Source organism: Gymnoscopelus microlampas, assembly GCF_963454915.1.
Source record: "Gymnoscopelus microlampas genome assembly, chromosome: 11".
Lineage (NCBI taxonomy): Eukaryota > Metazoa > Chordata > Actinopteri > Myctophiformes > Myctophidae > Gymnoscopelus > Gymnoscopelus microlampas.
In genome coordinates this window covers 27,123,507-27,194,497 of record NC_139948.1, presented here as the reverse complement: position 1 = coordinate 27,194,497, position 70,991 = coordinate 27,123,507, and the positions used below count along the sequence as shown (strand labels likewise).

General features: G+C 41.4%; 6 protein-coding genes across 9 annotated transcripts in view; 3 read left to right on the top strand and 3 right to left on the bottom strand.

The window, feature by feature from the left end:
* LOC311054979 (aconitate hydratase, mitochondrial-like) overlaps nt 1–41 on the bottom strand; it is a 21,467-nt gene extending 21,426 nt beyond the window's left edge. Inside the window, exon 1 of the mRNA XM_084071023.1 lies at nt 1–41. This exon is cut by the window's left edge and continues 9 nt beyond it. Coding sequence (XP_083927149.1) covers nt 1–27 — 27 coding nt within the window. The 5' untranslated portion in view covers nt 28–41.
* A 1,315-nt stretch (nt 42–1,356) lies between these two features.
* On the top strand, nt 1,357–5,773 carry tob2 (transducer of ERBB2, 2). The gene is made up of 2 exons (XM_084071830.1): nt 1,357–1,546; nt 3,323–5,773. The coding sequence occupies exon 2, from the start codon at nt 3,551–3,553 to the stop codon at nt 4,784–4,786; it is 1,236 nt and encodes a 411-aa protein (XP_083927956.1). The 5' UTR covers nt 1,357–1,546; nt 3,323–3,550; the 3' UTR covers nt 4,787–5,773.
* A 6,509-nt stretch (nt 5,774–12,282) lies between these two features.
* Nucleotides 12,283–24,751, bottom strand: tefb (TEF transcription factor, PAR bZIP family member b). 3 transcript variants are annotated; one of them, XM_084071051.1, is made up of 5 exons: nt 19,421–19,468; nt 18,273–18,501; nt 16,783–17,364; nt 15,002–15,219; nt 12,283–14,141 (listed from the first exon to the last, which is right to left on the bottom strand). In XM_084071051.1, the coding sequence occupies exons 2-5, from the start codon at nt 18,400–18,402 to the stop codon at nt 13,926–13,928; spliced, it is 1,146 nt and encodes a 381-aa protein (XP_083927177.1). In that variant the 5' UTR covers nt 18,403–18,501; nt 19,421–19,468; the 3' UTR covers nt 12,283–13,925. The 3 variants fall into 3 exon arrangements, with proteins under 3 accessions (XP_083927177.1, XP_083927178.1, XP_083927176.1); XM_084071052.1 differs by lacking the exons at nt 18,273–18,501; nt 19,421–19,468 and adding an exon at nt 24,383–24,751; XM_084071050.1 differs by lacking the exon at nt 19,421–19,468 and having other exon boundaries at nt 18,273–19,355.
* Nucleotides 24,752–25,413: 662 nt separating this feature from the next.
* On the bottom strand, nt 25,414–48,556 carry LOC311055631 (zinc finger CCCH domain-containing protein 7B-like). The gene is made up of 23 exons (XM_084071880.1): nt 48,351–48,556; nt 47,946–48,013; nt 47,808–47,844; nt 44,913–45,110; nt 43,141–43,299; nt 41,690–41,779; nt 38,910–38,955; nt 38,647–38,741; nt 37,610–38,393; nt 37,297–37,377; nt 36,955–37,016; nt 36,773–36,863; nt 35,790–35,951; nt 33,331–33,533; nt 33,075–33,178; nt 32,410–32,594; nt 31,870–31,949; nt 30,763–30,956; nt 29,881–29,986; nt 28,884–28,992; nt 28,320–28,462; nt 27,516–27,685; nt 25,414–27,161 (listed from the first exon to the last, which is right to left on the bottom strand). Exons 2-23 carry the CDS (start codon nt 48,002–48,004, stop codon nt 26,972–26,974), a joined length of 3,348 nt encoding a protein of 1,115 aa, XP_083928006.1. The 5' UTR covers nt 48,005–48,013; nt 48,351–48,556; the 3' UTR covers nt 25,414–26,971.
* Nucleotides 48,557–52,648: 4,092 nt separating this feature from the next.
* On the top strand, nt 52,649–61,576 carry LOC311055012 (ran GTPase-activating protein 1-like). 2 transcript variants are annotated; one of them, XM_084071075.1, is made up of 16 exons: nt 52,649–52,782; nt 53,405–53,529; nt 53,929–54,056; nt 54,751–54,810; nt 55,271–55,450; nt 56,431–56,565; nt 56,784–56,942; nt 57,319–57,432; nt 57,749–57,848; nt 58,103–58,187; nt 58,986–59,115; nt 59,538–59,654; nt 59,852–59,957; nt 60,169–60,257; nt 60,531–60,652; nt 60,955–61,576. In XM_084071075.1, exons 2-16 carry the CDS (start codon nt 53,415–53,417, stop codon nt 61,034–61,036), a joined length of 1,722 nt encoding a protein of 573 aa, XP_083927201.1. In that variant the 5' UTR covers nt 52,649–52,782; nt 53,405–53,414; the 3' UTR covers nt 61,037–61,576. The 2 variants fall into 2 exon arrangements, with proteins under 2 accessions (XP_083927201.1, XP_083927202.1); XM_084071076.1 differs by having other exon boundaries at nt 60,531–60,691.
* Nucleotides 61,577–64,046: 2,470 nt separating this feature from the next.
* On the top strand, nt 64,047–70,580 carry chadla (chondroadherin-like a; the record flags this gene model as incomplete). Its single annotated transcript, XM_084070691.1, has 10 exons — nt 64,047–64,211; nt 64,586–64,780; nt 65,054–65,209; nt 66,053–66,198; nt 67,252–67,490; nt 68,087–68,352; nt 68,688–69,024; nt 69,157–69,509; nt 69,964–70,130; nt 70,277–70,580. The coding sequence occupies 10 exons, from the start codon at nt 64,047–64,049 to the stop codon at nt 70,578–70,580; spliced, it is 2,328 nt and encodes a 775-aa protein (XP_083926817.1).
* Nucleotides 70,581–70,991: the final 411 nt, after the last annotated feature.

The window sequence follows — 70,991 nt, the reverse complement described above, 5'->3', positions numbered from 1 at the left end:
AGTGACAGTCAAACAGTAAGACGCCATTTTGTTCACTGACAAAGATGTGTCTGTCGCCGAAATGTGACGTCAGAGTATTTTATTATAGGAGCCCGTTATGTTTATTGTATGGCTTTTGCTCTCTCGCATTGTGACCTAAAAATCCTATAGTTTAAGACATGACATGCGGCTAAACTTTTTGGGGATTTACAAATGAAAGGGTTTCGAGCCCACACTAATCAATAACATTATATTATGGCGTCATGAAATGTGTTAAAGAACACATTTTAAAAACACTTATTCACTTATCACTTATTATTTTACACTTTTGTGACTTTAATGCACTTACTGCTGTGATGCATAAAACTAAAACTTATACTAAGTATAGTGCACTGTCATAAGGGTACACTACTAGAAATAGAAGTTGCTGCTTTAGTACTACTGTTACTAGTATTTCTGCCATATACATGTACTACCTATGGGTCTCTGCTATATGCACGTGTTTTCTCCAGCTAAAAGGGCTATGTCTTATTGCACATTTAAATGCCTCTCTGGACATTTTTATAGCCTTTTATTATTACTGCTGTTGACAACGGTTGGCAACTTTGTGGAAAGTTTAGTGACAAATAAAATCTCCTTGATTCTTGAGTTATAGGACCTACTAAAGTTACTGACACTTGAAAGTGCTCTATCAAGGTAGCCTATAGGGCTACACTTAAAGTGAAGTAAAACATCAGTTACTTTTAAACTCATTCAAATTCAGCAGCAGTTCATTATATTTAGCCAAAAAACGACATTACCCATAACCCCTGTTGATTGTCATATCTCTTTACTTGCCTGAATGGGCACTGCAACCCAATAAACCATGGGTCCTCCTCCATCTCAACCAATAGAGACTCTGTTGCTATCACCGCTTATATTTTTAGCAATGGTTCGCCCACCACAGGCAACCACAAATATCCCTTCGCCAAATAAATTAGAGCCCTTCTAGTAATCTAGGAAATGAATTGCTAAACTAGTTTGAGCACAATTTAACTAAAACATATGGGACCCACATTTGCATGCTCACGTCTATACATTTGCTGCACCGTTGTGATATATTTTAAATGTTTTTATTTATTTTGTATAGTTTGTAACTGTTGCTGTGGTAGGCATACACATACATATATCCAGAGGCCACATAAACATAAACTCTGAATGGAAAATTATGTTTAATTAAAGATAGCTAGGCCACAGAAATAATTTGAAAGACTATGTTATGATTAATATCAAGAAAGTAGTTCCTCTATGTACCGTCACGGCAGGGGGGTGTGGGCGAGTGAAGCTGTATAAATACGCAAGGCTGTCAAACAGTAAAGTTTTCTCTGGACATTTCACGGAAACTGTCAGTTGAGGAAACAGGGACATCGTTTGCCATCAAACATTGGGATAAAAAAAATCATCCCCAAGGCGAAACAATCTGTCGACGAGCTCCTGTGGGTGAATGACACGCAAGATCACCTTGAAATTCACCATAACACCAAGGATTTAAAACGCAAGAATTGTGCTCACGCTTGACATCAGTATTGTAAGTAGCTTATAGTTTAAACGTCCATGAACGTGCGGCGATTTTATTTGCACACAGGGCATTTATAGTGGAAGCTGATCTGAGTTAATTCTATGAGAACTATCGACCAAATATATATACAGGCAAATGCACTGACTGTTGGGGAAACTGAATCGGTAATGGATTCGGTCATCCATTTTAGAATCTGATGTGTTTTTTTTTCCTTCGAGAATAATACTGGAAAACGTGACACTCCAAATTAAAGTAAACTACTATCGTGTCAAATGTTACTTTACCCTTTATTTGTTTTATTACAGGGTTATTTAAGCTGAAGGAGGATTGATTAACGCTCTTTCATTGTCAAGTGCATCTCCTTATCTGGTCGTTTCCCCCCAGACTGCAATATTCACTTCTTAATTCGTTTAATACATTCGTAAAACATTTTTTTTAAAGAAATAGTTTGGTTGGCATTCTCAGGTTGCTGTAGCCTATGTCACCTCTATTTCTGCCCAAATGCGTATAGGCAAAACATATACTGGTTTATTTCCAACTGTAAACAGTATTGTAATTATTTTTGCTATAGCCTCTGCTGTTGCATATTTTTGCAAAATGAGCATTTATGTGAAATGAGCATTTACATTTGAGTAGATCAATGAGCATTGGGTTTCCATAAATTGGCTTGCAGCTATACTGTTATGAGACGGGGTAGCTTATAGCCTGGCTGCCACAAAGCGGATACATGGGTAAAGGACTGCTACTCCTCGTAATGATTCTGTGTAAACAAATGCAGACCTCGGCCATAGGCTTGCACTGCCGTGATGCCAGCAAACATACAGGCATAACTTTTCACCCCAATTCATTTCAATCTATAGGAGTGTAAGATTATTTAAATGAGATTTTAAATAAATGGGCGATGAGGCTGAAAAGGTGTCTTCCTTTAAGGCACAACAACTGATCAGAGGTGGATGCTTTAGATTTCCGACGTGTCAAGCATGCATTTAAAATGTCTAATTGTAGCCTGATGACATTGAATGACATTGAATCTTGTGTATTTTTCATAAATATAACTATGTAAATTATTCAGCTGACACCTACAAAATAACAATTTAATTTGGAATGTATTTTTGCTTATTTTTATGTAAAATTGTCGTTTGTGCTCCACGGATCCTGGTGTCAAAATGTCACGTTTATTTACAATCAACTGATACATAGGCTACCCAACGTATGGAGGGCAAACATTGGAAAAGCGCATCGAATATGTGTTTGTAGATATAGCAAAATTGATAACTAGCCTACTTTAGACTATTACGCATGCAGCTGCGCGTCTTCTACATCTCACCCTCCAATTGTCACCTTTTTTCATACGAACATGATGTAACCCAAATGTCGATAATGTCCTGACATTATTAGTGCTTTGATAAAAAAAAACTGTGCATTTTCATATTGAGTACTAATCGGATTCTGTTGTAATGGAGAAGATTTAGTGATATCAGTCGACTAAACCCACCTGCCTGGCATAGGGTCGCCTACTGGATTTGAGCGAATTGTTTATGTGCGGGGGTGGAGGACGATTGCACGCTGTGATGACGTCATGCGTGTGGCATCGTGGGAAATTGTGTTCTACAGTCTCACAATCTGCCCTGGCCCCTGCCATTTTCTTATCATGCTCAATAATATTTTTCATTGATGCTTATGTTTAGTCTACACTGGGGATCTCAGACAAAATATTTGTATGTGTATGTGTGTGTAATAGTTTTTCCTCACATTATAACAGACTTTTCCTTTTCCCCCTCACAGTTGGGACCCTACCAGCCAGTTGAAGACGATTGGACCTCTCCTCAGCCTCTCAGGAAAGCACCAATGGACTCTTAATTAAACTGCAAATCAGAGATTCTGTCTTCAAGATGCCTTTACCGTGATAATACTTAACAGTTATTCAGAGAATCCCTATTAGCGGTATTGCATTGCATCTGTTTGGACACTTGATCTGAAACTGTTTGCTAGCAGTGTTAGACCAGTTGGACCATGCATCTGGAAGTGAAGGTCGCCCTTAACTTCATAGTTTCCTACCTGTACAACAAGCTGCCTCGGCGTCGAGCTGACCTGTTTGGAGAGGAGCTGGAACGGATACTGATTTCCCGTTTCGAGGGTCACTGGTACCCTGAGTCCCCTCTTAGGGGCTCTGCCTTCCGCTGCCTTCATCTAGGGGCTCCCAGGGACCCTGTGGTGGAGCTGGCTGCCAGAAGAAGTGGCCTGGACACAGAGGAGGTCCGTGCCAATGTTCCTGCAGAGCTCAGTGTGTGGATTGACCCATATGAGGTTTCCTACCAGATCGGAGAGAAGGGTGCTGTGAAGGTGCTATACCTTGAGGACCCTCCTGGCCTCGGGGGAGAAGGGGAACGGGCTGAGGGTGTGAACGGTGACAGTAAAGGAGACACGGAAGTTGAGGAGGCCAGGACTCTTGGCTTCAACCCAGAAGCTCAGGTGTTCGTGCCGATCGGGGGACAGGTGTCTCCGGTCCTTTTGCCGTCGCTCTCCAGCTCGCCCACTCCCCTGACCACCCAGTCCTGCCCGGGGCTCTTCAGCTACCCAAGCTCCAGCACTCCCACCAACCCCACTGCCCACTCCTCCAACACTTCCACCCCCTCGCCTCCTAATGGGGGGTTGCCCTACCTTGCCACTCAGCAGCAGCTGCCGCCCACTGCTCTTCCCACTCCCCGCCCTCCGGTGCAACCCATCACCTTCACCACCGCCAGCTTCGCCGCCACAAAGTTCGGCTCGACCAAGATGAAGAAGGGTGGCAGTTCGGGCTCCACAGGCAGCTCCACTGTAGTAGCCGGTGTGCCCCCTCCCCAGAGAATGCTATCCCGCTCCCCGACCACCATCTCCCCTCCGGAGCTGCTGAAGCACAAGCCCCTCTCCCTGTCCTTGCACTCCCTCGGGGGTCCCATCCCCAGCCAGCTCTCCCCCAATGCCAAAGAGTTTGTGTATCCGGGTTCACCAGGCCCCCTTTACTTCGATGCCGACAGCCAGCCCATGCCGCCCCACGCCAGCCCCTTTCAGCCCCCACACCAGCATCCCGTCAACTCACATCCATCCTTCGACCCCTTCTCCAGCCCTCCGCCTGCCCCAGGGGTAGGCATCATCGGAGGCAACGGTGGAATATCATATATGGAGAAGCCATCCTTTGTGGAGGGTTTGGGGAGCTACAACCTGCAATATCCCAGCCAGTCCTTCCAGCCTGTTGTGTTGGCCAACTAAGCCTTTACTTAGGATGAAAATGATGATGAGCATCGCTGCAGCAGGAGTTTAGCATAGGACAGCGATGCTCCCAAATATTTTCAGTTTTTCTAATGAATTGTTCTTACTACTAATTCAGCAGTTTAGGGTTAGTTTTACTACAAAGACTTAACTGTAACATTGTTCACTGCATATTCTATTCTTCATCCCCCGACCCTTGTCTCCTTCTCTTCCTCTGTATATCACACTTTCCGGTTTGGTTTATTTTTGTTTTTGTCTGCGGAGTTGAGTTCCTTTTGTACCTTGGAGTTAGTCTACCATTGCAGACTTTATTTTTAATCTTTTTTGCATTGAATGTTGATGTGAGAGAGATTGATGTCCTTAATACTTAAAGTATAATGGGCCCAGTTAGTACAGCAGTATATATAATAGCTCCATTTTGCACTGCACTGTCATGCTGTGAGAGAGGACCTAGCCAAGTCCTGCAGGGAAGGATGGCTGTGTAAAGCTCAGCATTCTGCACTGCAATCTGCTCTGCCCTAGTTGCCACAAATACATGGAGGGAGGCTGTGCTGTCTTAAGTCTAATTTCTACTTTGTTGGTAGGACCATATCACTCACCAAAAATCACTGATCTTCAAGTGAAAAATGTGCTGCGGTCATACAAACGATGTATAAATTACAGTTGGTTTTAGTGTGTGTGTGTGCTTGATGTGCAGTCCTCTGGTTTGTTTTGTTGTGGCTTATTGTAATCGAGAGACTTGTTATTTATATATGGTGGGTCTGTTGAGCCTTGGATGCACACACGTGCAGAGACGCAGTGTTTTTTTTTGTATATATGTTGTCATGTCATCGTATCAAAAGGAATTGTTGCCCGTCAGCTCAAATGTGCACACAACGTGCTTTCAAGTGAGCACAGTGGGAAGTAGCAAAGAGGCAAGTGTTGAGTTGTTCAGGGAATCATGTAGTAATGTGTCACGAATCACAGACATTACGCTGTGTGTGTGTGTGTGTGTGTGTGTGTGTGTGTGTGTGTGTGTGTGTGTGTGTGTGTGTGTGTGTGTGTGTGTGTGTGTGTGTGTGTGTGTGTGTGTGTGTGTGTGTGTGTGTGTGTGTGTGTGTGTGTGTGTGTGTGTGTGTGTGTGTGTGTGGGGGGGGGGGGGGGGGTCGCTGGATCTTTCTGGAGGCACGTGGATCCATAGTGTTAACTGTGTACTAATATATCTGAAACATGAAATGGTTGATTTATACAACACTGTCATGTAAGTATGTACTTCAATACAAATGACACGCACACACCACAGTATCCCAGTCAACAGGGTGTGAAGGTGAACGGGTGGGGTGGGAGGGGAGAGGATGCAGCAGTTAAGCAGTATAGATGGTGATAAATGGCTTAGCATGACTTTGACTATGAAGGAGAGGTCTTACTCTGCAGGGAGGAGGAAGATGAGGGCAGAGGGAAGATGGTGAACAAAGAGAGCAGGGAGACGGAGGGCAAGCAGAGGATTTTAAACCTTTTGCTGGCGTCCAACGTGTATTGGCTTAGAGAGTGACAAGTGATATTTTCTTTGGTTTTTTACTGCATGTTTATGGTGAGGCGGAGGCTCACAACAAGTTGTTCCCTTGCTCTTTAAATCCTGCAATGATCTCTGTTCCACCAATGAGCAAACTAGGATCATACTGTTAATGTTGTATTGTCTTCTCTTTTTTTTTACCCCATCACCTCAGTTGCAGTATTTCAGACCATAATGATGAATGTTCCTCCTTACTGTTGTTTGTTTTATCGTCAATTTATAGGAAAACGTGTCTTGATCTCTGGCATATTTCTGTCTGTATCAAGGCAATCTGTTGTGTCCTAGTGATTTGTGATTGGTTAGTCACAGAAGTAGGGCAACCCCATACCTCCCATGCCCTTTTTGAAGCCCGATTAATGCTTTGTTGTACGTCTGTCGCTTGGTGAAAACAACAGACCTAGTTTGCTGTTTTCAGCATGTGACACCATCCTACGACAGAGTATCGATTTAAGCATGAGCCATTCAGCACTTTATATTCTAAGGCTCCCGCGACCATGCGTGTCCCCCATAGCCACGGGAGGTTAATCTTCCTTCTGCCCTCGGTAATGGTAAGGCACATTTTGTTACAGTTGTCTTGAAAGATGTAATGGATTTGTATTTTTGTTGCTCTCATGATGGCGGCGGAAATTGTTCTCAGTCTTGTTCAGTTACTGAATGTTTTCAAGATTTGTGCCCGTAAAATGTCTTTGGATAAGCTTAACCCGAGGACCCTTGACTTGTGCTCACTCTGGTATTGCGATGTGACAGTATGTCTGCATGCATGCAGTCATGCAAGTTTTATTCCTTGTTTTGTTTCTTCCAAGGGATGGGTGGGGAGGTTCACATATCTCTTTATAAATGTTATTATTGTAAGGGAAATTTTCTTTTTTTTCTTTTCTTTTTTACATTTGTTTGTAATTTATTTACAATTTTCTATATATTGTTTTTTCAACGAGTTATGAAGTACATTTGTAAAAGTAAGAGATTATGATATAACTCTAGGGATATATATAGATATATATAAAGTTCTTATGTTCAGATTCCTTATGTGCTGAGGTTATTTTTCCAGGAAAATAACTATGAATATATGCAAGTTGAGACAAAAATAAAGATGTATAGAATAAAGTATTGAATGTGTATGGTACATTGTACAGCATTTGTCCAATAAAAGACGGGTAAATGTATTCCTTTTTTCCAAGATGGGCTTTTGGAGAGGTTCAGAAATGAATGTTTACAAATGGGTTGGTGTAGGATAAAGATGCCTATATGTCGCTTGTCTTGTGTTTCCAAGGCAGTCTTGACAACGCTATGCCCCTTGCTCTCACACATGAGTATATTTTAAAACCAAAAACAAACAAAATCCCATTATTTTAAATACATTTTATGTTAATGCCAAGATCATCTCCATTAAAAAAAAATATATATATATATATAAATTAAGTCCTTGTGTATCTAAACTACTCCTTCGGCCCCTTCAGTCATAAGTTCTCCTCCATTGACTCTTCACATTTCTTTGCCATACATTAGTGCCTCTAACCTGGTTTCATCTCTCTGTCTTTACCATGTCATTCCTGTTACTGAATAGAAAGCTTATACATCTTTCCAGTCATCTCTGGATATGATGGCTTCCAACTGTAGCCCCACGCAAAGGTTGAGGGCGAGTCAACAGAAACCCCTTCCGGTTTTCATTGCTGACATTCTACCCTTGTTTATTATAATTCATGTCATTTTAACATTCATGTCACATGGTCCTTGGTCCAGTGGTCCTGAAACTATAGCCATATTTCAGACTGTCTTTACTTACACCAATACTGACCCTTATCTAGTGCAATGTAATGCCATAATTATGAATATACCAAGGGGCTTCTACCTTTCTTCACCCTGAAAACAAAGGCTGATATATTTCCTCAGTAAGACATCAGTACTAAGCAGGTTTGAAAAGATGAAGGCAATGAATGTGCTGTGAATTTGATTTTGATTGTGATCAGTAATTAGTCAATCCTGGATGATGGATGGCCTATTTGTTTCCCCATCTCTTTAGAAAATGCCCCACACACACCTCTCCTCTCAAATGCAAACGTCCCAATTGTCTCCGGCCTCTCGTGGTGTTCATTGCTTCAATATTTTATCAGACCCCTCAGAGTAAGCAGATATGAGTTGTATTTAATTTCCTCTTGTCTACAAAGTAGGTGATGGGGGGGGGGGGGGGGGTGATGAAAGTACCAACCGTTAGATTAGAAGTAAATCCAGGGAAATTAGTTGAAAGTGGGTGTGACGCTGGAGTTACAAATGAAACCATGAACATTCTGCAAAGTGTCATCTTGGACCTTCTACCTTGTGTTGCTGTGTCAGAGCGTTAGTACTTACTGGATTTCACTTTTAAAATGAATGGAACTGATTGGGCGATCCTCTCAAGATAGCAACCCAAAAACTTTTGGGTGTTTTTCTTTTGTAAATCCAGTCTCAAAGCAGGCTCATCTCCAATCAGGATTGAAAACTACTGAGGTGGGAAAACGCAATTTTTGTATTTTGATGTCTTTGGCTTAAAGTATATTATGTACTATGTATGTATTTTTCTTTGTTATTTTTTCCCTCTTTTTTGCACTTTGGAATATTTTGTTGTTATAAAAGAAGTTTATTTTCTATGTAATGTTTAAGAATCAATGAATATAACTGATAAAGTACAGATGATAATATAATATAGTGCTTTCTTTTCTGCCTGTATTTTGTTATCTTTTCCTTAGTTTTTTCTGTTCTTTCCTATTTTGTATCCGACCTGTACACGCTGTAGATGTATATTGACTTTCACTACTGAAATGCAATGACCTGTTTTCTGTGCTACCCCGTGGGAATGGGGAGTTACTACTGCAGTTTCTTATTGTATCAGATTCTTTTTTATGTTTGTAATAAAAAAAAAACAGAATGGCAAAAATACGCATGGAAAATAACCCTAATTGTCTTGTCCTCATTGTCTGCAGTGCAGACTGCAGGAATACAGGTATGCACTTCTGATCGTTCAGAAAGGGCAATCAAAGAATGTGGTTCACTGAAAAGTAAACTCCATACTTGGTTTGAGTACTTAGTCTTTATGCCCGACCCAGTTAATAATGTGCTGCGGTTGAACACAATGCACCTTGACTATGCTGTTGGCATAATGTCCTGTCATTACTTTAAGCTAAGTTAAGTTTGATCAATAGTTCAAATTCAGTTGAGGCTGTTCACCACCCATTTCAGCTGGACCCTGGATCCTAGTCGACATTAACTGATGTTTCATCATCTGCTGGAATGGTCTCTGCTCTAAGCTTGTGTTGTATCTGGCAGTCATGTAGGCAGCCTATGGCTCCCCGCTGTGAGGTGAATGCATTTGGCTCTTGCTTTCTATAGTAGCCTGTAATGGTTTGACATTAACATGCATGGCTGGGCCCCTGCTGGGCTTTCCTCAACTCTCCACCATCTCTTCATCGCCCACTCACCACATCCTATCAGCCTATCCCTCCCTCCCTATCACCATCCCTTGGCTCGCATGCCTTGCTTTATCTCACGCTCCACTCTCCACATTGCATCCCTATTTTTTACCCTCTCTGTCTTCTCTGCTGTTCGCCCCCCTCCCCACTGCCTCAGCCCCATTACTCTGTCCACTCCACCTCTCCATGCCCCCCATTCTCCTTCACCCGACCTTCTTCCATGTACTCCCCTCTATCACTACTTACTCTCCACTCTCCCCTCCATCCTTCCATCCATCCAACCAACAATCGAATCCCCATCTCTTCCCGTCCTTGGTATTCCCTCCCTCCATCCCTCTCTTCATCTTTCTCTCTCCATCCTTACCCCCCCCCCCCCCCCCCCCCCCCCCCCCCCCCCCACACACACACACACACATTCTATGAGGCTACTGCTGTTATGCAACACTGCTCCCCTGTGAGTGGATGTGATCATTACGTAACATCTCAGACTCCACCAGAATACTAATGAGGCTGGAGGACAAGGCAAGGAGGGGAGGGGACATGAGCGAGAAGTACCGTAAGCCACCAAACAACAAACAACATTAAAACATGTTTTATCTCTTTGTGTGGGTGTGCGTAGGTCTGCAAGGACATCTCCTATTTTGTCCATCAAACCCTAGATACCACCCCTGAAAACAACCCCCTTTTTGACACAATCGCTTTTGCTCTCATTGGTCCTCTCTCTCAGCATCACTCCCATCCTCCCATCAGTGCTGGCCAGAGCTACCGCAGTTGGTCGATGATTCAGGCAAGGTCAACAGAGCAGCTCATGTTTCATTAGATTCCACTTTAATATGCATGATACAAGATACAGTTAGGACATGGTACTGCTATCACACTTGTCCTATACATGTAGGACAATAGAAATCACAACAAAATGCATCGTCATATAAAACTGATCCTTTACGAACAAAAAGTTCAAATGTATTCTTGAGTATTATAGCTATTTTTAATAGTAGAAAAAGGTGATTGCTACAAATGCTGTTATATTAACATGACCTTGATTTATTGTATTCAAATAGGCTCTCCCAACCAGTACCTTTAATGAGTCTTGTGCAGAAGACATTTGGATAGAAAGTAACAAGAAGTTTCCGTTCATGAGCCATATAGTATGTACAAACAGCATAATGCAATCATGTTTTGAGTTTGAATGTCAACGCAAAACCACCTCACTGAAAAAATATCTCTTATACTGGAGTCTGGACCATCAGAAACAAACAAAAAACAACAACATAATGTAACATCACAGAAGCACTGACAAAGTCCAGTGTATTTATATATACTGTAGATTGAATTTTAGTAAATTAAAAGCAATCAACACAGTGATCAAAGCCATTTGTTTTCAACTGATGTTCGCCCAAGGTCAAACACTTGACTGCATGATGCATGAGGTGGCGCTACAACGCAAGTCATTAACAAAAGTAGTTGTATGTCTAGAAAATATATTTTGCTAATGTGGCACAGATGTATAAAGGGGTGCCATCAATCTATCCATCCGATAACATATTCATTTCAATGTCAACTGTTTCAGTGTGACTTTTAAAGACAGTAAGTACACTTAGTGTAAAATGTTCAGAAAAATAAAATAAAAAGACAATTTTACTGGGTTTTCATGCAGCATAATCCCAAACTACAGGGATCTAAACTGGAAGCACAAATGACTTTGGGGGCATTTTGTCTATTTAATTTAAACATCATAGCGACTTTACATAGAACATCATCATTGAAAAACAAAACAAACGAAAAAACAAGCACTGAATATCATTGAGTATTATTGCCATACGTTTTACGTCTGCAACTTTACAATGTCAATAATGAACAAAAGCTGACAATAGTCTAGATCAGCTGAAGACACTTGAGATGTTGAGTCCCATTGCTTAACAGTCTGTCGTGTATTTACTAATTTATACAGACACACCCACTTTGGCAAACAGAACTCTAAAATCATAATTTTCTGACTCAAGGTTTTGCCAAACTAAGCTAAGCTGCCTGAAGTGTGCTCTCTATTCCAACCAACATTGCTTGTGGTAGCCTTGAAACACAATGTCCTGAAACCAAAGATTACGATTTCTTAACATCTTTACTGTTGAAGCTTTTCATGAAAGAAGTGTTGTATGAGGTAAATGTGAACCTGCCTGCCCTGTACTAAGTTGCATATTAAAAAAGAAAATGATTCCCATATAACTGTTGGGGTTTTGTTATAAAGCTGTTAAAAAAAGTCCAAAAGCACAGTTTACCCTTTGAAGTCCCTGCGTTGTCATTAGTTCAGTTAAGAGTATTGTTCCTCAATGGAAATATATAATAAACTGACATATTGATGTACATCACAATCAATGGATGCCTTTTTACATCATCATTTAGAATAAATACAGCACTCGTCATATTGTGGCTATATTTGGCAAACATAAGTGATATCATTAGGTTAATAAAGACACAAACAGAATCCCTGTCTCACAAGGGGAAAAAAGACAATGACATAGTCATTTATTTACAAGCATCAAGAGCAGACATCTTTGGGTCTGGCAAAAAATAAGACGAAAAAAAGAAAATAAAATAAATCCAGCCTTCACTACACCATGGCAGTGGCTCTAGTGCCCCCCACTTGCAGTGTGCAGTAAAATAAACAAGTCTACATATATCATACCCCTCCACCTGTGAGGGCCCGGGAATCGCCCAATGCAGTGCCTTCATCAACAGGCAGTGACATACTGAGCATAAAACTAAACACATTTCTAGCCCTGCTCCTTTCATAATAAGTCATTTTGGGGGAAATCCCCAACGGTCTTGTTTTAGAAACTCTGTGTGAGACACTGGAAGCTGTTTATGGTAAAAAAAAATAAAAAAAATAAAAAGAAAGAAAAGAAAATCACATAAAATTAAAAACAATATTATAGAACATGCATTGTTTTTGTTTTGTTTTTTTGTTTTTTTTACTCTCAGCTACGGTCTCTCCCCATGTGGTTGCAGTACAAATAAGGAGTCCACCCATCTTCACCACTATAATATTGAATCCTCGCACACTGTGTCGCTTTCCAAGGATAAGAGTGCAAAAAAATGTTTACACACATCTAGATGGTGTGGGGAGAAGACGACTGTATATACACAACAAGTTCTTTCAACACAGTGCTGTGAACTTTTGCGTGCTGTGTGAATGTTGGTACAAGACACACATCTGTGTGTATGTGTTACAAGCCACAGCTACCGCAGAAGGAAGAACTGCGACTGAATTTCACTGCTTGCCAACTCCCTTACCTGTGCTGGTGACATTAGCTCTTTTCCTTCCTACACTATTTGTCTTTCCCTCTTCTCAGGTTGAGTCTGTCCTCCAATCCTTTCTATTTATATGTATTCATCAGTTCCTCTCCTGCCCCATAGTGAATAAATCATGATTTCACAGGTCATTCTTTTGAGCCAAGGCTCAAATGTATAAGTGTAAATGAAAGAATGACACAGTGACTAAGTGAACACACGGGGGTAGGGGTACCAGAATTGAAGTGTGTCTTTGAATATTCACAACTCATAGCTTATGTCACTCATGCTTTGGTCCACTCAGAAAGTCATTGCTGCATGTTAGTAGAAACATATTTGCGTATGTCTGTGTATGTCTGTGTGTGTGTGTGTGTGTGTGTGTGTGTGTGTGTGTGTGTGTGTGTGTGTGTAAAATTCAACGGCCAGCGTTCTTTTATGCAAGCCTAGTCTTTTCACTCTCATCTCCTGACTTTCGATAACCCATCCAGACAGACCAGTGGTAATGAAATGTTTGCATATCTTTCCCTGTTTGTTTGACAGTGGGAGTGTCCAGAACCATCATGTTTCCTCTACAAGTGTAGGAGCCAGGCGCTCTCCACAGACCGTCCTGTGCTCACTGCTGCTCCTGATATAGCTGCCTCACCGCCTGCCCGTCTGTATCCACAACTCCATGACCATCATGTTGGCAGGAGCACCTGGAGCTCGGTGCAGCGACCGGGGGTCAACAATGACAGCAGTTTTTTTTCTTCCCTTGGTGTTTGTTGTGTCTGTATTGTATTCAGCGGGGGGAGGGAGTTCTTTTCTGTCTCATGATTCTTTGATACTTCAGAAGAAGAAGAAGGTTGCTCAGGGTCTTTTACAGTGGCCCGTACTTGGCTTCGTAGCGGGCCAGGATGTTCTTGCAGCGGCCACAGTCCTTGCGCAGCTCGGCCACCTGCTGCCGGAGCGCTGCGTTCTCCCGTTCCAGGAAAGAGGCACGCACCGTGATCTGATTCTCTTTGAGACGCCGGGCGTCACGGGACCGCTTGGCCGCCACATTGTTTTTCTTCCTCCTACACCAGTACTTATCATCCTGATGGAGAGAGGGAGAGAGAGGAAAAAACAGGAGAGACACATAGAGAAAAGTGAGGGAGAGTGAGTTAACAGAGGATTTGAGGGACGGATGATGACATTACAACAGACAACTGTGTTGTGAAAACATCCCCCTATCGTTGATCTTTAATCCCCAGCATGCCCTTGTTGTTAGTTCCAAGCCTCTGCTTACAACAGTAGTGCTATAATCTTGTCCCATCCAATTGTCACAAACGTAGTGATGTAGAGCCACCCATCTCAACCCATCTCTAATCCTTTTAGAACACTGAAATTACTGTTCATTTATAATTTCCTAAACTCATCACTAAAACAGTTGCGATATCTCCACTACTTCACCTGTCATGTCATAAATAACATCTTGTGTCATTGATACATAACTACTGCCATTAGCTATCAACAACCAAGTAATTTATTAATCATTAATAATCACTGTCCTGTCTGCCAGAATAAAAGGTGGGTGGGTACATCCTTGTAAGTCATTTCAAACCTGAAACTGAGATAGACAGATAAGGAAAGCAGAAGTATGTCTAATGTTGCTCACAATAGCGGATTGATAAAAAAGCTTTTTGACTGAAACGCGTCGCAGATGTACACAGCATCTGAAGCCTATTTATTTTTTATCTACGTGCTATTCACCATATTCACATGGCGGCCATGTTGCTATTAAGTTAATGAAATAATGCCACCCCGGCATTTCTTCCCCACCCACAAATATGACGTGAGAGCAAAATGGCCACTGTGTGAATATAGTCAATTGTGAGCAACATTAAACACGCCTCTTTTTTTGTGAGGTTTTTGTCACTATATTGTATACTAGTGTAAATGAACCAATCATCGAACCTTTTGTTCATTTGGAACATACACCTTCTTTGCCTTCTTGATCATAGGCTGAGGTTTGAGCTCTTCGTCAGAGAACTTGTGTTTCCGTGGGTTGAACAACTCTCCTCCAGGAACACTGGAAAGCACCAGGTCTGTGGGGTCCGGTTGGAAATTTATATCCACCTCAATGGCCTCCGGATCAATAGGGGTGGGTGTATTTCGACCTGCACCCTTGCGTTCTGGGGGGGAAGCAAGACACCATAGAAATAAATGTATGTAACAGACATTTCGATTCATATTATCAACGCTGTGCCTCTGTGTCAAAACATGGAAGAGGAAGTAACCAATCCAGGGGGGCCTCTGTGACAGGTTTGTTCGATATAATGACATGTAGATTATGATATCCATAGCAATAAGCATCATCGGGTTCCCTAGCAAAGTAGGTGGCTATGTACATGTAAGCATGGTACAGTACCAATGACCCATCTATACTATTCTATATCTATGCAAACAAGGGAGAGTCTAGGTAAAGTATATAAAGTTAGAGCTGCAAGAAATGAGTTCTTAATAAGTTTTATTACTTGGTTATTATGGAGTATCAAAGTGTTCTCCTGTGTAGATAAACATACATAACATACAACATACATTGCTGTTCAAACTTCTTAATAATTTTCAGGAATTTGAGTTCCATCCATGGGTTGAGAGAAGTTAGTTTGTGTGGAGTGCATTTTGCACATTACAGATTGGAATAAAAGAACTCACTGGCAGTCATGTCATGGGGTTCAACATAGAAAAGTCAGAGCTGTGCTGTCCCATCTCAGTGTCATGTGTGTTTCAACAGTACAGAATGTACTCCTATGTGCCTGCACATGTAATACATACATACATTGTGTGTGTGTGTGTGTGTGTGTGTGTGTGTGTGTGTGTGTGTGTGTGTGTGTGTGTGTGTGTGTGTATGTGTGTGTGTGTGTGTTGGTGGAGGTGTTGGTGGGGGGAGACAGAGTGCCAGATTGCATATCATCAGAGAACTCATATGTCAAAGGAAGTCAACTTTTGAAGGGAGTAAAGAAAACAACTTAGATTTCACCTCAGGGAAATTGATTGTATCTACATAAATCGGTCAATCAATCGTTATTAATAAGGAATATCTTATGTGTTTAAAAAAGACCAAAAAAAAGTGAATGGATATACAGGATTTCCTGTACATTAAGTACTGTGTTTGCTGGCCATATGCCAACAAATAAAGGCTACAGTATGTACTCAAAGGTTGTTGGCTTGTGGTTATGTCACTGCAAATTCCACACCAGTACCTACTATGTGTGAACATGCTAAGTATAACTATGTTCTACAACAGTGGTTCTCAAATTTTAAAGCTCGAGACGCAAATTTGATGTCTCCCCAAGACCCAAACTAGTTAAAATAGCCGATCTACAAGCTCACAACGCATGGCAATGCGACTCATTGTGAGCTAGTAGATGTGTGTGTGTGTGTGTGTGTGTGTGTGTGTGTGTGTGTGTGTGTGTGTGTGTGTGTGTGTGTGTGTGTGTGTGTGTGTGTGTGTGTGTGTGTGTGTGTGTGTGTGTGTGTGTGTGTGTGTGTGGAATTAGGAATGCAAAAAAGCAGGATAAGATAATTATTGTATTAAAAATTTATGAGTTGTAAGTTGTAAGACAAATGCTGCTGAGACACAGAAACTAAAATACTCCATCTCTGAGCATTCACCTCAGCAGCAAGGCAAACTGAGAAGTCTCCAGTCCTCTGTAGACACAAACCAATACAAGATCCTAAACAGAATCACTCACCTGATTTTCGCTCCTTCACCTCCACCACTGCCTCGACCTCCCCAGACAATGACTCTTGGTCTTCTTCCCCATCGTCTTCATCTCCATCTTCTTCTTCCTCCTCCTCCTCGTCATCCTCTTCCTCTTTGGCCGGAAGCAGAGTGGTGACTGTCACCAGTTCCTCTGGCTCTGACTCGACCGCAGTGGCAGCTGCGTCTGTAGCGTTGTCCAGTGTTGAGGGGTCAGAAGTGGAAGTCAAGGGAGCAGCAGCGACAGCAGTGACACTTGCCTTGGGGACACATTTCACCTTGCCTTCCTCTGTGGTCAGAGTTTTCAACAGCTCCTCTTCCTCAAGGGTGACGGGGATGCCGTTCTCCAGGAGGAACTCATCCAGATCCATGTATTCCAAGTGGAAGGTCTCCCCGTCGTAGGGGATGGTCTTCTCCCAAATAGCTGGGGTCAGGGAGGCCGATACTCCGCCACCACCGGCCCCACCACCAATTCCACCCGTTCCTCCAGAGCCACCACCAGCGCTGACGATTCCTACCCCCCCACCAACACCCTCCACGTCCTCAGAGGAACACAGCTTCTCTTTCTCTATTTCTGAAAATGAAAGTAAGGATAGAGCAGAGGATTTTATTGGCAAATCTAGCGGCAAATCTGCTGAAATTCAAATCTGTAAACAGGTGCCAAGTTGAACTCAATAAGCCTTTTAATGTTTGTACACCACACACTAATGATGCATCATATTTACATATTAATTACATAGTAATTACTATATGTATTAGTTAGTTACTAATTACTAATTAGTTACTAATTACTAATTAGTAAGATAGTCCACAGGCGTGCTGGTGGTGGTGGTGGTGGTGATGGGGGGGTATGTGACAAAGTTTGAGACAGACAAAAAGAAGGGCAGGACTACATGGAATGAAAGACAAGAGAAAGGTTTGAGAGGAACTGGAGTGTAGTCGATGCATGCTCCACAATTGCACCCATGGGCACAATTCTGCTAAACACAGCCTGATTCCAAATTGTCAACAAAATAATATCCAATGAATTGGTTCATTGAAAAGGCAATGAGCTGCTCATCTTGCATCTCCTCTGTCGTTTGCATGCACCACTCAAGGACCAGCAGAGAACAGCTAGAACTTTTTGTTCTTTTTTTTCTTGCAGCCGTGCTCTCACTCTAGCACGCCTTGCCTAGTGTAACACTGAGGGGGCTTGGCACAACACATGGGGACGTCCTTCCAACTCTCTCCCTGATAATAACTAATGGTCTTTAAAGCAAAACGTTATTCATTTTATAAATTCGAAACCAACCCCAACCCTACAACACAAAATTCACTTGAATAGGACAGTTTCATTCATGGAAGGTATGTAAAAGCAGACTAGACTCCCTTTTTAGTTTCTTAAATCAAACCATCAACAAACTCGCACAATAACACAGGATTTGGAATATTAATGCAAGTGTCTCTTTCTCCATTCATCCAGCTTCGCTCGTCTCGTCTTACCATCGTCGCCTTCCTCCAGGATGTTAGGAGGGGGGATGTCCATAATCTTCTTTAAAACAAACGGGAAGGATTTCTGCAGACCCGCTCTACTCGGAAGAATTGACACAGCAATTGTGGTTTTTCCAGGCATTGTTGCGATCGCAGATAGTCAAACGATTCTAGCGAGGAAAAAGGGTTTTGATGGGTGTGCTCCTTCCTTCGTCTGTTTTACTGTCTGTTGCGTTGAGACCTGTTTGTCAACATTGACACTTTAGGAGACAAAACAACACTACACCTATCAGCCTGTCTCGGTGCCCACTGCGCTGTGTGCCACGCCTCCTCGCAAAATACTAGGTTCGGATTGGCTGCATGTGCAGCCTATGTGAATATGTATCGAAGTGTGCCGTAGAGGATTGGCTGCATGTGCAGCCAGTGGTGTGAAGTAACTAAGTACATACTCAAGTACTGTACTTAAGTACAATTTTGAGGTATTTTTTACTTTACTGGAGTAGGCCTATATCCAATTTTCTGTACTTTCACTTCTACTCCACCAACCACTTCAGCTATACATTTTGGCCATTTGAAAATAGCCGATCTACAAGCTCACAATGCTATTTTCTAAATATTTTCAAAAACGTTTTGAACTTGAGTACATAGTATCGATAAAAAAAAATGTTAAATTGAGTACTTTTCCCACCACTGTGTGCTGTGCAGCCTATATGAATATATGTATGTTGTGCCGTAGAGCCAGGACTGAACGTATTGGAAGTGCAGTAGAAAGCACACGGGCCGGGGGTGTGTCTCTGTGTAGTAGCACTGTGTGGCCGCCTATTGGCCACAGCTGTCCACACAGAACAAAACGTGCACGGCAACAAGAGAACATTCAGTCTCATGTCATGCAGCCAACACATTAATGTACAGCCACATTAATGTACAGACAGTCGATGGACCACTTATTTCTCTCTCTCTCGCTCACTCTCTCTCTCACACCCACATAGTGTCAGAAAGAGAAGCACTGAACGATACAGTACACTACAAAGTACACTACAAAGTACACTACAAAGTAAACAACAAGACAACCGACCAACTTAGAATCAAAAAGGAAAAAAATATATCGGCATAACGTCTATAATACTATACTATAATAAGCCCATATGAATAGAATGTACCTTCTCTTTGACAGCGAGGCGGAGGTGAAGGTAGTAGTAGCTTCGGGTTGTATCTTTCCACCAGAACATTGCTACTCGTGGCCATACACGTGCCTCCGACCCGCGCCCACTCACGTGGAAGTACAAGCTGTCTGGGGGCGTGGCTACGGCACGTGCAACACAAGGCGGCGGTGGTGATAAGACGATGGGAAGAGGACGCGCTCAGTGGATAATAATAATAATAAGTATTATTAATATCATTATTATTAAAATAATAATAATAGTTTTATTTGTGAACAACGTTAGAAAGTGCTTAAAATAGCCTAAATAAAACACATTAAAATATATCAGAGGTAGAAAAACAATCACATGCCATAGATAGGACAAAGAAACATGTATATTTGTTTTTCAAACCTATTATTATGTTTAATCTAAATGTATATTCATTTATGATTTTGCGTTGTTTCCAAAAACCAATAGCCTACTACCCCTACTACTACTACTACGTGTAGACGCGCTTAGGGCGCGCACCCGTTGAGTCAAAACATTGTCACGTTGTCGTGATCGCGCATGCTGGTGCAGCTGGCTGACACGCACGATGCGACAGCTAGAGAGCGGTGGTTTCTAGCAGAAGCGTGTTGAGTTCAGGAACACAATGTTCTAGGATCTAACCGCACACAACATTTCATATTCACCACTAATGTCTGTGTGGCTTTGAGTTCAGCACACACGGGATAAACAAACACCCGCTTGCTGTAAACTACTGCAATTATTTAAAAAAAACAGTCCAATCCCAGCTGCAGCAGTCTATATGAAAACAGAACGATGGCTAGACTGACCTATTGTTTACAGTTACTACTGTTACTGTAACTGAGTTACACCAACATGTGCAAACAAATGTGCAGGCAGCCTATTTATAAGGTGCAACATCCTTTAGGATCCTCGAAGGACTTTGAGTAGTCTTTCTTATTTGGCCTATAATGCTAATTGCTAAATACTCTTTGCTTGCCAAAAAAAGCTGATCAACATAATAATAAATATAAATTGTTGTCTGTAGCCTATAGGTGAACCACACTTGACTATACCAAGTCTATATTATTTCAATACAGACGATGAAGCATAAATAACAACAGTGTGTGTGTGTGTGTGTGTGTGTGTGTGTGTGTGTGTGTGTGTGTGTGTGTGTGTGTGTGTGTGTGTGTGTGTGTGTGTGGGTGTGTGTGTGTGTGTGTGTGTGTGGGTGTGGGGGTAAGAGCAATGACAGGAGGATCTGGTGTGCAACTGTACTGTAGGTTGGTATTAGATGATGCCCAACAACACTCAGCCCATGCGTGGCCGGTTATGCAAAACAAATGGTCCAAGTTAATGCATAAAAGTAGCCTTCTTACCTTGTGCAATTTACTCCCCCCCCCCCCTCAAGGGTTTATTGTATACCTTTCATACAGAGTCACATCATAGGGATATTTTATTACAGTTATCAGGATAATACCCTACCTTCTTTGTAATGGTTTGCTTGTTATGCTAATGAGGTAGTATGATGGTAAGGTTAGAGTATGGCTCAATAAGTGTTGAAGTAGCAGGGTTAAGTGGGTCAGCCAGGTGTTATAGCACAAAGATCACAAAAGATTTATCACAATACCTACAGTATGTCAACTTCACATAGGACGATCATTTCATGAATATCAAATGTCTATTTAGGGGGAAATAAGTATCTTATGTCAGTCATTCCTCTCCTGGAAAATTTTGAGGAGTTTGTCATTGTAACTTAGGACTAAGGGGGGGGGGGGGGGTAAGTATCTCATTTCCATCATAACTCTCCTGGAAAATTTCTAGGAGATTTTCTTTGCATCAACCAGGTTAGGTAATAGATAAGTTACCCACTGGTCCTATTATCTCTCACTCACTCGCTCTCTCTCTTCCTCTCTCTCTTTCTCCACAATCGGCCAAAATTCAATGTGAATTATCTTTATTAGACCATGTGAAACTACTTCTTAAATGGTGGATATCTCCTTAATTCACACTGTAGTTTTGAGTCAGACAGTAAAACTCCTGAGACAGAATATGACCATGAGCAAGTGCCCCCTGACCTGAAATGTCCTCTACTTATTGCACAAACCAGAGAAAAGCCTGTGGATTGTGTCTGAAATGTACACAACATGCAAACACTATCTGCTCACTGCGTTCAAACGTATGTATTTGCTCCCTGGGTAGACAGGAGGCAGTGGATACGGGAGGGGTTTGGTGATGGTCTGGCTGTTGTTTAAGCACGTATAGCAAGCTTGCAGGCGTAATCCTTTACCAGTCTTTAATATTCTTGTCTGGATGCTGAAGTCAAGATTCCATCATAATGATCACAGAACACAAAAAGTTTCAGATGCAAATATTATTCAAATTATTCTTGCATCCAGTCCATTGAAGAAATGATCTTGCTATCCTCCCATTTGTGTTTTTTCTTTGAGGCAGACAGCCGGAAGCTGAGATACAAACACATGTCGAGGCAGGGGATGGGGGTGTGGGCTCTGGTGGGATTCTATCCTAGAACAGTGTGGTTCTAGAGGTGAGCCTCTTAAATGGCCATCCGTGTCGCAGGACATTGCTGGTCAAATATTGGCAAGTGTACTTGGTAAAACTTTGTCAATTATCTCCACCTTTGTTCCTTAGCCTACAAAGTCACGGTCTAATGCAATGACATTTTCTGTTGTAATAGTATTGGTGCTAACAAGCTAATAATAACACGCTAATTCAGGGTAGGCCAGACATTGAGTCAAAAATAAAAAGTGCCACAAGCAGCTCTTAGAGGCTGTGCTGCTCCACCCATCAGAATTTCTGGGCAAAGGGTGGCACCCTACCATCTGAAGAAAGGTGGTACAGACAGACAGATAAATACTGGCATCCTTACACCTTTACAATAATAAAACTGTTGCACATGCATTGCATAACTTAAAGGTAGGGTAAGTGATATTTTTTGGTTAAAACAAAAAGTATTTTGTTAAAAGGTTAAAGCACTATATTCTGATAGTAATCATTGCTATAGAGTGTTTGTTCAGTAACAGGAGTCTCCCCGTCTCTCCAGCTCTTTAATAAACAGAAAATACATTTTCCGGTAGGTGTACAAAATCTCAGCCAATCAGGAGAAAGTACAAATTTTTAAGCTTCATTTTGATAGTGTTCCAGTTCCAATTTTGCCTGCTCATTTCTTAGTGTCATCACTTCCAATTTCACTTGTTTAATCTATATCCTGATTGAGTTCTCTATCCTGATTGGATAAAATTGGAAATGAAACTGAAACTGAAATGAAAATGCATTTTCTGTTTTATAAAGAGCTGGAGAGACAAGGAGACTCCTTTTACTGAACAAACACTCTATAGCAATGAGTACTATCAGAATATAGAGCTATTTAACACGTATTCTAACCAAAGAAAATCACTTACCCTACCTCTAAGTCAAGTACCTTTTATGTGAGAAGAATGTCAATTTTAAAGCTCCAGTCCAGGACTCTTTTAATTAAACATAAATAATCAGGGCTATATTCACATAAATTATTCTTAGAGAGGTTGATTTGGAATATTTGCTATTTAGAACTTTCTTACCCCTTCATAATTCTATATATAGGTCAGCTTTATTCAAAAGTTTACAAACATTACCAACATACTGTAAACAAACCTAATACAGCCCCCAAATACAGCAAACACAGTTTCATATATGGTGGTGGGGCTACTCAAAATGTTTGCTGGGCCGACTCAGTGTGGAATTATATATCACTCAGTGGACTGCCATAAATGAAAATAAAGGATTTGGACAGAATGGGCAACTATGCCCCTTTCCCCTAATGATTTTCTAGGCTGTTTCCCTTTATCAATTCTTGACGGAGGCCTGTTTGGTGCATGCTTCCATGGTGTAGTAAAACTGGGGTAATAAGGTTGCAGTAGATGGGTTCAGTCAACCTGAACAGTGCTATGTGTAGTCAGCTAACCTCAAACAACACTATGCACGGCAGAATACAGAATACATTCTGTTCTTTAGTAATCACAAGTCACGGTTAAGTATCTAATTAAATGTTTTGTTCTATATCAATCATATTGAAGATTATTCTAATAAAAGATGTTGGGAATGTTATTTTCTGCTCCAATGTTTACAAGCAATACCAATTTAAAAGCAACCAAGCCTCAAAATACTTTTAATGCCCAGATTAAACTATAACACCCTGGCACTTCTAGTACCAGGAACTCTTCCAGTATAGATGCCAAAGGAGTAGATGCCTTTAGTTATGTAGCCCACATAAAACAACCAATAAATGAATGGGTGGAAGTGGTACCAAATGCAGAGACACTACCCAGGCCATACCTCAGGGGAGGACAAAATACTTCAGAGGGTTCAACAAGTGCAACATAAGCAAGAAAATATTCATGACAAGAAATGGGCCGATTAAGAGAATAATGATAATGATGATGAAATCATGGAGAAAGATATGTCAGTGATGTTGCATCACTCACTGGAGTAGTGGAGTTCCAGAACTTCCAATCTCCCTGCACCTGGAGGTCTAGTAGCCTACCTACCTGTTGCTGATTTATTTAAAATTTGTATTTATTTGGAAGTTGTATTGATGATGATGATGATGATGATGGAACTGATCGGGGAAGCAGAATAGAGAATAGCCTAATAGATTTTCACGTAGGCTATGTGTCATAAGTTTGTTTTACTTGCTACCTCACATGTCCATTATACTCTAAATTCTAAAACAAAATGCAACTAAACTAAAAGTCGCCTATACAGATAGATGGGATAATTCAGACGTCTGCATGTTGACTAGCCCCTACGGAACCTCTCCCTCCGCTATGTAGCTCCGAGCGGAGGGAGAGGTTCCGTAGGGGCTACATGTTGACCTGAAGTAACCCTGAGTGCAACAGAAAGTATCTGAGTAGCCTATGCTATTAAAACAAATAAAAAACATTGCTAGAAGTAGCAGATTCTATTATTACCCACCTGTGTCGTCAAAGGTAGGGAAGGAGAAGGGACAATCAATCAAGGACCTGTAGATATCTGGAACGTCGCCTCTGTCCCCGAGGAAGGTGTCGCTTGCGTTTTCTGTGGACATTATAGTAGCTGTGGTGTCAGTTCCGAACTGGATCAGTACAGTAGGCTACTGTAAAAGTATCGGATTCGGCGATATATGGTCCAAGCTCAAACAGCGCGACTTTGGGCACTTTCCAACTAGTTGTGAAGACCTGTCACAGCTAGGGAAGAATATTGTGCCTTGTAACATAGATATTAATGAGCACCGGGTCCGAGACCATGCGTAATGTCTACTCTATTTATCCTGTTGTTGTTTTTGACTAGGATTCATGCTGTTCACTCCGATCTCGCACTTTAAAGTCGCTCTAGAGAAGAGCGTCTGCTAAATGCCTAAATTGTAAATTGGAATCCTCATGACTATCATAGTGGTATTGTAAAACAACCAATGAAAAGTCACACAGTTAAGTACCAGGCGTTTATTCATGCTGACCTCTGCTTCCATTGGCTGCAGTCTGTAAAGTCCGTCTGTCATATCGACAAACCAATGAAATCACAGAGGAGGGCTCTGAATGTAAAACACGCACAGCCTCATGTGGTAGACCGGACCACAAAGTACACGCCAGAATGCTGCTTCACCACATGCAAAAATGTCACAAGCAGATCCACAATCTCACGTGTGGTGATGGTGATGCCGTGATGCGATGCATGATGAGCTTGTAGATCTGCTCGTTTCGGTGCGCGACACTGTCATATGACGGGTTGCAAGCAAGTCAGGCAAAAAATATCTGAGCAGCACTGTCTGTAATAATAATAAAGCCAACTGTGCTGGCTCAATCATGAAATAATGTTAAATCTCTCCTCCAACCCCATTATCCTGTCTCCCTTCACAGTCCTATACTAATAGTACCCCAAAATAATCAATTTAATAGGTGGATGAAATTATAGCAGTTACTGGATGTGACTGTATTGTGAAGCACCATAAGGAACAGAGATACCTTGAATTAAAGTCTCAAAAATAGTTTTATTTATTCTTATGTTAACAGTGAACATTTTGGTCAAAAGATCTCCGTCACAAAAAAACAACAAAAAAGGCACTTTAATCTTCATTTTGTGTAGGCTGTTTGTAATTGTGATTCCACAATGATAAAATATTATTAAATTAACAGTGTAGTCTATTGAACTTGGCAATACTAGAAAATTACCCACATTTTGTACACCTTTAATCAGAATGATATCTTAATGTGTGAGAAGATAGTGGCTCAGTCTTCCTCAACAGCACACACAGCTGCAGTGGTGGTGGTTTAACTGAGGATACACTGCATCAGTTACCTGTTCATTTTAGTGTTAATTTAACTCTCAGGATTTTACCACCCATTAGAACAGTAAGGAAACAGGTGACATTGGTTCATTCCATGAAGAATGTCCCCAAGTTCACTATAAAGTTTATATAAAAAGTTTGCCAATGCATGTGTCCTTACTGGAAAGTTTTCATCTAATTTCTGCAGGCTACATGCATCAGATGCATGAGAAAGACAAGATTGCCAACATATCTTGTCACCACAAGAGTTGCCGTAGAAACCAAAGCACTACTAGCTGTGATTTTAGGAAAGTAAGACCAAGACTGCTTGGCTGAAACAATCTTTTGAAAGACTATTTTAACTTCACCAGTGAGCCAATTACGACTTCCCAGAACCCTACAAATTATCACAGGCTGATAATTTAGGAACATCTCATAACATCTGCCGCAAGCCAATTTCCCTCTTTGCTGACAAACTGTTTAAAGGGCACATCATTAGACATGTAACACATTTCTCCTAAGATGACATAGCAGCAAAATAATTCCTAGGCACAAATAGGTTTTTACATCAACAAAGGTTTTCTCAGATGGTGATAATACTCTTTTCAGATGATGGCGATTAAATTAATGAATAGCTATTTGAGCATAATTAAGTAATATGGACATCAAAATCTGTCACTTTTTGCCAGCAGTGCCTTAAGTGAACAGCAGTTCAGTTTGACTTACAATGTTCTCATTATTATTATTTACTGAACAATATAATTCAGTATAAACACTTTAAGCACTATCAGAGATGAAAACCAACATACCTTCACCAAAACATGAGTGCAATGTTTACATGTATGCAAGTGATAACTAGTGATCTGTAATAGCTGAGGGAAAGAGAGTGCAAAGTGTCTCAATGATGATGAATATGGTACGGTACATAGTGTACAACACAATTTTAACAAAGAAAAAAGGTGTGCAGCAATATAACATAATTTTGATATACTATGCATCCTTTTTGGAATTCAATTTTTGTTGATAGCCATTGAGAAGAAATTCAACATGGGGACTTCTGAAATGGAAATGACTGCAAGTTTCATATTTCATGCAAGCTTTGCCATAATAAACACATTGCAATTGTAGACATGTCACAATTTACCCATCTCCCACTACTAAGGATTTACACGATTATCAATCCGTGTCTGACAAAAATATAACTACTAGTTTAACAGCAGACAGTACTGTCATCCTTGATACAAATTATTAACAGCTCTAGTCTAGTGTGTCTGGTCCTGCAGTAGAAAATTGTACTTCCCAAAATCAAAATCATCAGGCAAAATGAGCATGTCTTCACGAGCCTTAGCCAGCTTCCTTCTTAGAAAGTCCCGTCTCTCAAACCATTCGTGCAACTCCTCAGAGCTGTGGGCGTAGTCGCAGCTCGCACCTTCTGGACATTCACCACCCAACCTGTCAATCACATCAATCCAGTAAATATGGCATTTAATCAATTTAAGCTTTTCGTTTGCTTCTGAAAAGAAAAAAATCTAACACAACTCAGTTACAACTAAGTAATCAACTATTTACTGTGTATGGCTAAGATAAATTCAATATCAGGAAAAAACTGCCAGCGGTCACAGAGGAAATTATCATCACGCCGAGGAAGGCTTTGACTGAAACACGTTGTGGTTTGCCCGTCCCTGATCTGTACAAAAGTACCTGAAGGACACTTCTGTGAGTGCTGGTCTTTCATTCTGGTGTCTCATTCTATTTTACCGCACTGCTTGAATTACTAATAAACTGTAGGCCAGATGAAGGTCTTACCTGGGACAGATGTCAAAGCCGGGGCCGGGGAAGCGGTAGCTCCAGCTTAGAGCTTCATCTTCTCCCTCGCAGCTGAAAAAGCGGTCCTTGTGCTTCTCAGAGGAAATGTGTTGTTGCCACTGGCGCTCGCTGTTACTGTTCCTTCCACACAGATGGCAGTGGAATCCACTCTAAAAGTACAAAAATTATGAGAATAACCACATTACAGACAGAAATAATATGGTAATTTAATTACAAGCTGCAAAATAAATGATGATGTGCATATGTATGTATAAAGCAAAAATGTTTCAGTCACACTTGATTTAATAAAAAGAAAGTTTTGGGTCTTTTCTGCCTTTATTGGATAGTACAGTTTAGAATGACAGGAAACAGGGAGAGAGAGTCGGGGAGTGACACACAGCAAAGGTTGTCAGGCTCGGGAATCGAACCTGCGACTGGCTGTAAGGCTGCCTTAGAGCCTATACGTAGTATGCGCCTAGCCTGGTAAACCATCCCGGTTGCGTGAATTCACATTATCACGTGTCTTCTGCAGAGTGCAGACCGGTCTGGCCCCAAGCACTGGGTGGGCGCTTTGCAGAAACCGAAAAGTGGAACACCCACCCAGTGCTTGGGGCCAGACCGGTCTTCAGAAGACACATAATAATGCGAATTTACGTGACCGGGATGGTTTACCAGGCTAGTATGCGCCTTAACCACTAGGCCATCGGCGCCCCGATTGAATTAATATTGAAGAAATAACAAATGGAGCCAAAACACATGTGGTTGTGATAAACTGGCCATTACGCAAAAACGTGATCTACCCACCAATGGTACAGCATAGTCTGTTGGCATGGCAATGTTCTTCTCCTCGCTTACTACAGGGGGCTGGGTGAGTATGGCCTCATCTGACTGGCGGTTGTGGCTTGTTAGGGACAGCCACATGTCATACATCTGCAGTAAGTCTTTAACTGTAGTGACAGATGTTAATGAATGATGATTAATGACAGCATGAAATGGTGCAGATTGTACTGGCATCTAAACACAGCTGTCTAAAGCAAAGTATACAGTGAACATGTGTGTGTTTTGCCAAAGCACCTATAAGGATTTAGGTCCAACTTTAATTACTAAGTGGTCAAGTATTTGGTCCAAACTGTCACTTGATGCCTTTGTCTTTTGGTTAAATTGAGACTCTAAAATCTACATCCAGCTACAAGAATAAGCAAACCATGTAGGTTTATGATTCTTAATACTACAACTCAGTCAATTAAATCAAGCAGTGTAATATCACTTCTTTCATGTGATATAGGGAATCCGTGCAGTTGTGTAATGGCTAATAATCGTTATTAAACACAGTTGAAACATCTTGTGTTGACAGCAGTGTTAACTCACTATCATTGTTCTTCATGTACGTCCACATTTCTTTCTCTTCCTGGCTGTGTGCATAAGTACAGTTCCCTGTGTAGTTGCACTTCTTCTGATTCAAAACCTGGACACACATCTGCAAGGACAAATTATGCTGTTTTAAGATCAAAAGGTAAAGCAACAGCAATTAAGATAATCTTTAATGGAACATACTGTTTTTATGGCATGGCTGAAGGTCCTCTGTCCAGCACCTGGGACCTTATCACTCGGATGTGTGTGCTTTAACCTATTTGCATGTCTGAAGGTTGAGTAATCTAGAACAGTTATGTCTGTATCTATGTATGTCTGTTCCCTCCAAAGTAGACCAATTCACAGCTCATGCCGCAACATGCGTGACACCACGAAACAGAGCCACCTCTGACCATGAAAGCCTGAACTGTGTAAAAATGTTATGTTGTTGTTGAAGTATTCGTAGAGATCACTATTTGTATTGGGCCAAGTGAGGCATAGACTGTCCATCACCACATTAGTTGACATGCACACCAGCAAACAGCCTGTATAGTGCAGCTTACCCACTGAACGCTACATTGTGATTTGTGCCAGTTTGTTTACAAACTGCACACAAATTGACATTAACTCTCGATAGCTGCAGATTGGACGGAGAGGCAGGCCACACTGTTTTTTGCATGTTTTAGCCAGTTTACTGTTAATCTCTCTACTGCAGACCACTTTTAAAAGCAGGTATTTTGAAAGATTTTGGAATGATTTCACATGATGAACCCACCTTGCTTTTTCTGGCTAATATTCACCAGAAAATGCATTAGAAAAATGATGTTATGCTTTGGAAAATTGTCAAAAATACCTGATTTGTGGTTAATGGGCAACAGCATACAAACACACCAGTATGGTTCTTTAATCTGAACAATGGCCCAGTAACCTAAGTGCAGAGGTCATGGTCTCATGCTCCCCACAGAACAAACAGGAAGAACTACATGAGGGCTACTAAAAGAACTGAAGAGCACACCTCATACTGCAGCGGGTGGTTTTTGGCGTGAGGCAGCGATCGCACTGAAACCCACTTATTCCTGTCCAAGGACTTCACCAGCAGCACTCGTCGCTCCTTAATCCAACTGTATTAAGACAAAAGGGATGGACAGAAAATGAAAATGTATTTGACCATTGGTTTTGTTCTCCAATTCGGCTGCATTATCAATTATCATTAATAGTTTCTCTTCACAACTTTAAGCCAAAAGGCAGTCCGCAATGCCTTCCCATACTCCAGTTGATTCAATAATGTAAACATGTTTTATTACCAAACAACCCAGTTTACCGAGAGCTTACCATCTGTCAGCGGTCTGTCTGATACGATAGCCTAGTTAAATTATTAGATCATTGCAGCCACAATGAGGCACTCTGGTCAGGATTATATTAGATAAGAATTAATAGATTAATAAGAATGAAATTGAAATTCGCTATGTCTCTGAAACAGTGTTCAAAGTTTATTTTTGTTTACAGTTAGATGTTGGATTGTTTGTACCTGTAAAAGTGCATGAATATCGTCCTTTTGTCCGCTGTTCTTTTCCCTTGCTTTAGTTTGCATAAAATATATATTGAAGGCGTTCATTTAAATGCTTTCTGGAGGGTGAAGAGTAGATTGTGTCTACTGTAAGTTAGCGACGGTAAATTAGCGACTGCTGCCATACTGTACATTAATTCCTTGATTAAACTTGGTTGGATTTTGTAAGATCTATACTGGAATTAGTTGGGTATTGTGTCATATTACTATACTCTGCCTTTTTTTTTAAACATCACTGGCAAACGACAAAGTATTCAAAACATGGAAATAATCCATGTTCACATCCACTACAAAAAACAAATACATTGCCTGGATGGAGGTCTTGCTTACCTGTGGCTGGCCTTGGCTGTGCAGTATTTAAGGGCTTTGTCAGGCTCACTGACGAGGCCGTCACGCCAGCACTGAGCACATGCAAACTTCATTCTCAGGTTAGGGTTCAGGCTCTTGTCTACTCCCACTGCTTTGGTTCTGCTGATAGCTCCTCCCACAGCTCCAACAGAGGAGGGGGGCTTGGGAATGGGATCCTAACATAAGCAAGTAGTTGTTAATTTTAAATGATCCATTTCAAATGATCCTTCATCTATATCTATATTTTAGCACAGATGAAGAATTATTTGACCATTTATGTAGAATCTTGAGGATTTTTTTCTTATGCATATGTTTATATGTACATTCAATTCATATCATACCTACACACTGTCATTAGCTTTTATGTGTACAGTATATTACCATTTTGATTCATTGCTTTCCCGTGGTATCTTTGTGTGGTTTTTCCTTCACATTACTAGAGCATCTAACCACAGTTCAATTTATTTGTGTTGTTTATGGAAACAAAGCTTAAAAATATGTCATCTTGAACTTCCTATGCAGCACTACAGCCAAACTTACTCGCCTTCAAATATTTCATGCCAACATTTTATATTATAATATAATATCCCATCAAAAGTTTGATCGGCCAAGGAGAGCAAGAAATTCAATGGTCGTAAAAAACAAACAAAGACTTATAGTAGAGTAGCCCCTTTTACAGTGCCCATTAAAGGCAGAAATGTTGCCCCATCATTCCGCCTTGCGGTTCTGTGTAAAAGGTATGGACATGGAGTGGAATGCATTGTTTTGTAGCCTTTGACGCGGATGCTGAGGTAGTCAGAGCTAAATCGACATTTCAGGGGTGTGACGTCTAAGGTCTGTGCACCTTTCTGTATCAAACCTTCTCTTCAATTTCCTTTCTCTTCAATTTATCCTCAAACGCATTTCTGACGCACTAATGCTGGCTTGCTATTTAAAATCACTCTAGGAGGCGGCTTTGAAAGAAAGACCAAGGCAAGGACACAAGATAAGATATCACAAGTGGAATTCAATCAAAGAACATGTCAGATACAGCAGCTATATGCTGTACAATAAGATAGAATATATGGAATACTGTGAGGCTCATCTTACTCTCTGCACTTTCTGTTTGACTGCGTTCTGTTCCTGATGATATTTTCTAGATTTCTCCTCAATTTCCTCAGGTGTGATACCTATAGATAGACAGACAGACAGACAGACAGACAGACAGACAGACAGACACACAAACAGAAAGACAGACACACAGACAAACAAATAGAGACAGACAGACAGACTTCAGTGTGTGACTGTGAACCCCAGGCGAAATTATGAGAGTCTGCTGCCACCTGCTGGATTTTACTAAGAATGGTTAATGCTATCAATTTTGATAAAAAAAAAGTAATATCAATCCAAATTAAAAAAACAAGTTTTAATTAATATTTATGAACATGAAAACAGCCATAAATGACACAGGTAACCCATTATGATGTATTGATCCATATGTCCTCACAAACATTTTTGCATCATTGCAGAATGGATGCAATTACCCTGCGTATCTTAGGTAGGTACCTAAGATAATTTCATAAACAAACAGACAAATGCACTGTAAACAATCTCTACTGAATTCATATGTATGCGTCTGCCAGATTGTACCTGTGTCTCTCTGCACCTTCCAGGTGTGGAGCTCAATGACGTTGTGGGCATAATGGCAGTTGTCCTCCCTGTGGCAGCCGTGATGACGGGCCGCATGGCGGCACAGCTCCAACTGGCGCTGCTGCATTATTGGGCGGACCTTGCTGTAGCTCTCAGTGGTGGACTTCGCTACAAATACCAAACACCTGAGGAGGATAGAAAGGACAGTATGTGTATGTGTGGTTAGCCTTCCTGGGGCCATAAGCAAAGTTCTGTTTGGGTCTCCCCTACCTGCACCATACACAGTCAAATCCTGAGTGTTCATTTAGCATACTTAAGTTAATAATAGCCGACCTACAAGCTCAGAACGCGTGAGCTTGTAGGTTGGCTATTTTCGGCATGCAACGCCGTCATGTGAATGCAGCCCAAGTTGTGCTAAAAAGTTTACTCTGGTGAATTTGAACAACTCTTACTTCCTCCTAGTTTAAGCAGCTACAGTACCTTCAGTGGCTCCGACATTGTACTTGTTAGTTGTTACAGCAAAATAGCCATCTTGATTTAAGAAAATATTAATCAAGTTGATGTAATAAAGCATATGGGTATGAAACGAAAGAACACAGCATAACCGAAAACAGACAGAAAGGATAAGTTTCTCTGCCAATATAGTGTCCCTTTAACCAACTCACTTATTGGTATCAAATTTGTGGCAGCCCTGCAGGTTAGAGCAGATGGTGGGGTCATTTTTGCAGCGTCTACTGATGCTCCTCGTGGGCTTACTGTCATAGCACTCCTGGAGAAAAACAACAGAAACATATGGAGAGGTGAGATAAAAGGATACAAACACATTCGGTACACTCCCATTTGCATGCTTGTTTTGTGTGTGTGAGTGTGAGTGTGAGTGTGAGTGTGTGTGTGTTGTTGTCTACAGACAGAGCAACTAACCTGACAGAGGAACATGAACATTCCTTTGTGTTCTTGTATAAGCTGTGTGACAACAAGGGCAGCGTCCTGTGCTTCAAACAGCAGGGTTCTGACCAACGTTCCCTTCCTTTCTTCCGTCCATACGTCTATCTCCAGCTGGTTGAAAGCAAAGGTGCAGTTCTCTCCAAACTTACACAAGCCCAAATCGCCTGACTGCAACAGCTCTGGACAATAAGAAGTACAACTACTGTCAGAAATATACAGGGAGTGGATAATTCTTATATTTACTGATAGTTACCTCATGGCTGGGGACTGGGGTCAGACACAGAATATTTATTTTATTCTTTATGCCCGGCTAAAGGCAGGCCAGAGAATCTTGAATTCGCCCCGTCTCTCTGTCTCTCTGTCTGTGTGTATGGTGCCTGTCTGCAGCTAATCTTCCAAACTACTATGGCCATCAATCCACATGACTATGGACTGCAACTAACAAATTGGGCGATTATTCTGCAAAAATAGGCGAACCCTGAGCCATTGCATTCCATGGCATATTATGTGATAAACAAATCATTACCTGGCCTTCGTCACTGCTATTGTTTTCCAATCTCAGGCATGCTCATCGTCACAAAGTTGCTATGCCAGGCTTCGGCTGGATGTGCTTGATAATCTATATTTTTTTGCCATTGTGTGTATCTGGTCTGGTTTAATGTGCCAAATGCATGTTCTGCAGTGTTGTTGCACTCTCTGAGACCTGTATGTCAACAGACATTGTTAGCAGTCCAAAGTTAATTGTAATGTAACGTTAATGCTTCAGTGTTTTGTCAGTCCAAGGTCAATTGGAATGTTATGTTAAAGCTGTAATCCTTAAGATTAATGTCCTACCTGGGATCCAAACCCGGTCTCACCAAAATGACTACTGCTGAGCTAAGGGGGAAAGCAATATCGTGCAATATCTCTTATCAAACAGCAGTGGTTATACCCAACCACAGGATTTCAATGTCTCAATTATAGAAGAGCAGGGAGACTTCCTCCAACCACAGCCATTCTCTACCATTCAGATTGGTTAAAACATTTTTTGTCTCAGCACAAATGGCTAAACAAATTCTCTGTATGCACCATACTATTCATGAAGTTATATTTGCACATTATGGGGTATTTTCTCAGAACAGATGATATGACCAACAATGTGGCTTTACTGCCTCAAATTACCAGTGCAACTGGTTCTAGGGGTTTACTGAATGTCTAACATCTACCAGCGTTACTCCCACACTCAGTAGTTGCTGATGCATCACAATACAGCCTAGTCGGAAGATACCACTCAAGTCTGATAAATTGGTGGATGAGTATGTCTGCTGTGTTTTGTTTAGCCTGCTGTTTGAATGTATGTTCTTCAATGGTCATAGGCACTGTGCCTAGTGTGTTCATATATTAATTAATACACAGTAAAATACTAAGTGTTCATTTATCTGAGAATGTAAAAATGTAACCAAACATTTGGTGTATTATTTGGTAACATTTTCTGAGTTCCAGAACTCATTTAAACTTATGAAACATTATTTTAACCAATCTGTATGGTGGAGTATCTTAATGCAATAGTATGTTTATACAATATAACTAATACATCTGTCCCTCCTCTTCCATTGAAAAATGTATACCCTGGCGTCAGGTAGGACACATACTTTACTTACTTGGCATCTTCTTTATAACCAACTTATAAAACATTATGTTAACCAATCTGTATGGTATCCCCTGGCGTCAGGTAGGACGTATGTATGTATGTATGTATGTATGTATGTATGTATGTATGTATGTATGTTCCTCTCCTGTGTTTCATTCTCACTTTTGTCACTGCTATGACACCTTAAACTTCCCTCTTGGAAACAATAAAGTTTCACTTGTCATTATGCTTGCGTTCTTTGTTGGTAGTTCAGCATTAAGCATTAAAGTGTTATGTGTTGTGGAGAAACGTTGAGTGAGTCTACAAAAAACGCATGCCAGTGACATCACTGACGAATCCTTGGCATCTCCTTTATAACCAGCCTAATGTCATAATGGCGTACGTATGCCACTTCAGTGTCGTATGACAGAGATATCACTGACGAATCCTTTGCATTTTTAGTCTTCAACGAGCATAGAGCAGCGGCGCCACTAAAAGCTGCATTTTTTCACACTTGCGCTACTGAAACACTAAACAGGATTATTATTTCATGTCAACATTCAAGTACAACTATCAGAATGTATAACCCAGGTAAAGTAATTCACTCACAAGTTTAACTATAGTTTTCCATCTGTTGAAAGTAATTTCTGATACGGGTATAACCTTTTGTAATCATCCTATCCTTGTGGATATAACTCCATATAGGTCAATGATATAACATGATGTATGTGTCCTCTATTCAGCACCTGTTTGTTTTGTTTTGGAGTGTGTGCTCTTCGGCACTTCGCATCTATATCACTCAGCCATCTGGTTTTAGGATCCTTACCCTTACAAAGCACAAATGGCCCACCGAAGAAGTTCCTGGCAGGAAGCGTTCGTATCCTGGTCCACTCCAAATCATAACCTGCCTTCCTCTTAGACAGCAGAGTGTCGTGTCTACAACTGTGGACGAGGTCTGTCTTGTGAACAAAACTATATATTCCTTTACCTGAAAAAAAGAAAAGGGGAAATTAGATGATATAAGATGTTGCACTTTATTCATCCTGCAGAGGTAAATTCAGTAAACAAGTAGGGTGTTGAGAGGAGGAGACTGAGGTTTGAATCCTCCGAGGTGCATCATTGATGGCCGGGCATGGGAGTGTGCGTGCAAAGTTTCCCTCTGATCGGTCCCACAGTGCTAGTAGCATGTCGTGGCCCCAAAAACGGGCACCTCCAGCAAACTTTGAAAGCCAATCGTGGTCAATCAGAATAGGATCCGAAAGATCTAACAGATACATCTTGATCGCATGACTACAGAGTATTGTGTACCAATTTGAGTGAGGTTGGGACAAAATCGGTAGGTGTGGTAGCAAAAACTGTGTTTTGCAAAGAAAACTTGTCAAGTAGAAATTTTAGGCAAAAATTGCACAGGGCAGATATGACAAATAACCGACAAATAGCGGCAATAGACGATCGGCTGTCCTGATTGAATCTTCCATTTTGGTCCTATTTACAAAAAAAGTTGATTAACACAAGAGCTTGTAGATCTGCTATTTACACTATTTTCAGAAAATGTTCAGAAAATTATGAAGATTATGCAAAATAATTGCGATTATCTTACAATAAATGCACGGAATGTCTGTCTGTCTGTACATACGTACGTATGAACGACTAAACTGAGGAGAAAAAGGGTGTAAAAATAGTTGGCTACTTTAAATTAAACAAAATAAAAAATAATTACTGTGGGGCATGCATTTCCAACTTGCATCGTTCCCGTGTAGGCCAGCCTAGTATATTCAATTCAGTAAACTTAACATGAGCGTAGCATACCTTCCCGGGAAAAACAGCTGGAGCAGGCAGACATGAAGTCATGGGTGGAGCTCAGGGGGTTCAAGGTACGGTTCACGTAGCCATTCCTCTTCTTCGTCGCCATGGTAGCAGATTTCAGTTAAACATTATTATAAACAAACACACTCATAATAACACATGGCAAAGATAAGGATAAATCTTACTTTTTGGTTGAGCTTGGCGAAGCGAGGAGGAAGTTCAACTGCAGTGTAAGAGGACCTAGTGCCTGAGAGCACAGAAACGTAGCAGTTAAGCACCATGTACGTGTGAATATGGACAATAAGTTTACAATAACCACGTGTCAGTTACTAACTAACAATAACCATGTGTCAGTTACTAACTTATTTTGGAATGATATTGTGCATTATGTTTATACCCTCTATTTCTGCATTCTAAAACAGGCCTAGGTCTATTTTAATCTCTATATTTTCAAAACAAAGTAGTTAGTGAACCAATCAAAGAGATTGGCCGATTTACGCAGAGAACCAATCAACAATGATATTGACCTTGGCGTTTTGGGTGCAAATGCTGAGCAAGAGTTTCATCCATGGTGGACAAACGACCTGTATAGGCATCGCTGGTGGTGTCTAAAGACAGAGAGATGGACAGAGCTCAATGTAAAAGTACGATAAACATACAAGCAGAATTCAGAATGCGGTGAGATCTTTGGGAGCAGGTGGGGATGAAAACAGAAGCGGAGCTTCTGGACATGACAGGGCGTGTCAAAATGTTTTCAAAATATTGTGGCAGTGCAACTATTTATCACACCAGTCAATCAATTCTTAGATAGATTACAACCCACTGATATATTCTGCTCACCAGGTAAACTGAAATCAGAGAGGGAATCCAGGCCTCCTTCCCTGACGGCCTCTACTGGCAAAGCTGCCCTCGCACCAGCCACTACGGGGAAAGAATCCAGGGTGTCCAAGTTGTCCAAGGTGTCCAGGGAATCAAGCACGTCCGAAGCATTCATGTCTATTTTAGGGATATCTGTACTAATAAGAGTGGGGCCAGTGGCCATTTCCTGGGCAACAAAGTAATCTAGGGATTCATCCAAGGAATCATCAAAACAATTTTCTACATCCACTTCCAGGTTTGCTCCAGGCTCCTCGATCTCCCCCAGGGCTTCGTCCACACATGGCTGTGAGTCGAGGAGATCATCCAGGGACTCGAGATCATCGAGCATATCCAGAGAGGCTGGATTCACTCCAGTGGTGGGCTCGTTGACGCTAGCACGGCCTATGACACTGGCTAGGGTGTCCAGACCATTTGAGGTCCGCCCTAGGGAGTCCAACAAGTCTAGGCTGGGGGTCTTGATACTATCATCAACAGCGGCAGTACAACCGAAGGCCGAGAAGCAATCCAGAGAGTTAAGCTCGCTGACCGCAGAGTCGAAGAAAGCTGGGGGAAGGCAAGGCGTGGGTGCAGGCAGAACAGAGTGGGGGAGACGGGGTGTGGGGGCTGGCAGGAGACAATGTGTGACCAGAGGTTTAGGGACATGGAGGCCAGCAGGGAAGGTCATTTGGATCATGGGCTTGCTGCTGGTGTGTTTCCGTGAGGAGTCATAAGTCACAGTGTCAGGCAACGCTGCCTGGATGTGAGTCTAAGGGGGAATGGAGAAATGGTTGGAATAAAAAATTAACAAAAGCAAGGGAGAGAAAGTGGAAAAAATAAATAACTATTAATTTATTTAGTTTCAACAATATATGACAAACACACACACACACACACACACACACACACACACACACACACACACACACACACACACACACACACACACACACACACACACACACACACACACACACACACACACACACACACACACACACACACACACACACACACACTACCTCAGTAGCCTCAGGTTCATTAGGGAAGCAGTCTAGCAGACTGTCTAGGTCATCTCCCATCAGCCCAAAATCCTCCAGAGTGTCCATGTCAGACACTTAGAAAGGATGGCAGAAAACAGAAAGAGTTTTTCTTTTTTTTCTCCTTTCTTAATTACTGAACTATTAAGCATAGAAATCAGGAAGGCAGAGTAAACAGCAAAATGTATGAAACAACTGATATGATTGGGCTACAATTTATTTTTCTGTTACAAAATAATTCAAACCTGGTGCACTTGCGGTCTTCAAGCCATTGCCTGAAGTTCCTCTCAACTAGAGAGGACACAAGAAAAAAACAAAACATTGACATGCAACAATAATAAAAAGAGTATCCATGTCAGCCTTCAGTCTCTTCCTGGAGAAGTGATATCCCAACCAATATGAGAAATCAATCACACAAAAGACATTGGGTGCGTTTACATGCACAATATTTATTCATTCAGAATGAAATCATTCCGAATAGAAATGTATACCCAACTGTTTACATGGCACCTGAATAAAAGTATTCCTGTTCCTCAATCGTTTACATGAGCAAAGCATTCATTCGGAATAGAACTCTGGTCATGCGCAGAGTGCTTCGGGCCAGGTTGGGGACGGGGGGAGGGGGCGGGGGTGTTTGACAGGTAAACATATGTATTACCTCTGGCAGCCTTGGTAATGAATAATAACAATTTTGGCTACACGTACATGGATCTTTTTCTAAACGCACATTTTTGAGTGCGTTTGGGCCTTTCAGCCACACGCAAACGGTGTTTTTGGCCGCTAAAACGGATATTTTTGTAAACGGATAAATAAGTGAAGGTTTTCCAAAACATGCGTTTCAGTGGATCTGTGTGGACATGTAATCCGGAGATTTTGAGAAACGATGACGTCATCGCGCATTCGCACATGGTCATTATAATAATAAATAAAATAATACAATAATACATAAACACCGGACCGCTCATGGTCATTATAATAATAAATGAAGAGAGAGAGAGAGAGCAACACTTACAGTCTATGAAACAAGGCACGCTCATTTATGGCTAAATAATGTCATACTTAATAATAAGACAGTGGTGGGAAAAGTAGCTCATTCACTGTGTGACGAAAACCCTCTTTCTCTGCGCCAAGTAGAACACACGGCGCGCACACAGATTGAATGTGGGGTCTGTCGTCCTAAAACACAATCGCCCCGGTGCCGAGAGTCCCTGCTTTATAGTGGTGTTCGATGTTTTTACATTGCCAACTCTCACATGTACATAAACGTTCAGATTTCAAATATAAAGTGCTTACCCCTGAGCCACGGACGTTACAAGGCGATCCGGACCGCGATAAGTACCCGTATCTCCCGTATTGTTCAATAAAAAGCATTTTAATCCGATCGTCGGCCATTTTCTCCAAATTGTCTCCGATGCTTTCAACCATGCGACACCAATGGTTGGAAGGTGTATTGCACTCTGATACATTACCAAAATAAAAGAACAGAAAAAGAAAATGGCCGGCGATCGGATTAAAATGTTTTTTATTGAACAATACGGGAGATACGGGTACTTATCGCGGTCCGGATCGCCTTGTAACGTCCGTGGCTCGGGGGTAAGCACTTTATATTTGAAATCTGAACGTTTCCTACATGTGAGAGTTGGCAATGTAAAAACATCGAACACCACTATAAAGCAGGGATTCTCGGCACCATGACTGTCATGGTATGACAGTCATGTTTCAGGGTTGAGTTTTACTTCATTCATCGATTCATTCCATGGGCGGTCGTCCCAAAAAAACTCCCCGCCCCACGCACCTTCTGAGCGGGCCACCCGCGGCCGCTCCATGGTCGCTGGATTTTGACCCGGGGCGATTGTGTTTTAGGACGACAGACCCCCCACATTCAATCTGTGTGCGCGGCGCCGTGTGTTCTACTTGGCGCAGAGAAAGAGGGGTTTCGTCACGCAGTGAATGAGCTACTTTTCCCACCACTGTCTTATTATTAATTATGACATTATTTTGCCATAAATGAGCGTGCCTTGTTTCATAGACTGTAAGTGTTGCTCTCTCTCTCTCTCTTCATTTATTATTATAATGACCATGAGCGGTCCGGTGTTTATGTATTATTATATTATTTATTATTATAATGACCATGTGCGAATGCGCGATGACGTCATCGTTTCTCAAAATCTCCGGATTACATGTCCACACAGATCCACTGAAACGCATGTTTTGGAAAACCTTCACTTATTTATCCGTTTACAAAAATATCCGTTTTAGCGGCCAAAAGCACCGTTTGCGTGTGGCTGAAAGGCCCAAACGCACACAAAAATGTCCGTTTACAAAAAGATCCATGTACGTGTAGCCAAGGCCTAAGTCACGGCTGCCAGAGAGAAATAATAACAAGCCACAGCTCACAATCAATCAAAGCTGCCAGCTATATAGGTAAATGAGGAAGAAGAGAAGAGAGACAATAAAACAAGTTAAGAGAGAGAAGGTAGAGAGAAGGTTTGATAATGGAAGCACACCGCATCCTGGCTACGGCCATTGGTCTGCTATTGATGAGTTTAATGCAGCAAAATCAGCTCCTGTTATATTTGCTGCTGACCCGGAGGAGGAGCCGGTCGGCGGAGAACTACGCGCGTCTGCGACTTGGGCTTGGAGCGCCAGACTCCACATGGCTTGCGCCTCTCCCCCCCCCACCCAGAAGCACCGCGCTAGCCAATGACACATGCGCAAAAGAACAAATGTATACCAGTCTGATACCAGTGCGTTTACATGGGCAATGTAGCCCGATTCTATCGGTATATACCAGCCCTTCAAACCCGAATGAAATTTCATTCGGATCAGACCGGTATGGCCATACCGATGCGTTTACATGAGCATTTCTATTCTGAATGAGCATTCATTCCGAATTGAAGTGGAATAAACCTGTCCATGTAAACGCAGCCATTGTTATTCATGTTGTTTTTCTCAATGGAAATACAGTGAAAAGAGCTGGTTCCTGCTTCATGGTTCATGTTGGTGTACATTTTATCCAACTAACCTCTCCAGTGACATGGACCCTTTGGTTTTCAAGTCCCAGATAGACAGACAGCTCCTGTGCCAGGTCATTCATCAGTTTGTCCTGCGAAGACTGAAGAAAAAAAAGAAAGGAAAACATTTTTTTGCTGTCCTGATTGAATCGGTCAATTTGGTCCCATTCCCAAGGTGAAATATATGACACAAAATAACAACTGACAAAAGGTTGATTAACACAAGAGTAAGTGCAGATGCTTTAACAAGACAATATGACACATATTGAATATCAATTACCTGGTGGATAATTATTATCATATTACTGTTAATAGAAAATCTAGATCTATTTTAAATTAGAGAACTGATAAGAGTTCAGAACTTGAAGCTACCCTCAATGAATTAAGAGAATGATATGGTAGTTAATTTAAAACAATATAGGGCAGGGGTCGGCAAGTACGTTCGGCCTCTGGACAGTTTTTTTCTAAGTCATTAGATGGTGGGCCAGAACATAATTAATGGTTCATTTAAGAACTGGAACTTTGACTGACCATCTTATGCAAATGCTGTTGCTATCAAAGTTAATAAAGATTTGTGTGGTATAACTGCATACTGATAGAACTGTGTGTGTAATCAAATGTTACAGGTGCAGATAGAAATGCATGGGGTAATCATTTTGTGCTGGCCTCGTCCTTGAATGTTGTACAAAGGGGATATATAGTTGCATTAAAAAGTTAAAAATAATATCTAGAGACAGACTCCCTTTAAACAACGGATATAAACAAGTGCTTTCATAGCATGGGAGCTCAAGGTCTCTTCTTAGATATGGAGAGAAACCGTATGAAACAGCTGCCTGTTATTGACTCTGAACATGGATAAAGGAATTCTTCAGGTGGGGGTAGATTCTCTATTTGGACATTATAACCCAGGGGTTCTCGAAGTTTTTAAATTCAAGGAACCCCAGTTTGATATGCAAATTTGGTCCCCAGACCCCACTTTTAGTATCGCTACTAGCCTATATGTAAGACTGACTGTCACATATTGTAAACCATTTACTAAATAATTTGCCCGCCAAATATCATCGCTGGTGGGCCAGTTCTGGCCCACGGGCCGCCTGTTGCCTAACACTGATATTGGGGATAGAGCAGCACTGATGTAGCCAGTGTTAAATTCATTCATGCTTTAGAACAAGTGAGAATTATGAGGTGCAGTACAACTGGGATGGGAGAAGAGATTGATGATGCCTGGCAGAGTGGAGAGGATTTACATCAGCGTGTACACATAGTCAAGACTGGGATCAAACTGAGGCAGAACATTCTAAGTTCTTTGGTCTGAACTGTTGCTCCTTAAAAGGCCAAAGGAAAATAGATGCCCATAGAATAGATATTGTAACATAAACCAGGACTGATCAGTGCCATTCTTGGAGGGACAAGAGATGATTCAGCTCTCATCGTGTCAAATTACAGATACAAAAAACATTACCTGAGGTGCAGCCAGCAGACTCGCCATGGTGCAGCTGTAGGCCTCCCTGTACCGTCTAAGCTCCTTCAAACACATAGCTTTCCTGTACAGTGACTTGCGGCTTTCCTCACACACTTCCAATGCACTGTCACAGTCCTGCACCCCACTCTCATAGTGCCCCTGAGGAGAACAACAGCAGCAAAAAGGGAAACATAGAGTGTAAGAGAGTGTGACAAGAGAGTGCAAACACAAATAATGAAATGAGAACTGGGCTTGTCAGTATGGTGTATTTTTGTAATAAAAGCTCACATACAAGAGTGTGACTTTATTGTTATTTATTCATGCACAAACCAACTTCTGACAAAGTCTTAGGCTGAATGAGCAAATTCTCTGCTATGAGAATAAATCTTGTCATAAATCTTTAAGGGATGCAAAGTATACTGTTTTAACCCTTTCCCTGTAATACCATTCCCACAGTATTGTTGTGCTGCGCACAATACGTGCAGATTATGCACAGTGAAGCTTGCGACTGGCTTAAACTAGGAACTTCAACATTCATTAAATACGATTATTTCAAGTAGACTTAAGACCATTCCCCACATTTAATTGAAAACATTTGTTGGAATTAGAGTTTTACACACACAGAAAACGTCATTGTAACGTCTAGTTTAATTAAGTGTTGTGATATACGTGGTGTTGTGGCCTAAATAAACTCTTCATGCTGTCCTTCTTGCATAACAATCTGACATAAACAAATGCATTCATAATGGAGGCTCCTTGTGTAAACATTATCATATTAGGTCATAATATGTAATTGCGTTACATATTCATATATAAATGTTACAATGCTTATGCATGAGAATTTAGTTAATTACATGTATGTACAGTACACACACACATTCAGCAAAATACTGATATACGATATGCAAGGGATAATCAATGGCGAGCAGGTCATTATTGAGAAATAAACTTGGTTAATGGGTTTATTTCTCAATAATAACCTGCTCCCCATTCATTATCCCGTTTATTACACGGCTACTTAATTAATTATTAAGAAATTAATAAATTGACTCGGAATTAACAACAAAACGAAAGATTCTTAGAGGGTTCAATGATTAGCATATACAGGGTCCCCACACATTTTTAGCAATGAATTTCCAAAACTTTTCCAAAACTTTTCCAGAATATTTAGCCCAATTTCCAGGCCTATATAACAATCACTCGGCGCAATAATGTGTCTCTTACTCCTATGTAGAATGCCCAAAGATAGGCAGTGTAGCAAAAATAAAGTTTGAGACATACATTAGGCTGCCGTCACACAGCCCGTTTGGCGAAAAACTACTTATGTTACATATTTCGTGTAAAATTATTCATGTTTATGAAAATGTTTTGTTTTAACAAAATCAATAGCCAAAAACAATGCATAGCCAAATATTTTTCCAGGACCCTTCATAAATTCCAGGACCTTTGATGATGTTTGATCAATTTCAAACCTTTTCCAGTACTGGATTTTTTATTTTTTTATTTCAAAATATTTCCAGGAATTTCATGACCGTGGGGACCCTGCATATACTAGGTTAGAATATACAGTCAATGAGTACATTCAGTAAAAAGAAAAGCAGTATAGAGCAATGTGTATTATTACATTACAATTAGCATCCAACATCAATACAGCTGACATTTTAAATGTGGATATAACACCCATACTCCCGTTTGCTATAAATACCCTAAATCAAGTCTCTATGAGCAGCAGTCCCATAAACACACTGTGTTAACATTGGCATATGGCTCACCAGGTTGTAGTATGCAGTGGCACGGTTGACAAACAGGCTCTCCAGCAGGGCTTTAGAAACATCTATCTCCTCTGCTGTGGCATACTGGGCAACATTCTCCCCCTCACTGAAGTATTTAATCGCTTGCACCCAATCCCCATCTTTGAAGGAAGCATTGCCCTCATCAAGAAGGTTGCACACCAACTGGATCAGAAAGCTCTGAGAAGAGGAGAGATGAGGGTGGGGGGTTAAGATACAAAATCAAACAGCAGGCAAAGAATACAAGACCATCATTACATCATTACACTGGGAACCCACCAAAAAAGTGTCACTCACGCACTTTATTGTGTGCGGAGGTTTGTGCGTGACTATTCATGCCAAACCTAGCCATAGCGGGACGTCTTGTAAATGCATTTCAATGAGAATGCACAAAAAAGCAGGAAAAAAAACGTGGGGGGGTGTCACGTCTGTGTCCAGCCAGTGAGAACAGCTGCATTCATTAACATGAAGCAGAACAAAATCAGCATCTGTGCGCTTATGCTTGTGCGCCTGGTGGGTTTGGTGATGTTCTATATTGTCTGAATCAACTTTGTTTGCGTTCGTTTGCGTGCTAGAGTGACTTTGAGAGCTGTTTTACCGTACAATGTAAGTGAATGAGGAGCATATTTTTAATTAGCAAATTCTAATCAATGGAGCAGTTATTTTAGATTTCTTGTCCACCTTTAGAGTTACATCATGGCAAGGTAACTACACAACCCAAACCTCTACTAAAGTGGTCTTGCCCTTTAAGCACTGTGCTTTCACTCTGCTTCTACAATATCTCATATCTACTACTGCTTACATTTCACAGATGTGTCTAGTTGAGAATGAGCGTCCATTCTACAACTATGCCACAGTGCCAATCATGGATATGTCCATGATTTTTTTTTTTTTTAATCATACTGTGCCGGCCAGATTTAAGGCGTGGCGGCCCGCCACTGCTTAATGCATATAGGGGAAACACTGGGTCACTGTGAATCAGACTAACCACCCAAGTCAATCTGTATCAGTGTGCTAGGAGGAACACAAATCAGATGTAATCCTTCTGCTGTGTCTAATACTAATATTCAACAAGCATGTTATATACTCATGTGTATACTACTGGTATTAATCAAGATTATAAGGCACTTCTCATTAGATAGGTTAATTTCAATACACGGATTGAGTCTCTCCATCTAATTCATTAGTCTATGGCTCCCATGTCCCTGTACTCTGGCTGTAGGCCCAGACCCCCTCAACACCACGTTCTGCGTCCAACCAAAGGCCTCAGGTGTGCTAAACACAATCATGCAAAACTATCTCAAGCCCATTAATCAACTATTTGTAATGAACTGTGATTAAAATGTTTAATTTATCATTCAACTACTATCCCTCAAGCCTATAACTCCTGCCATGTAACTTAACTGAGTAAATGTTTATCCCATGAAGCGTATAGTACCCATAGTGTTTCGCAGACCCTTGCACTATACTCTTTATGGTTATTCTACATAGTCTTATAGGGAATATAATTTAGTGCATGACAGGTACAAGAGTTTGCAGATAGTGTGTGACAAATGACAATTGTACTTAGAGAAGAGAATGTTAGCCTGTGCATAACGGCCATAAGTACATATAGTGAATACATGAACAAACTATTCAGCCTCCATACTTCCTCCCTACTGTTTCTTCCGTGAGGATGGGAAAACAAGAAATTCAATATGCAATATGTGCTACAGCACCCTCTGTTGTCAATGTACTCTAGATGCAGAAATACAGTGGTTGTAAAGTTAAGAATCCAATATGCATAATTTAAAACAAATTAGGCGTGCAATGATGACACTAGTGGCTAGCATCAACAGAGTGGCGGTGAAAAGCTCTTTCCATCCAGATCCCTGATCCAACTCCACTCTAAGCTGTGGAGTGTAACCAAAGTATTCCTCAGAGAGGTCATAAACTACCAAAGTCAATTGCCAAGTCGACTGGTGCATTGGGTGATGTATGTGATACATTTAAACCTGAAGTACACACAGAAGTCAGGAGCTGATCAAACAATATTTAATATGGCACTGTACGAGAGGATGCTATGGGTATTGACAGATTCTAACTCCAAGTACAGTAAGCACAGTGTCAGTGAGCATGCCGAGCTGCACTTGTGCAATTTTATTTGAAGTAAACATGAAACTCCTGAATCAGCCCATCATCTACTAGCTTAGCCTTAGAAATGTCAGACATCACCTTGCTCTCAGGAGGAGGGTCAGATTTACAGACTCAAGGTGCCCGCCATATGTGGTCCGAAACACATAAGTTTAAATCTGATTAAGGTAAACACAACCATGACCTGATGCCACAAACAAGCATTGTAAAACAAGCATCTATCTACTACTCTACATTAGAGAAATCTGTGGGAGGACCCAGATGGTTAAATGAAGTAATCCAGCTGAGGTTTACATAACACACTGTATAGCAGTGGTTCTCAACCTTTTCAGGCCCGTGACCCCCCAAAATGATCATATTTGAACTGGGGACCCCCCGCCACTAACCTGACTCTGCCAGATACCCCCACCCTGTCAAGCACTTGGAATGTAGGAGTTGAGGCATCAAAGTTTTTGGCTTTCTTATTAATAAGATTTTAATTATTTGACAATTTGGCCAATGTTTGACCAGTTTTTATAGTATAGTTTGTTGATTACTTTCTTTTTTTTGTTGAGGTATTAAGTCTTAAAAGTCCTTAAATTGTAACTTCACTGTCAGGGATCACCCCCCCCCCCCCCCCCCTCCCCCAATCTCATGTGGGGGGTCCCGACCCACAGGTTGAGAACCACTGCTGTACAGGGTGATATTATATAGTCAAGACAGACAGTCAACTCAAGACCCAAACAGACATTACAACGCACGTACCTCGTAGCCTCCGGGATCTGGATAAGGCAGAGATGACCTATAGGACACAGAAACAAGAAAATGCGATAAGGCCATATAATCGCAACCGCTGTCACTGAATCTGCACCTAAAGTTTTATAATAAAAACATTACACTCACTGTATAAATGTCAAAGCTTTATCGATGTCCTTCTTGCGTTTCTGTCTCGCAGAATCCATTTTTGAACACTGGAAATAAGAGGAAAAACAAGACACGTAAAGACGGTTTAGTTACTGTCAGCTTTGAAAAACAGCATAAAGAATATGGCTGACGTCTTTTACTGAGCAACAATTAAAGAGGAAATCAGATCACATCCGAAATGTTCCCTTTCCTTCAATCATGCATAAACAATCCAACAATTCTAATTTTGGAATTTTAGCCAAGAGTTGGATGGTCAACCACCAGTAATCCTGGTGTTTATTCACAAATAAATAAGACTGGTTTGGTACAGGGTTGATCGTCTACGTGACCCTACATGTTATCTTGCTAGCATGGCTCGACTTCACAAAGTTCAGAAACACCTACCTGATAAAGTTCATTGAAATGGCGTCACGTTTATGGCTGCATGCTTTTTTTTTAACCGCAGAGTAGTTAAATGACAATAGTCACAACAAACTAAACTGACTAACAAGCGCTGCTCACGCTGTAAGGAAATAATGTGTTTGTTTGTCTTCTTCTCACATGTAGCTAATGTTAAAGAGATCTCACTGGACTGAGTTGTAGTTGTTGAGTTTCGATTAGCTCACGACATGGTTCTGAACAGTGTTGCCAGGTTTTGCGAGAGAAACAAGCAGGCAGGTCTATGAAAACAAGCCCAAAAGAAGCGAAGCTGTGTTCAGTCAGCAACTATAACGGAGCAACTATAAGACTTCCGGTGGACGATCTCTTCAGAATAAGAGTATCCTCTAAAAATAAAAATAAAGTAGAAAAACTGTTAATTTGCACATTAAAACTACAACTTAAGCATTTAAACGAAGCTATACAACACATATTATGTTTCTGTGTAACAAAAACATTTTTTTAAACATTAATAATTGATCTAAATGGATAAATGGTCAGAAAAGGTCAGAAAAGTGCCGTTCTCGGACAAAAGTGGACACTGGACAGGCGCCGGCGGACACTGCCGACACTTCTGACATACGCACGCGTGCGGGGACACCTCCCCTACAACGCCACACTCTCCGCTAAGCGGGAGAGGTGTAAAAAAAAGTGTGGCGGACCGTCCAGTGAGGTCAGAGGTCAGAAAAGTGCCGTTCTCGGACAAAAGTGGACACTGGACAGGCGCCGGCGGACACTGCCGACACATCTGACACACGCACGCGTGCGGGGACACCTCCCCTACAACGCCACACTCTCCGCTAAGCGGGAGAGGTGTAAAAAAAAGTGTGGCGGACCGTCCAGTGAGGTCAGAGGTCAGAAAAGTGCCGTTCTCGGACAAAAGTGGACACTGGACAGGCGCCGGCGGACACTGCCGACACGTCTGACACACGCACGCGTGCGGGGACACCTCCCCTACAACGCCACACTCTCCGCTAAGCGGGAGAGGTGTAAAAAAAAGTGTGGCGGACCGTCCAGTGAGGTCAGAGGTCAGAAAAGTGCCGTTCTCGGACAAAAGTGGACACTGGACAGGCGCCGGCGGACACTGCCGACACGTCTGACACACGCACGCGTGCGGGGACACCTCCCCTACAACGCCACACTCTCCGCTAAGCGGGAGAGGTGTAAAAAAAAGTGTGGCGGACCGTCCAGTGAGGTCAGAGGTCAGAAAAGTGCCGTTCTCGGACAAAAGTGGACACTGGACAGGCGCCGGCGGACACTGCCGACACGTCTGACACACGCACGCGTGCGGGGACACCTCCCCTACAACGCCACACTCTCCGCTAAGCGGGAGAGGTGTAAAAAAAAGTGTGGCGGACCGTCCAGTGAGGTCAGAGGTCAGAAAAGTGCCGTTCTCGGACAAAAGTGGACACTGGACAGGCGCCGGCGGACACTGCCGACACGTCTGACACACGCACGCGTGCGGGGACACCTCCCCTACAACGCCACACTCTCGGATAAGCCCGAGAGGTGTAAACAAATTTGCAAAAAAACACATCCACACCATGGTCAAAATCTTCCAAATTGTCCTCTATTGTGATGCCAGCATTAAGTGATGCATCATTACATTTCACGTAGAAATAAATGTACCCATGTGTTTTTGCCACTTGCAATGCATTTGCTGGTTGGAGGACGTTTATACTTGTACAGGCGGACGCTGCCAGCACTTCTGACATCAAACCTACCCATTGGCTTTTTGGAAGAGGACGCAAGTCCCAGGAAGTGCCACAGAATCTCATCAGGAAGTTTTAAAGAATCTTCTGTGTATACAGTCCTGTTGCGTTGACGAGTTATTGATGGATATGTGTTGATACTCCCACCCAACAGACATGGCTATGGACAAGCCTTGCTTCTATTTCAGTTTCCCAGTTTGACATCAGTATAAAATTTCAAGACCATTAATAAAGGCACACACCAACATCTCGTTCTGTGTCTCTCTCCGTTCCTGAGAAAAGACGTATGTAACATTGACCAACACAACCAAACAAAATACATCAGTAACAAGTAACAATACTGATGTAATGAAGTAGAAATAAAAATATAGATAACACAAATAAAATTAAAGTACAGATGGAATGGCAGGTATGATAAACCTTGTGCGTATGTCAAAAGTGCCACGGCAAATAGCTGTCTCGTGTCCAGCGTCCAATTTTTTGTAAAGGCTATGCACTGAAAATGGCCTTTTTCTGACCCCTGACCTCACTGGACGGCCCGCCACTTTTCAAAATACACCTGTTTGGCTTAGCGGGGAGTGTAGCGTTGTAGGGGAGGTGTCCCCACACGCGTACGTATGTCAGAAGTGTCGGCAGTGTCCGCCGGCGCCTGTCCAGTGTCCACTTTTGTGTGAAAACGGCTCTTTTCTGACCTCTGACCTCACTGGACGGTCCGCCACACTTTTTTTTACACCTCTCCCGCTTAGCGGAGAGTGTGGCGTTGTAGGGGAGGTGTCCCCGCACGCGTGCGTGTGTCAGACGTGTCGGCAGTGTCCGCCGGCGCCTGTCCAGTGTCCACTTTTGTGCGAAAACGGCACTTTTCTGACCTCTGACCTCACTGGACGGTCCGCCACACTTTTTTTTACACCTCTCGGGCTTATCCGAGAGTGTGGCGTTGTAGGGGAGGTGTCCCCGCACGCGTGCGTGTGTCAGAAGTGTCGGCAGTGTCCGCCGGCGCCTGTCCAGTGTCCACTTTTGTCTGAGAACGGCACTTTTCTGACCTCTGACCTCACTGGACGGTCCGCCACACTTTTTTTTACACCTCTCGGGCTTATCCGAGAGTGTGGCGTTGTAGGGGAGGTGTCCCCGCACGTGTGCGTGTGTCAGAAGTGTCGGCAGTGTCCGCCGGCGCCTGTTCAGTGTCCATTTTTGTCTGAAAACGGCACTTTTCTGACCTCTGACCTCACTGGACAGTCCGCCACACTTTTTTTTACACCTCTCGGGCTTATCCGAGAGTGTGGCGTTGTAGGGCAGGTGTCCCCGCACGCGTGCGTATGTCAAAAGTGTTGGCAGCGTCCGCCGGCGCCTTTCCAGTGTCCACTGTTGTCTGAAAACGGCACTTTCTTTTCTTACATCTGGCCGCACTGGACGGCCTGCCAGTTGTTTTTTTTTTACAAATTATCTCTCAATTTTCACCAACATTCTGTCCTACTGGTCTGTATCAATTTTCTATCAAGTTCAGGGGCGGCGCTCAGTTATGGAACAATTCTCACGAACACACACACACACACACACACACACACACACACACACACACACACACACACACACACACACACACACTTTTATTTTTCTGATTACATTCTTATTTGTATTGTATTTTAGTTTTTAAATAGGTGAGATCAACTTTATAAACCCCCCTTGCTTTATTTTTTTAAATCACACCTGCACTGATCTACTATTATTATTTGTAGCATATTTTGTTGTTACTTTTATCACTGTTTATTTGTTTCTGCAATAAACAATATTATATCATGATAATTTTCCAAGAGTGACCTGGCCTAGAGGCAGCATTATTACAATAATGGACAAACAGTTCAAAAACAATACATATGTAACAAACACAAATGAATATCCAGTTAAAGTAAATGTATTTTTAAAATACATTTGTGTCTATAAAAATAAAATTGGCAATTAGAAGTGTTCTAGTATGCGCCATTTAAAAGACGTACATCATAAATGTATTTTTAAAATACATTTGTGTCTTTTAAAAAACAGTACACATTCTAAAGGCAATCGGAAACCTTATAGTTGCTAGCTCCAAACCCGGATGTCCTATAGTTGCTGACGGAACGGAGCTAAGAAGCGACTAGGCCACACTAGCGCTTTAAACCTATACATCGGCTATTTGAAAATAGCAGGTCTACAGCCCAAAAAACAAGAAGCCCAAAGTCGCTTATAATAAGCCGACATGGCAACGCTGGTTCCGAATAGGGCCCACACAGCGCCGATGGGTCTCAGAGGTAGTTGTATTTAGTTGACTACTCTTTCTCTTTGTGAAATCACAATTTGGCATAAGTGAAGCAAATACAAGTTATATTTTAAACACTTCCGGGCAATTTACTTGTTTCTGTATAGAAATTACGATCCTTACGTGTCGCGAGACGCACACAGAAAAAAAGGAGATCTGACAAAAATCCACGTTGAACTACATTGAACTACAACTCCCATGATCCTCCCCGTTTGTGGTCGTCAAGCCATAGACAAATAAAGGTAGACGCCTCCTTCGGCTGTTGCTGCACCACGCACACGCAGGAGTTTTGAACATCAGGAACGAGCGGGAGTGTGCGTGTGTGTGTGTGAGTGACACTTTCTAGCACAGCACGAGTGTGCACGACTGTTGTGTTGTACGGCGATTTTTCAGTTGGGTAAGTATTAGGAAAACACAAATTGCACACATTCTCCGCACAAATATGTGTAGAGAATTTGAAGTTGAGTATCATACTTTCTAGCTAGTCATTAGCTACAGAGGAGACGACGGGAAAGGCCAGGCAAACCTAGCTGCCATGGAAGAGCCCGTTAGCAGCTAGCTAGCTCGCTCACGTTGCTACACAATAACAACACATACTAATGTGGCTGGTGCGTTAACTTGCTAATTAGATTGTGAACGTTGTACTCAGCGGTGTTTGAATGACAGTCGCCAACAACGTTTACTAGTCGTCTAATTGTTTATACTTGGTTGCCATTTGATTGGTATTTTTAAGCAACATTTGTCCGTAAGCTATATTGACAGCTTTCTATGAAAACACCATTGTCAGCTGTTTCATAGAAAGTTGGAGAATAAGCGTCCCTGGGAAATAAAGGTTACCTTTAGCTGTAGTTGGTGTGAGCAACATGACATAATAGTCTATTACATCGTGTCCTTGGTTTATTACAGAGCTATGATTACAGACGGAGTCTGTTCCCTATAGATTACATTCTTGTGATGAAACTGGACGTAGGCAACCATGGTGTTTATAAGATGATGTAAGTCAAAACTGTTTTGCCTAGATGTCCTGACATGGCGACAGATATTGTTGCACAGTTGGCCGACTCTCTGGCCAAGACTGGAGTGGAGGAGGACCGAGAGTTGAGCTACAAGGGTCAATCAAGGAAGCTTGATAATGCTGCTTCTGGTGAGTGTGACATCCATCACTCCTGTGACATCTATCACTCTTTTGGTTACAAAAGGAACCAAATGGACCCTCCCGGGTCCATTTGGTTCCATTTGTACACTCTCAGAGTTATGGGGGTCCTTGAAATTAAAACGTTTGAGAACCACTGTGCTACACTAAATGGAACAGAGCCTTCATTAGTGTCATTGGTAACACCTGTGACACCAATTTCTGTCCAATATGGCTGCTGTGCATAGAGCCTATTGATGCCAGCGAACAGGAGAAATGATAATCTATGTAGCTAGGCTTTGGATGACATTTTTTGTGATTTGGATGACAGTTTTTGTTTGACAGTTAAAGTACAGTTATCTTTAACCCTTTCATCTCCTGGCCCTCACCCACCTTGCCCCCTCTTTTCAGTGGAAGAAATAGTGCAGGAGATTAAGGAGTTCCAGGGTTTACAGGCTCTACGATTGGAGGGAAACACCATCGGGGTGGAGGCAGCACAGGCCATCGCCAAGGCCCTGGAGACCAAGAATGACTTGACGGTTTGTTCTCTTTCACCTTATTACTGTTGTGGCTGCTAAAGCCGTCATGCAGGGGTCACACAGCCTACATCCCTGCATGCTCGATCACAATTTGTGGGGTTTTAAACCATTATTATCACTTGGGTTTATGTAGAACATTACTTGGGTTTATGTAGAACATTTAATTAATGAGCTAAAGGCTTTACATTTTTGAAAAAGGAACATTTTCATCTCATTAGGTCATAAAGCACAATAAACATGAACTCGTACACATACAAGAGACATAAAATAAACTATTGAATATGTGTAGAGAGATGGCAGCATGGAGAAGAAAGTGAATACTTTGCAGTACAAAGATTTGTATTGCAACGCCTGTTGGTACATACTGTATACGTATTGTTGCAACCCTGATAAGAGTCTAGGGCACAGGGAGTAGCAAAAATGACAAGACAGAGGGAGGCATGGCAGTGCCAGTTCATTACCAAAAATCTCTAAACTAACTCAAGGGTTTAAAGCTAACCTAAACACCAAAATAAAAGGGAATAAAACAAATCTAACCTAGATCACATACAGGATCACATATATTTTGGTATGGGACTATGCTTTAGGTATGTTGGTGGCTTGTTTCACAAAATCGGAATAGGTCTATTAAAAATGTTTTTGGGTTCTCCATGTGAAGCGAATGGATATGGATTGCCTTTACTCTGTGTTTCAGTGTTGTTACTGGAGTGACATGTTCACAGGACGCCTACGCTCTGAGATCCCTGCAGCCTTGGTGAGACGCTACTTCTAATGTGTTCTTACCATTTGTAGCCACATTATTTATGACATGAATTGACGATAAAGGGTGCTCTATTTGTTGAGAAAATATGTATTACCCCTTACATTATGAGACACTTTCAAAGCTTGTGTGTGAGTGCATGATGAATTCGGCAGTTAAATTAATATTAGGCTGCTTTTCATAATCTTTTTTGCTGAGATACCTGATCAATCTTAACCACAAATGTCTCATGAGACCCTGAAGCCCCTTCCCTTTGTTGAAACCCTCTGAACAATTTTCTCAGCTATGCTCTCTGCTGTAAATCTCCCACTGATGTACTATTCCTCAACCTTCATTCACTCTGACAAAAAAACAAACATTCATCAAACATTGAAAAATATGTGGCTTTTCCTGTCCCTTCCCCACCGTTCTGCCCTTTTCATAATCTGTCTCTTATTCTCATGGCATTTTCTAGAATTCTCTCGGTGATGCCGTGACGATGGCAGGCGCCAAGCTCTCTGTTCTGGATCTCAGTGACAACGCTTTTGGACCTGATGGGGTGAAGGGCATTGAGAAGCTACTTAAAAGCTCTGCCTGCCACACACTGCAAGAACTGCGGCTCAACAACTGTGGCATGGGCATTGGAGGAGGCAAGGTGAGAGACCAACCATTGCCAAGCCAACAGGTCTGGTAATCCCTGTGAATTGAGGGTGGTGAATAAAAATACTTTTGTCACATCTGCTGGACGTCAGTGAGAATACTGTGCAAAATAAATCACCATGGCAATTGGCACATTTATTGCCCCACAGAGATGGGACACTATTGTTTTGTAAAACGCAGGTTTTCCCAACATGCTTAATGTAATTGAGCCCTGTTACACTATCTCTTCAGAAGCCCAATAAGAACAGACTTACATTTGTTTATAACTACTATGTTGTAGGCTTATGCAATAGGCCACAATATCTTTGTTTTTTATGCTGCTAAGACACCCCAAAAGATGTGTCGGGTATTAGCTCCATCTTTTTTTCTTTCCTTTCTTTCTAATCTTCATTTGTATTTTAATTTATTTCCATAGTTCTTGTATAAAATATTCCAGAGACAAATGCAAAATACTGTACTATATCCACCCAAACTCATGCTAAAAAAACAAGGATAGGAAAAAAAGAAAAGAACCCTCATCTCTAAATCCCTAAATTAAAACAATCCCATCAACAAAGGACAAAAAGATATATATAAAAAAAAATTATATACACACACACACACACACACACACACACACACACACACACACACACACACACACACACACACACACACACACACACATATACACACACATACACACATATGCATACAGTATAAGGATTTACATAATAAATAATGATAATAGCTCCATCATTGTTAAAGTAAAAAATGTACATACTTATTTTAAAAAGTAAAAAATGTACATACTTATTTTATGTTAGTAGTTTGAATAAATTACACATTTTAAAAATCAAGGAAATCTCACTAGGATGTCAATGTTTTTGATGTATCGAAAATGTACCAGACCGTGACACCACTATCGTTCTCAACCAAACATTGAATTTTGTGAACCGTTAACACCCCTAATAAATACTCTGTTTTTGTGAACAGATCTTGGCTGCTGCACTGACAGAGTGCCATGAAAAGTCCAGTGCTGTGGGTGCCCCCCTCCGCCTGAAGGTGTTTATTGCAGGCAGGAACCGACTGGAGAACGACGGTGCCACAGCTCTGGCACAGGCCTTCCAGGTAGAGTTGAGCAGTAACTGCATTTTGGACTTTTTTTTTAATAGATCAAGCAGTCCTCTGACAGTCAATGACATGCAATAGCAGCAGGTCATGAATATTGAACTGGCTCAATGTCTTGTCACTGCACTGTCTAATCACATAGACATAGTAAAAATCATGCATTGTAGTTGAATCTAGCCACTATAAACTTTGTTATAATTGACTTAATTACTTCCCAGTTGATGGGCAGTCTGGAGGAGGTGCACATGCCCCAGAATGGCATCAACCATGGCGGTGTGACAGCATTGGCCACTGCCATGCAGCACAACCCAAGCCTCCGTGTCCTCAACCTCAATGACAACACTTTCACCAAGAGGGGGGCTATCGCCATGGGGCAGGTACGTTAGCACTGGAGACCAGCTTTGTTGACATCAACTCATCGATCTAATGGTATTGTAAAGAAAAATATGAGGATGTAAACATCCACATTATTTGTGAATCAGTTGGTTGATCTCCAAAGCTGAAGATCAACCAACTTATTCTCAAACAAAATGGGGAATACCATATGGGGTTAATACCATAACCTGTGTGTGTGTGTGTGTCTGTGTTCCTTTGTTTACTATTAGCAGGCAGGTTAAAACCACTGCAAATGTGATGTGTGTGGGGTGAAAATATTTGGCATAACAACTAAATTGGGGAGAAAAAATAGGTAAAAGGCATTACCAAAAGAATCACTCTAAACCTTTTAACTACTCAAATCTGTATCCCTCTTAGGCCCTGAAACATTTACGCAATGTCCAGGTGATAAACTTTGGAGACTGCCTGGTGCGATCTGAAGGAGCCATTGCTATCGCGGAAACTGTATCAGAAGGACTACCAATTCTCAAGGTAAAAGCAAGTAGCAGCATTATAATACAGACGAGCTTGACCTGAAATAATTGACACATGGAACTGTCTGAATATTGATAATAAACTGATATTGTACTGATCTCCTCTGTACTGTGTGACGTTGATTTGATAGAATTGTACTTGAGCTCATTGCGTGTCATGTGGTAGTGTGTAAGCTACAAACATATTAAAATGTAAATTTTATATCTGGGAAATGCATTTTTCAAATTTAAAAAGGAAGAAGAGGGCAGGAAAAAAGGAGAGGTCCTCTAACCCTTTTTCCCCCCAAATATACATTTTGTAATCTGTCGGATAGGAGCTGAATCTGTCATTTGGGGAGATCACAGAGGAAGCTGCTCTGGCAGTAGCACAGGCAGTGAAGGGCAAAGCCCAGCTGGAGAAGCTAGACCTAAACGGTATTCATGCAAAACACCATACTCTCACTTCTCCTTTCTGGTTTTATATACAAAAAGTAGATAACATGCTTTATATACACATAAGTATACCCATTTTTATGAAAATGTTCTATGTTTTGTATTGCAATTGTGTTAGTATGCATTTTCCATTGAATACTGCATACCACAGTATTTATACAGTAATGATTTTCTATATCTTCATAGCCTTATTGGTGTTTTTATTTTCATGTTTTGCTTTGCTTCCATGTCTTCAGGTAACTACCTAGGTGAGGAAGGCTGTGATGCCCTGAGAGAAATCATGGACAGTATGAACATGAGAGATGTGTTAGGATCCCTCAGGTATACATACAGAAGATTGTATACAGTTGCAGTGTGTCAATATAGAAAAACTGGGTTTGGTTACATAGAATGCTCACGAATTGTCCTTATTCTACATTTTTAGAATAGAACAAAAAATCTGATGAACAGTTGTTTTTATTGTAACACTGAGCTAGGGCCAAAATAAAATAAGTTTCAGCAGGTGCTTTCATTTAAAGTAGTAATACAGGGCCTAGGTGAAACGGCACAAACGACTTACTAATGTCGGGAGATCAATTGAGTCAGACGTTAGGTGTATAGTTGTTGAAAAGTAGCTGTGTGCACGATGAGTAAACACTGCAGTGACTGCACAGACAGTCGGCGCTGTGAGAGGAGATAATTCTATGCCAGTAAGTAGCAGTAAATAAAATGGTAAATACTGCATTTATTTAGCGCCTTTATCCAAATCGCTTTAGTGTGCATTCCATTCACACACTGATAGCGGAGGCAACCATGCAAGGCACCAACCTCCTCATCTGGAACAGTTAGGGGCAAGTTGTCGTGCTCAAGGACATATCGACACCAACCCAGGTGGTGTCCACTTGGAAATCAGAAGGTTACCGGTTTAATCTACCACCTGTTTTGATGCTCTAGCTAGCCTATTTCTGTAGCCCATTAATTAGGACTTCTACATTAGTGTGTCACTGTATCTTCTTTCTATCAAAGCTTTTCAGTCTATTAAAATTGTATTGTAACAGATGCTAGGCCATGAATGCACCTATTAGATCAGTATGCCGGTGCTACTTGTAATGACTGAAACTCATTTTCCATTTGCTGCAGTGATGATGAGGGTGAACCAGAAGATGATGAGGAAGATGATGAAGATGAGGAAGAAGATGAGGAGGATGTAGAGGAAGAGGAGGAGGAAGAAGAAGAAGAAGAAGAGGAGGAGGAAAGTGGTGTTAACCAGGTAAACAAAGATGGATGACAATCAGGTCAAGACTTAAATGTTTCAGCTATTCAAAAATAGCCGATCTACACTTTTCAACATAACGCATTGTAAGATTGTAGATCGGCTCTATTGAATTATTGGAAAATGTGTAATTTGGAAGATTTTTAACACCATTTCTAACCTGTTTTTATGGTTGTTCCTGGTACAAACTCTTTTCAAATGGGGATCTGTGGCCAAATATCAATTTTGGGATCCTTGACATGAAAATGTTTGAAAACCACTGCCCTAAATACTACCTCCTATTAATTTGCAAAGAGCTACCACGCTTGACATGACCTGAGATCAGGGCTATGCATTAAGCTAGTTGTCATTATCTCTTGACATGTTATTTTAGTGCTCTAGTTTGATGGTGACTTTTGCTCCTGTCTCTCCCCACTCAGTTGTCCACACCTCCCTCAGCCCCACGACCTCCTGATGTCTCCTCCTTCCTCAGTTTCCCTTCCCCTGATAAGCTGCTCAAACTGGGAGACAAGAGAGCACTGCTTATTGAACAGCAGGTAAACACAGACACTATATCACACACACAAACTTGTGCCCACTTCAGTTACAAATAATACATAAATAAGTCATTATTTTATGAGAATAAATGCTCTGTTATACTGTATACAGAGTAGCAAAGGTTTTTTGAAAGGGCTTAGCTGTAGACATGAATTCTTCACCACAGTCATCAATACATTCCTTCCTGCATGTTCAGGTGGATGTATCCGATGACATGAAGACAGCAGAGGCCTTCCTCAAAATCTCCTCTGTGTACAAAGATGATGATGAGGATGTTAAGATTGCTGTGTTGGACAGTATTGGTGAGTGTAGCCTGTGTTATATGATGTGTTTACTGTACACTCAAAGGCATGGAGGAACTTCAGCTGTTGAGTCCAGACAAATTGCTTTGACCTAGTGTGCTCTTCTTTTGTTTGTTTTGTTTTTAAATACATTTATTTTATTACCTGTAGCATTGCCAAAGTCTTGCCATGAATTTCCCCCGTTTGACTTGTTTTATTTTGCTCTGCACAGATGCAGTTCTAAAGAAAGCATTTGCCACTCCATCCTTCCAAGGTTACAACTTTGTATCATCTTTGTTAGTACTCCTCGGACTTATCAAGGTATGTTTAAATGTCAAATGAAGTCTTGCGAAAACATGTCAGTCATGTCATTCTAATGTGTGTTTCACTGTTCTTACTCTAGTCTTTCATTATTCTCACTTCACTTCTTCCCCGCTGTTTTTCTAAATATATTTTACCCTTTTTTCCATACTATTCACCATTCCCCCTTACTTTCCTTTCCATTCCTGTCTCCAACTCAACCATTTTCTAACATCTCACCTCATCTCTTGATTTCTCCTTTCTCCGTCACTCCTTCATCCTCTGTCCTGACAGAGTGAGGACAAGGTGAAACCTGTGCGTGTGGTTCCTGGTCACCTTCAGGCTTTGGAGCATGTTGTGCGACAGGACTACTTCCCTAAGGAGAATGTGGCTGTGCTGGAAGCCTTCATGTCCCGGTAAGGACGTGGCTGAGTGAGACACCAGGCAGCTCCCAGGTACCCCATCATTCCCACTTCAGATTAAAAAGCAAACCACCTTCTTGGATAATTAACTGAAATTATTACATTCACTGTTGGTAATGCAGTGGTGAAGTGCGTAGAATCACTGGCACTGGGTGGTTGAAAGGTGTACCAGGGAATGGGTCTATCCTTCTTAATTTCCTTTACTGTCTGGTACCAGTGCTAATTTGAAGTCAGTAATGACATTGATTTGGTGTTACAATATTGTTGTAACTGTCCATATGTGTTGTGTAATCCAGAGACAGCAAGGCCCTAGAGTCATGTGACAATTCCCGAAGCAGCCTACAGTCCACACTGCGGAGAATCATGTCTGAGAGCTGAGAACCACAAGAGGACTCACAAATGCACACATTTATTGGAGTGAATTCATACTGAACAACCACCGAGTTTACATACCTACGGACCTAATGAAAAGTCCCATTGCCTATATTCACACGGAGGCCGTTATGCTGAGTTTGATGTAAGAGGAAAATTGTTTGAATATGGTTAATGAGACAACTTTAAGCACACATGGAGCACAGCCACACTCCAAGGGATGGAGCACAATCAGCCAGAGCACTGCCCTTCCAGCAGAATTATTGAGCGAATATGGACTCTCAATTTGTGTTCTTTGCCAAGAAATGTGGCTTTACTGAATGGACTGACTGAAATTTCATACCAGTTAAGATTTTCCTCTGTAGGTCTACTGAATAGGAGAAAATGACTACCCTCATTCACTTTATTTATTGCTTATACTTACAATTTGTATTTTCTTTACTTTGTGGACGGGGATTAATCTATGACCATCAGCTGTTCTTTTATTTCATGTTTACCATGTTTATTACCTCTATTGTTGTAAAATGCTTATAAAATGTAATGGGGGGTGAAAAAGAAAAGAAAAATACAAAAGAATATCTATACATTTTGCCATACCAAAATAAAGATCTGCAACTTCCAGGCATTCGATCCAGTGGCATTTATGCTTTGACTGTTTCAGACAACTCAAGTTGGTGTTTATCAACCAATGGTTTGGGTTGCAATTTTTGTCACAGTGCAAAACTAATTTAGATTAGAACCATTGTGTGCTGTCTTCTCTAGTGTTTTGTGCAACATGTTTGAAAATAAGGGGCCCTTGTTCCTCTAGATGTGAGTATGAGATTAAGCCCATCATCGCTGTTGCGAACGTTCAGGGCATACTTGCCAGCACTGGCCTATATATTGAGATCCTCATAAATGGAGACGATCGACCTACGAAGTCGTCATTGAGACCCAAGACGTGCCATAGATACGGGGTCTGACATCAGCGAACCCTTCCCAGAGACTCCATATATGGAGATGGCCGTCACGTCCAGGACTGACGTCATGGTCCCATATTTGGGCATAACTGACATGGGCAGCTCCATCCAGGACTGAAGTCATGGTCCCATATTTGGGCATAACTGACATGGGCAGCTCCATGTATGGAGATGTCTGACATCACCGTGGTGACATCAGGGGCACAGCCAGCAGTATAAAGGTCGCTGGATACCCTGCTTAAGGCAGTGTCCTCGGCGACGCTCGAAGAGCATCTTAACTCTCCAGAGTACCAGGAGATTAGCTGGCCTTACAACCCAGTTAATCACGGATTGCATATTCAGGACGACTAGCTGGCCTTACAACCCAGCTAGGCCTTCACAGTGGCTCTTGAGTCCGGTTCTAAACAACCAGCCGATTATCTGTACTACAATCGCTACAAAATAGAAGTGAGATGACATGAAGGCAGCACGTCTTGCACTCAATAGACTTAAGACTGTTGCATCCTTTTCTGAAAGCTGAAAATGAAATGGTCTGCCCTTGTGATTGGTCTGGTGCTGATTCAGGGTTTGTTTTTACTGGGACTAAACATGGCCTTCCCTTTCGTTTGGTTTTATTGATGAACCCTAGTTTTCAGAATCCGAATGAGATAACTTTGCTATATAGCCTAGTTGTAGTTGGTATATAAGGCAAATGCGAAGAGGATAAGCAATAAGTAATAAGCAATTGTATCTCTTGGAGATCCAATTGCTTAAAAAAAGTGTTTTCGAAAAGCAATATCTCATATTGGAGGCCTTCAAATTAACCCCCTGTGAAATATATATATGTATATCCTCCAATGTCCTTTTATTCCCTACAAACGTAACAGTGCCCTGCTTAGTAGCCCTACATTTGGCTCCTGGCAGAAATTGTATTGCCATGGTGTTAATTAGAAGCGAGGGGACAGGGATTAGGGGTCAGGACAGAAGAATTTGCCAAAGCTGTGTGTGGCCTACAGCTGCTGAAATATGCCAAGTCGAACCTGTGCGTGAAGCAGTGGTGGAAAAAGTACTTAAGTAAAAGTATCAATACTTCAATGTAGAAATACTCTGTTACAAGTAAAAGTCTGGTAATCAAAATTTACTTGAGTAAAAGTACAAAAGTATGGGCATCAAAATATACGAAAAATACTCATTATGCTGAATGTCCCATTTCACAAGTTAGGCTATCATATGTCTAACATTTATATACATTTTTTTTTGAAAATAGCAGATCTACAAGCTCACAACATGTCGCATCGCGACGTGTTGTGAGCTTGTAGACCGTTAAATAGGGCTTAAGTGTTTATATGTTTTGTAATAATAAGCAAAATCTACAAAATAACTAGTAACTAAAGTTTTCAAATAATTGTAGTGGAGTAAAAGTACAATATTTGTCTCTAAGATGTAGTGGAGTAGAAGTAAAAGTATTGAAAATTGAAAACACTCCTGTAAAGTAAAAAATCCTCAAAAGTGTACTCAAGTACAGTACTTGAGTACATGTACTTACTTTACACCACTGGCGTGAAGACGCAACGAGGTTGAGGAACAGCCCATTCTCTCCGTTATGTTAGGAGAGGAGTCCGCTCTGCATCTTAACTGCCTCCTGTAAACACTTTATTTTATGCAGTTCTATCATTGCACAGCGGATGAAACCGTGAGATTCTTCTCTATGGTGAGTGATGTAAGGTTTACTTTAATGGTAGTATTTTTTGCAAACTAATTGTGTCAAATGGTTTGAGAAGTCAGACCTGTCCTATTTGCTGGAAAACTAGTAAATCATTTTACATATTTCAAATACATTGAATTATCGGCTAACATTCACTTCACAGCTTTGATCTGACCTTTCTCTGAAAACCTGTGTAAAATGCTACAGTTATTTTTAAGAGCAAACGTTTTTGAGGGAATGCTCAAACAATTTAAGAGTCTCGCAGTTTTAATAACTTAAAATGTGCAAGTTGAGTTTGTACTGTATAAATCACAACACATTTAGGTGCTGGTGCCGTATATTTGTAAAATATTAATTTTACTGGACATTCTAGATGCGTTTCTTCACTGTGTCACTGCTTGGAGCATTGATGCTTCTGGCGCACAGCGTGCCAGTAGAAGCAGGAAAGTGTCCTCAGGTGTGTATCTGTGACAACTCCAAACTCACTGTCGCCTGTATTGGCAAGAACTTGACTGAGGTTCCACCAACCATAGATGAGGTAAGGATAAATAAATAAGTATTGTCTTTATTTGTGCATGTGCATGAGTTTTGTGCATGAGTCCTGCTTGTGTTTTTGTTATTCTCTAATTTTCCTGTTTTATTTTATTTAAAACTTCTTATATTTTCAAATGTCCTTTTATAATGTGTCTCTTTTGAACTGTCTTAATGTTTAATGTTGTGTAAAGCACTTTGACTTGCCTTATTGTTGAAATGTGCAAATAAATCTGACTTTTGCCACATCATTGCACTTTCATCATAATTGGAACCTTGAATCACTTAATCTGTTCAGTTCAGACATGGGACTTGGTTTTCAAAGAGACGTTAGTCCTTTGTCTTTCTGCATATTTTCCCCATGCGTTTCCCGTCTTACAGATCACAGTGAAAATAGACCTGAGGAACAATGACCTACAGGTGCTGCCCAGGGGAGCCTTCCTGCACACTCCATACCTCACTCACCTAAACCTACAACGCTGTAACATTATGAAGGTGAAGGAGGGAGCGTTCCGAACCCTAGGACGTCTGGTCTCTCTCAACCTGGCCAACAACAACATAGAGATCCTATATCAGGTCAGACAGAGAGACATAATTCAGGCCTTTTACATTTTATACAGTACTTGGTGGAAATTAACTTTGATAATAAACAGATAATCTAATTTGTAGATCTGCTAATCTGCTACGGCCTAAATTATAATAAACAGCCATTTCTAATATGTTGAGGTGAAAAGGGATTTTGTCTCTCAACTTTATAATCCGCTGATACTACAATCATACTGTATGTATAGCTGTCTTGTGTGCTGGAATATTCTGTCCATGTACATGTGCATCACCTCACCCCAACAGGAGGCCTTTGATGGCCTCTCCTCCTTAAAGGAGCTGCATTTGGACCATAACCGTATAGAGGAGATCCAGCCTGGAGCCTTCACCCAACTGGGCTTCCTCAACATGCTGGCTCTCTTTCACAACCAGCTGGTTTTTATCCCCAACATGGCCTTCCAGGTATACAGATGAATGGATGAATACACTTAGATGGACACACACACACCACTCTTTTTTACAAACCTGTACACACAGTTAATAAAAAAATAAAATACTGAAAACGGCAGCTTGTTACCTTCAGTAGTTCATTGGCACAGAGTATACCTTCTTCCTCACCGGCACCCTGGATAATGATATACCTCCTGGAAGGAGGTATATGTGTTAACTTAAATATAAACACTCAACATCCAAGCTCAAAAATGGGATTTAATTCAACTAAAGATATTTAACAAAGGTATTTAAATTAAGTTATACTTTATTGATCCCCGTGGTGAAATGTATCCACTGCATTTGCCCCATTCTAACAATTTAGTTAATGCAGCCACTGAGCAACACCCAGGGACCAGCTTCAGTGCCTTTGACAAGGGCAGTGGCAGCCGAGTATGTCCCTATTAGGATGCATGTCTTTATACAATGTATAACAGTGTATGTACTGTATATAATGTAATATATAGAACATTGCTTTGGAGTGTGTAGGTACCTGTACAGTATGAATTGTCAGTGGTGTGAAGCCATGTGAAGATGAGTGCATGGGAATGTTGAGAGATGCATAAAAGAGTTAGACAATTGCAAAATTGCCTGCTTGTGGAGCAGGATAGCAGACCCACAGGAATCCATTTTGGATTGATTAACCATCCAGCTCTGCCTAACAATCAACTAAAACAGAGTTTTACCAGAGTGGTTGTCACAGGTTCACACATACAGAAACCTAAGTTATTCTTAACACAAACTCAAGAAAGAGATGCATATACGCACCACGGTTATTATCTATTATGCTTGACCCTATGTTACCTTTACTTCCAGGGCCTGCAGAACATAAAGTGGCTTCGTCTCAGCCATAACTCTATCAACAACCTGGCCACTGAGGCCTTCGCTGGGCTGTTCACCCTAAAACGCCTCAGCCTGGAGCACAATGAGCTGCAGTTCTTCCCCTCTGAGTGCATGACCAGGTACAATATGGACATGGATTATAGGATGCAAGGACAACACTGAAAGATAGGAAGCAAGGATAACGAAGAAGTGCAGGAAAGCATGGACAGAAAGGACATGTGGTGTCAGGGATCATATAGTCTTGCGTAGCCAGACAATTGCTTTAAAAGCATGTGTGTAACTATGGACAATTATGATAACAAATACAGTACAACCAACAACCAACATGTTGTTTAGCCATTATTTTACTTCTTATTGAGACATACAAATGCAAATCATGGAAATCATTATAAAAAAAATAAAAAATAAAATCAAACAATCTAGGAATCACTTAAGAGGTACTAATCTTTGTTTAGGCAAGGCAAAGCAAGTTTATTTGTATAGCCTATTTCATACACAAAGGCCCAGTGTTTTACATTAAAAGATTGAAAGTAAATTTTAAGGAATTAAAATAAAGAATAGAAGGAATTAAATAGAAAAAAGGCATTGGAAAAATAAAGGTCAATGAGCAATTATGATTTTACTTATTGTCACACTATCAGCAATAAACTCATTAGGAGTATTGGATTGTGAAGGAGCGTTTGTCCTTCTAGAATAATCTAGAATCCAGAATAGAGTTTGGGTTTTCAATACACTTATTTTCTTCTAGTTTATTAGTTGAAAGTATAGAGTTTACAGAAAATGTGTATGAAAAGCAAAAAAACTGGCAGGGCATATACATATACAAATACCTTGCCTAGCGGCATCGGTGAAACAATATAATTAGACCAACTATCATTATAGTTATAATGTCCCAGATCCAGCATATTGTTAACTTAATATGATACAAGATGTGTAATATGTTACCTATGTTTTCATTTGTTCAAGACAAAAAACAATCAAGTTTGCACGCTGGATCATGCTCTAAAGTTTAAAATGTCTTGGTTCCTTATACATTCCAATACATTTAAAACTTTGGAGCATGAGCCAGTGTGCAGACTTTATTGTTTTTGGATTCTGACCTCTGCCCAGCACCTGGTTTTTAGTGAGTGGATGTGTGTGCTTTATTGTTTGTTTCTGTGCGTTTGTTCAAGACTCTCAGAGGTCACACGCCTGGACATGAGCTATAACCCCATGACCTACCTGGGGGAGGAGTCTGTCTCCATGGCAAAACTCACACACCTCTACCTGGACCATATGTCCCTCCAGGACCTATCTGACTCAGCCCTGTACAAGGCTCCTCTTCTCTCCCATCTGGATCTCAGCCACAACCAGTTACGTTACCTGGAGCCGCTCTCAGGCCCCAAGGAACTGGCTCGACTCAATCTCACTGGTAAGGCTGGGTTTGTCTAGTTTAAAGTTGTCAAAGTGCTATACTGCTATTATATGCATTGGTATACATGGTCATGCTTTATTACACATTCTATAAATGTGCTAAGCTAGCACCACCCCATTGTTGCTGAAGAAATTCTTCATGGGACTTTGTCTCATTCCTTATTAGTATTACTTTTAATTGTATTATATTAGTATTAACTTAATTGTAATTGTTCTATTTTACTTTCTTTATCATGTCATATTCAGTATTGTTGTGGTGCTGTTAACATAGTCTTGCGGAGCGTGTCACACTAGCATTGCGCTGCTTTTATCTGTTACAAATAAATCCTCTTGATTCTCTTGCTCTGTATAAACAAATGTATATTATTATACAGTGGTATAAAATACTAATATATTTATAAGTCCAATATAAGTTAGTTTGTTTATGTATCATTGTAGCATTTCCTGAAATTGTGTCTTTATATCTACAGTATGAGTAAAGTAACTATAAGTGAGCTTTTTGCTAAATTAACATTTATTTCTGTGAAAGAAAAATAAATCTGACAGTAATATTTAGTACCCATATTATTTTTCTTTTGCTGATCTTTTTCAAAGGCAATCCCATCTATTGTAACTGCTTTATGAGGCCCTTGAAGTTGTGGGCCAAGCGTGGTCGTGTGAAGCTGCTGGGGGTCTGCTCTGGGCCAGCTCATCTCTCAGATGAGCCCTTGGAGGCGGTTGGGCCTTTGGCGCTGCGCTGCCGCAGCAGAGAGGAAACGCTAAAGGAGGAGTTTGAAGAGCAAGAGGACAAGAGAGAAAGTGCCTTGCCCACAGCCAAGCCCAAGAAGAAAGTCAAGTGCCCAGATAACTGTGACTGTGATGTGAGTGAACGCTTAATTTATACTACTACTTTGTTGTATGACAGTGTCACTGCTGAAAATGTCAAAAACGTGACACGTAAAGTAAAGCGAAGATTTTCACCATTTCACACCCACCTACATTGAGTTTCAGGAGGAGTCAGCCCTCAACATTCTGCTCAGGGTCATTTTTAATATTTTGTATTTTTTTATTACATTTGTTTTCCAAAACAATAATGAGTAGCTGTCGTGACAATGGCTCTGCAGAGTAATCGCTGTTGATGTTAAATGAACTTGAAATAGGTTAAAGAAATATGTAATAATAACTTATATAAAATAAATATAATGATCTTTCTCAGGTTGAAGCCCACCACGCCACATGTGAAGGTCGCGGTCACACCAAAGTCCCACGGGGCTTCCATCCCAAAACCCAGCTCCTCGATCTCCGTAGCAACCATTTTCACTACCTCCCCAGCAACAGTTTCCCCAGCATCGGCCAGGTCGTTTCCCTTCACCTGGAGTTCTGTAAAATCCATGAGATCGATGGTGGTGCTTTCCGGGGAATGAAAGGTCTGGTCTACTTATATCTGTCTGACAATGAGCTCACATCTCTGGGCCCTAGCACATTCACAGGAGCTCCTGGTCTCCTTTACCTACACATAGAAGGGAACCGGCTGGCCAAGTTTCCAGGATCAGGTCAGTTGCCATTCAGTCAGGTCTGGCTAGACATATAGAACACACTAGTAAACAAACTACTGAAATCTTAGACACTGCCTGCCTGTCTTGTCTCTCTTTCTGTCCTTCATTCATTTGATCTTTTTCCTGTAGCTCTGGTGACCCTGCCTGCTTTGTTTGTGTTGCACCTGGAGAAAAATGCCATCTCTAAACTAGAGCCTGCTGGTTTACTGTCCTCATCGGTCCCCAACCTCAGAGAGCTCTACCTGACCAATAACACCATAGCAGCCATCGCCATTGATGCCCTGGACTCTGCTTACCTGGAAACACTTCACCTGGATTCCAATAAGCTTACTGAAGTGCCCACTAAGGCTCTGTCCAAGGCTTCCAGTCTGGAGGAGTTGAACCTATCAAGGAATTCAATGCGCTGGGTGGGACCACACGCATTCCAACCTGTATCCAACAGCTTGAGAAGGCTATACATGGAGGAGATGGGTATAGAGAAGTTAAGTAACCCTAAACTTAACACTGAGGATTTTACTGAGCAGTGCATGGTTAGCCTGGCATGGCCAGACTAATATCACAGCGTAGATTTTAGTCTGGAATCTGTGTGGACCCTGCATTTCCAAGGGCCGGATAAAAAAAAAGCCTCTGGTGATAAACCCACCCCACATTTGCATACTGTGCCCTGATTGGTGCCCCCACAACTTTGGGGGCAGCAAATTTTATTCACAACCGAGCAGGGCCAGACTAATCAATGGCAGATTCTTCTGGTTTCCAGGCTAGTGCACGGTTTCACAAAGTCAGAAACATACCTCTCCTCCCCTCTCCTCTCCTCTCCTCTCCTCTCCTCTACCTCCCCGCCTTTCATTGTCTCTTCTGCTCTATTCACCATCTCTTTTCTATTTCTCCTTTCTATGGACTGGCACAATAACAGTATACTCAAACTTCCATGACTAGATGTCCAGGGACTCATTGGCAGGGCTGGACTCGGGCCTGAGGGTTCTGTCTATACAAGGGAACCAGCTAGAAGATGTTCCTGATCTAAAGCCTTTCACCAGCCTGGAGATGGTCAACCTACAGGACAACCCCCTGCTATGTGACTGTCCTCTGATGCTGCTGCGCAGGTCAGTATTCGCCAGCTGCTCCTGAAGAGGGTTACAGGCCAATCAACATGAAATGACTGTTTCTCTGTCTGTCTGTTTTTTCCGCTACCTCATTTACTTACTTACTTACTTAACTTGCGCCCTCTCTTCCTTTCTCTCTTTCTCAGATGGATGGAGAATGTAACTCTGGAGGTGACAGCCACCTGCGGTCATCCTCCTGAGCTGAAAGGTCAAAGCATCCGGGATGTCCTCGTCTTCAAGTCCTGCCCAGATGACACCTCCCCTCCAGACATGGAGCCAGTAACAGTCATAAGGGCCCCAAAAGCCAATAAACCCAAACCCACTCTTGTAAAGATTTCTCCAGTCAAAGCCAAGGCAGCCAGGAGGACCAAAGGGAAGCGTCCCCAAAACAACAAGGAGAAGAACCCTAAAGCACCACCGCTAACCAAAAACAAGGAGAAGACACTGTAATAAAGAAATAGAATGTTGTATGGGAATATATCCATATATTCTGTTTCTATAGTTGTAATTCTCTTTTGTGCTCGAATTCAAATAAGCTAAATTACTATTGAGGAACAGAATATTTGTATGCTATGTTTATGAATTGAATACATAGGACCACAATGGAAACAAGTCCCCAGGACTCTTTTAGCCTTAATATCTGACTGTACCTCGTGCTGTTTACATTTCTGACTAATAAAGTATTCAATCAATCAAAATACAGTCTGTAATGTCATTTCTTAACAATAGATGGCAGCAGCCAACAGGTTTATGAAACAGCTCATGGATAGCATACATACCTGCCATGAACATGTGCGATTTGTGTTTGTGTGTTGTTGTTGTTGTGCTCTCTTTTACTTGTAACGTATGCACATTCTTAAA

Excerpts from the sequence above, each read along its gene's own strand:
- LOC311055012 (XM_084071075.1), top strand. The coding sequence starts at position 53,415 with ATGGCGACAGATATTGTTGCACAGTTGGCCGACTCTCTGGCCAAGACT. Across the intron at positions 55,451-56,430 it reads TGGGCATTGGAGGAGGCAAG|ATCTTGGCTGCTGCACTGAC; the intron begins GTGAGAGACCAA and ends TTTTGTGAACAG. Across the intron at positions 58,188-58,985 it reads GATGTGTTAGGATCCCTCAG|TGATGATGAGGGTGAACCAG; the intron begins GTATACATACAG and ends CATTTGCTGCAG.
- tob2 (XM_084071830.1), top strand. The coding sequence starts at position 3,551 with ATGCATCTGGAAGTGAAGGTCGCCCTTAACTTCATAGTTTCCTACCTG.
- tefb (XM_084071051.1), bottom strand. The coding sequence starts at position 18,402 with ATGCCTGGAAAAACCACAATTGCTGTGTCAATTCTTCCGAGTAGAGCG. Across the intron at positions 15,220-16,782 it reads GGTGAAGGAGCGAAAATCAG|AACGCAAGGGTGCAGGTCGA; the intron begins GTGAGTGATTCT and ends CTTCCCCCCCAG. Across the intron at positions 14,142-15,001 it reads ATGTTCCAAATGAACAAAAG|GATGATAAGTACTGGTGTAG; the intron begins GTTCGATGATTG and ends TCTCTCCATCAG.
- LOC311055631 (XM_084071880.1), bottom strand. The coding sequence starts at position 48,004 with ATGGATTCTGCGAGACAGAAACGCAAGAAGGACATCGATAAAGCTTTG. Across the intron at positions 33,534-35,789 it reads GCCATTTGTGCTTTGTAAGG|AGCTGTTGCAGTCAGGCGAT; the intron begins GTAAGGATCCTA and ends CTTATTGTCCAG. Across the intron at positions 28,463-28,883 it reads GTACATGAAGAACAATGATA|TTAAAGACTTACTGCAGATG; the intron begins GTGAGTTAACAC and ends CTGTCACTACAG.